We start from the raw sequence: 72,089 nt of genomic DNA, 5'->3' as shown, positions 1-72,089 counted from the left end.
CAGCCCAGTCGCTGTATTTATACGGCGTCTGGTCTGGTCGGGCTTGTAATACACTTCTCGAACGTCGTGTGTGAACTGTGAACCCCTCCTGTACTCAATTTGAAGGGGCTTGGGTAACAGTTTGAAGACGATGATCATGATAATCTGCCTGAAGATAATCAACAGCATGAGCACGACAATGGAATGGTACCATCCCCATGCATCGGAGTAATTATAATAGATTATGCATGACTACCGGTACAGGCGGCGAGTCCAGAACGACGTTTAATCGGGGAATCCCCTTTCGTGACCTTTTGTGGTCTAGAGGGCGCCCTCTTTTTCGCGTTAGTCCTGAAGCTAGTTATTTTAGGCCAAGTAAAAAAAGAAACCAGTTTCTCGTCCTCGCGCGCATCGATTTTGGCCGCCGCATCGATTTTTTTACTATTTAACGTTACTATTTTCAAAATGGCGCTGAAAATACCAAGACATTCATAATTCTCGTCCCAGCCCGCTCCCCGCCCGCATCAACTTTTTTGATATTTACTATTTTTTCGGCCGCCGAAAAAAACAAAATCGACAATTCACCTACCAATCGTGATGTCTCATTTCTAATTACGCCTTGCGTCCTCTGCTTAGCTGGAGTACAGCTGTAGCTTCTGTAGTGCGTACGCACGCATTTCACACTGCGAGCTCGGCAAGAAAGAATGACCCACAAAGCAGTCGAACTGTAGTTGGATGGGCGCGGCGCGCGGGCCTGGGCTGTGATGTACAGCGCACTCGGTATCGTCGTGAACGCGAGAGCGGCAACATTTTTTGCGAACAATCGCTGATATTCCACGCATATTTCGCGCATTGCTCGCATTTTTCCCCGTTTCTCATATTTTAAGCGGATGAATTGTACTGTAAAAATGCTTGTGAGGATTGTATCGAGTTTGTATGTATACATGTTCATGTCATTGTGACTATGTGCATGTGTGTGCAGTGTCGGAAGGTACGGTGCCAGTGTAGTGGCCGTGCTGGCCGCGTATACGTATGCGTGTCTGCAGCTGTCACGTCGGGGTCCCCATCCCCCTGATCTATCAGCCGTCTGCACGCACGCATGAACACATTCGAATGTGTAGAGGCCCAAACACTCTGCTCTGTAACGTTGCATCTGACGGCGATGTATTGTTCTATTTTGAAGAGAAAATGAATGCGCTTTTCCAGCAAATGTAGAATTATTAAAAAGGTGTATCTACAAAATAAATAACTTTTCCACGGACTCTGGTTTGTCTCGTATTTCTGCGGGATACTTTTCTTTACTATGTAAATTCACGGACACGGCCGTGAGTCGTATCACACTGATACAATCATTCATCATCCAAATGATGAGTGATTATCAAATGTCTTTTTAGAACATGAAGAAACATCTTTAAATGTTTAATGCTATAATGCCATATCAGTATCATTTTGACATCCATCTGCAATTGTACCAGCCAGTTTCTAGTTGAATGTGCTACAATTGTGCTGTGAAGAGATGCAGATACATACCATCTGTGTGGACACAAAAAGTCACAAACACCAATGATTCCATAAATAAAGCAGTGTTTTGAATATCATGGAATTTATTTCAGTCGTACATTTGTTGATAGAATGTTTTATACCTGATTCAATTAATAGCACAATACATCAGAATTGCAAGTACACTGTCACTGGTATCAGAAATGCCATTAACACTAAATACCAGTATTAAGATGGTCATTTTCCCTTGACATAAACATCTGTAGTGTACGTAGTGGAAAGAAAAAGCAAATGTATTTTTGCATGCATGAAGTTTCATTTCAAGTATGGTACATATTATATCTATGCACAGAGTGCAGGCAAGACATACTTTTGGGACCTGGTCTCTCATAACACAGCCACCAGAGTGATATTTCATTTCATAAATTGGATATAGAAAATAGTATAGCCCTCTCTCGTTACCTTTCTCAGAATTACCGGACGAGAAACACATATTACTTTCATTTTGACAATCCTCGAAAAAAATAGTAAGATATCAAATAGTAAGGGCCTCCCTCATCGCCTTGCTCAAAAAACCCGGACGAGAAACTGCTTTCTTTTTTTACTTGGCCTTATTTATTTATTATTGTTTTTTTTTTGTTTTTTTTTTTGCAAGGGGAAGGGGCCTTCTCCTCAAACTACCCTTTAAAGTGCCAAGAATTTGGGGATTTACCCAAATATACACATGAATGCGATGATTCGCATCAAAAAATTTGAGGGAAATCGGACAATCCGTTCAACGCTTAGAATCTAATTTTGGTTACGTCTATGAGACGTCATTCCTCGACAAAGAAGTATCCACAGATTAGTAGTAGTTCTGGATGTCACTATAAGGCAACGATACACAAAAAATATAAAAAAACAATTATTCAACACATTTTTCATATGTCTACCATTAAGTAAAATCACTTGACTTACTTCTTGTAGAAAGCAGGGAGAATGTATGCTATTATCATGTCGAAAAAAATCTGTAATTTTGATTTTAAAAATTGAAATTTTGCAATGTTCTTTGTAAGACACAACGTGCTATTATTTTCTTATCAGCTATGATAAACATATTTTTGAAAGTAACACCAAGACATGTGGTACTAAACATTTAGCAGTAACTTCGAGATGCATTTCATTATTGTCATTATTGTCACTATCACTATCATTACTATTATTATTATTATTATTATTGTTATTATTATTATCATTATTATTATTATTATTATTATTATTATTATTATTATTATTATTATTATCATTATAGGTAGTAGTAGTATATAGTATAGGTTTTCCCTGCCAATTTCGCACTTTTGCCTGTCCAATTCCTAATTGCTGCATTCAATTTAGCAAAATTTAGCGTAGATGACATGTTCGGTAGTTCAATTTTATGATTTTTTCATTCAAATTCGTTTTGGAGCATTCAAATTACATTTAGCCTCATTCTTATTAACACTTTTTTAATTGAAATTCGTAAAACAAGCACCATTTAGTTATTCGTTCATTCAAGTTAGAATGATATAGTCACGTGATCACGGACATGCCGCACTCGTTCATTCAAATTCAAATTTGGGCATCCAATTTAACATCTTTTGCAGTCAATTTAGCACGCATGTTAATGCTTTAGTTCTGTCTTTGCTTTTTTTTTGTCAACATAGTTATTGCTTTGCAAGCATCATTACATTTCATATTTTCGTACTTATTTTAGAGATTTTGGCATCATTCTTCATTGTGCTAATAATGATTCTTCCAGTCCGAAAATATAGTGCATCATGACTGGCCACAACTTATCTGGCCTTTGGGTGCTTTATTCCGAGTGTGTAGGCCAGTTCCAGGATGTCAAGGTTATGGTCATCAAATGTTTCTATAATTCTTTTTCTGTCTTCTTGAGGAATACGTCTGTATCTAACTTGTGCTGTCATGACTGTAAGAAGATGAAGTTAATCAGTAGTATTGGTACATGTAGGCCTAAAATGACATGTATGAAAGAAAAGGGGCGTTACAGAACAACAAACTCGAGTTATATATTATGATAAAAAATATGATACTTTTACTGCTTAACAGTGCGTGGATGAAACAAGAAGTCACATAGAAATACACGTTTAAATTTTCTCACCTTTTCAAAAAAGAAATAACATGACGTTAATTTGAATGAACATGTTAGGAATTTGACTGCCCATACGCGAAATCGAATGACTGAAAAACCCCTTTCGGCCAGTGTTGGCGAATTTGAATGACTGAAGAGCACGTGCCAATTTGAATGCTCGTTTTACGAATTCGAATAGCACATGTGCAAATTTCATTGATCGAAATGCTAAATAGAACGACCAACTTGCAATTTTGAATGACAGAATGCAGAGCTACCAAGTCTCACGCATTCTGCGTGAGACTCAAAAGCATTTAGGGTCTGTCTCACGATCTCACGCATGGCACCCATTTTTCTCACGCATCTGGTGAAGTCTGCAATTTGGTCCAAAAATAAGGAGCATAGCTCAACGGATTAAAGTGATAGTTGCAATTGAAGGTATATTTCCCTTTTACCTTTCAAAATTAGTAAAAAATAGTCACTTAAGTATGCACCAGATCGCATCATTAAGAGCTAATAAATTAAAAAAGCTCCCTACCATGGGAGGGGGACACCCTCCTCTTTCGCGTGCGCATGCGCGCGAACGCCGAGACGCCGAGTCATAAAAATCTCACTCATAAAAGTTTTTTGAACTTGGCATCTCTGAGAATGTGCAGTGACGAGGATTTTCGCTAAATTGAATGAACCTATTATCAAATGGACTGACAAAAGTGGGAAATTGGCCGGGAAAACCTATAGTAGTAGTAGTAGTAGTAGTAGTAGTAGTAGTAGTAGCAGTAGTAGTATTGTTATTACTCATTCCGCATTTGCAAGACAATACAAGTGATACAGATAAACAAACAAAAACAAGCAAAATACAAGGATACAAGATGTCGGGCTTTCCCTATAAGTGCGCTACCAAGTTGACAAAGCTGCATTCCTCGGTGGATCAGGAGTGTAGGTTCCTTATCCTGCTTCATGACTTAAATCTCTTCCCAGCTACTCCTTCCAAGCAATGATACTTAGGCCTAATCCTTGACTCGAAATAATGGAAATTGAATATCCCAACATCATAATATTGACTGAACAGTTGAAGTTGAGACATTCCATCTCAAGCACCTTAAGCGTCCTTCAAAGGCGGATTACAAGCTCTATATTATAAGACGCCATCATCATCGTACACGCTTTGCTTCAAGTGGTACCAGGGAGGTGAGCCACCTCCCTGGTGGTACCCTCTATTTCCATCCCCATCCTTAATTAACTTGTACTACATTGTGCAATGCATACGTAAATATTTTTTTAAAAAGTACTATTGTGTTTTCTTCATCCGTTACTCATTTTCACATGTATTTTGTTAAATCACGTGTGGCTGTTGTTGTTTTTTTTTTGCAATTATCTTTTGCTTATTCATTGCATATAATTTTCTCTGTTTGTTTGATGGAAATGAAAGTAGATTTGAATCTTGAATCATCATCATCATCATCATCGTCGTCATCATCGCCATCATCATCGCCATCATCATTATTCACCGTCTCTCTGGCCTGTCCTCATTATCCTTAAATAATGGAGACGATGTCATACGAATAGTACTGAAGAAGCGAAGATAAAAGGGAAATTTTACATTAAAGGCATTATTTACCATTTGCACATGAAGCAAAAACCCAGCTTTTGCGCTTCAAAATACTTCTGAAATGTGAGTTAGGTGAAGAATCAACTAATGTAAACAATTTGATCAGGATAGATGTTATAATATTGTTGAATATACAAAATGCGAACAATAGGTGTAATAAAATTGTTCGTAGAATAAACCGTCTACAGTTATGACTTTGTGAGAAAAATAGTGATATCTCCTGGTATTTAGGTTTTATTGTAAAATGTTTATAATATCATGGTAGGGTGTTTTGTGATACAACTGACCTACTCGTATGCATCAAATGTGATAACCCGAACATTTTTAAAATCACTGCTTCAAATGGTAAACTGTACCTTTCGGAGTAAAATTCTCCACAGAGACATGATTTAAGGATAAAATTTCAAGGTATTTTATAACATGATGAATGGATAAACAAAACATGTTACACTTCGATTTTGTATGGTGTTTATAGACGTTTCTGAAATACGGACAATATATCAAAAAACAAAGCAAGTGCCAAAATGTGTCTCGCCTATTCGCATACAAGAAATTAATAATCTTATTTTCTAACTCCCTGAAGTTCATTGACCCCGCCTATTACTTTTGACCTTGTGGTGACCTTCAACTCCTTAAGGGACATTACCAGCCAAGTTTGGTCACAAACAGACATAGGGATCAAAAGTTATGAGCCATAATCGAAACGTGACGTAAAAACTTAACATTGGACCCTAAAAGTTCGTTGACCCCTATCTGTGACCTTTGACCTTGTGATGACCATCAACTCCCCAAGGGACATCTACCATATGATCCCAGTTTGGTCACAAACGGACATAGGGAACAAAAGTTATGAGCCATAATGGAAACGCGCCGAAAAACTTAACATTGGGTCCTAAATGTTCGTTGACCCCTGCCAGTGACCTTTGATCTTATGGTGACCTTCAACTCCCCTAGGGACATCTACCATCCAAGTGTGGTCACAACAGACATATTATACATCAAAAGCTATGAGCCATAATCAAAACGCGCCGTAAAAACTTAACATTGGGCCCTAGAGTTTATTGACCCCTGCCTGTGACCTTTGACCTTGAGGTGTATTTCATGTTTGGTAAAATGTGTAACTTTGCATAACCACTCTTCCCTCCAAGTTTGATTGAAATTGGAGTCCTCAGTAGAGAGTTATTCAAGTTTTTGTAGCGTTACGGACGGACGACGGACGGACAGACGCCGCAGGCAATCCCTTAGTCTCCCCGCACCTCCGGTGGGCTCGACAATAAGCTCGTTACAGATCCAAACACAGAGTAATATCAAGCATTCATATTACGCTGATTCGTCCCTGTAACAATCATAAAAATTACATTTATAACATCGAGAGTGCAACACATTATTTTACTCTGGTATATAAATGCATATGCATATAAATACGCAAGAAAAAAAAACTGCATGTGTGATGTCTTAAAGGTAATGGCTAGTAACTGATTAGTGGGAATGCTGGGGGACGATTGTTCCAATCCTTGTGGGATTCATTTAAGAGTACATTATATATCTATTGTTGTGTGAAAATTATTTGCTTCAGAATTGTCTCATATTCAAGTAATGTGCAGTTTAATGTTTCCATGTTAGCATGCCTGCTTACAGTGACCATGGTGACGGGGCATTAAACTGCACATTACTTGAATATGAGACCGTTCTGAAGCCAATAATTTTCACACAACAATAGATATATAATGTGGAACAATCATTCCCCAGCATTCCCATTGATTCCCACTAATCAGTTAGTAGCTTCACCTTTAAATTGCAGCCTTTGCATATTGCTTTGTGACACTCAGCATGTATTAAGCACGATAAGGTTGTTGTTTTTTTTTTTCTTTCGCAGTGATAAGTAAAGTGTCCGTTTGGAATAAAATGCGAGTTGAGTGCCAGTGTTTACCTTCACCTGCCTCTTTCAGGCAAAATGTTTCTTATTTTCTGACGACCTAATTGCCTTAAAGGACAAGTTCACCTTCATAGACATGTGGGCTGAGAGAATGCAGCAATATTAGTAGAACACATCAGTGAGAGTTTGAGGAAAATTGGACAATCCGTTCAAAAGTTATGAATTTTTGAAGTTTCTACTCAGTCACGGCTGGATGAAAAGACTACTATAGCTTGTGATGTCACATGAGTACAACGATATAAAGAAAGAATAAAGAAAATTCAACATATTTCCATTTTTCTCGCATAACAAAAGAACACTAAACTTCTCTCTTTCGGGAGGCAAGGGGAATAATATTACCCCTAACATACGTCAGTAACAAGTTGAAGAAATGTGCACTTTATTCAAAAAGTAAAGTTTTGTGAAATTCTCTTTTTATTTCCCTTATATTGTTGTACGCATGTGACATCATACACCGTAGTAGTCTTCTCATCCAGCAGTAATTGCGCAGACACTTTAAAAATTCATAACTTTTGAACGGAATGTCCGATTTTCCTCAAACTTCCACCAATGTGTTCTGCTAATATTGCTGCATTCTCTCAATCCTTAGCAGGTGTCCTTTAAGGATGATGCATTATACATGTGCGTAGGCGTGAGCCGTGCCGCTGTACAATAAGTTTTGCCATTACACTTCCGTTGTCATTGTGTATTTTTGATGGTTTTCAGTCAGGCATTTGATACCATAAAGATCTACAATCTGTTTGTGAACTCCTGCACCAGTTTCTCTGTCTTCTCATCCAGCAGTAATTGCGCAGACACTTTAAAAATTCATAACTTTTGAACGGAATGTCCGATTTTCCTCAAACTTCCACCAAATGTGTTCTGCTAAAATTGCTGCATTCTCTCAATCCTTAGCAGGTGTCCTTTAAGGATGATGCATTATACATGTGCGTAGGCGTGAGCCGTGCCGCTGTACAATAAGTTTTGCCATTACACTTCCGTTGTCATTGTGTATTTTTGATGGTTTTCAGTCAGGCATTTGATACCATAAAGATCTACAATCTGTTTGTGAACTCCTGCACCAGTTTCTCTGTCTTCTTCTTCTTTTCCCTCTTCTTCCGGTGTCTTGCACGACCGACCAACTAATTTTCGACAGCCTGCAACAGACTTTTAAAGGACAAGTTCACCTTCATAAACACAAGGATTGAGAGAATGTAGCAATATTAGTAGAACACATCATTGAAAGTTTGAGGAAAATCGGACAATCCGTTCAAAAGTTATGAATTTTTGAAGTTTTTGTGCAGTAACCGCTGGATGAGAAGACTACTGCAGTGTGTAATGTCACATGCGTACAACAATATAAGGACAATATAAAGAGAATTTCACAAAATATCATCTTTTGAAAAAAGTACACATTCCCTTGACTCGTTACCGACATATGTTATGGGTAATATTATTCCCCCTGCCTTTAGAAAGCGGCAAGTCAAGTGCTCTTTTATTATGCGAAAAAAGTGAAAATATGTTGAATTTTCTTTACATTTTCTTTATACGGTTGTACGCATATGCCATTACAAGCTGTAGTAGTCTCCTCACCCAGCGGCTCCAACACAAAAATTTTAAAAATTCATAACTTTTGCATCGATTGTCCAATTTTCCTCAAACTTTCACTGATGTGTTCTACTAATATTGCTGCATTCTCTCAATCCTTATGTTTATGAAGGTGAACTTGTCCTTTAAGGCAGATTTTAATGTGTGTTTGAATGTTCTGAGATGTAGCTCAGCTGCAGTTACAATCTACCTACAATTTCATTTGAACAGAGGGCAGACAAATGAAAGAAAACTCACACCTCATATCTTCACCCCTCTACTGGGAGCAGTAAAAAGGTTCGAGTTATCACATTTGATGCGTATGTGTTGGTCAGTTGTATCACAAAACATCCTACCATATAAAAAAAAATTGCGCAACAAAGCCTGAAATATAAAGAGATGTCACTATTTTTCCTCAGTAAACCATAATTGTAGACGGTTTATTCTAGAAAAAACATTTATAACTATTGTTCACGTTCTATATAATATTATTTAACAACACTAAACATTGATTGTACTGATTAACATTCTATTGGTTGTTTCTATCCCTATAAAACTCACATTTTTGAAGCACTAAAGTTTTTTGTTTTGGTTTTGTTTTGTTTCATCTACAAATAGTAAATAATACCTTCAATCAAGATCTCTTACTCTCCCGATATGCCTTGTCCGCCACAATGTCGGAATTTGGAGCTTTGATTTTGTTCCAGGTTCATTGCGTCACTGCCGGAAAACTGGGGATAGCCTGGTGGTCGTAGTGTGGTGTCGCTACCCAGCAGAAGGCTGTAAATGGCACGACTGACTCCCGCATGTTCCTTTTCTCCGACATGTTTAATGTAGATCAGCACTTGTGATCTTACTTTCTATAATCGTAAAAAGAGGGAGACAAATTGAAGGAAGATCATACTCCAAGCTCCTTTTCAAAGAACCGGTTTTTTTTTTTTTTTTTATTTAGCACCCATTCATTATATCCGTCACAATACATGACATCATTTAGAAAATCCAATGGTTATCATAGCATTAAAAAAAAGAAAATCTTAAAACACCATGGACAGGGTGATGGAACTGATGTATGGAACTCATTGTGTGAAGATCTTCCGTGCAGTCCTCTTCGCTATCTTAGATAATCTTACACGTATACATACACACAAAGATACTCTCCCATTGTATCACTGTAGCATTCTTAGTCACCAATTCAATCTCATATCATAAATCAAAACTATACCTTGTATATCATGTAATTCTTCACGTTTGGCGCTCAAAATGCAAACGTTTTAGTAAATCCTCTTCTACATCCCCTAAAAAATCGTCTCTGTCCTTGCACATGTCCTGAATTGTTGTCCCTCGTCCACCTGCTATTGAAGTGCACGAAGTTCAAATTATCTATGTGTGTGCGTGTGTGTGAGAGAGTGTTTGTTATTGTTATTATTATTATTATTATTATTATTATTATTATTATTATTATTATTATTATCATTATTGTTCCTTCAGTCAAAAATATACCGAATTGCAAGATGTCATATCGCAAAAAAAAGCCGTCATCGCAAATTGAATTGACTTATTGATGACGATCTGTGCCACCTGTACCGAAGGATTATATTGATATTGTAGGGCCTGTGCTGTTGTCGTTGTTGTTGTTGTTCTTCTTCTTCTTCTTCTTCTTCTTCTTCTCCTCCTCCTTCTTCTTCTTCCTGTACTGTGCAGAACCTACTGAGAGTATACTAGCACAATGCTCGTGAATATACGTAATCTTTATGTAATCTTTTTTTTTACTTTTATTTATACATTGATGCGAATTAACCTTGTTGGTTAATTCATAACGATTTCAGTTGTACAACTGGAGAAATGAATTGAGCTTAAAGATGAAATGCCACTTTAACACAAAGTTCGGTTAACCTTATTGAAGAAAACGACTGCCTTTTCACCGTTGCCATGTTGGCGCTTAAAAAGTAGAAGAGAGTACGCTACGTTGATTTAAGATCATCCCGCGGAGCCTGAATCATGAATTATAGATGATACGAAAAGGGGGAGGGAGCGGTAAAAGGTACTACTAAACCAGTGTGCATCGAGTGAAAAACAAGCCATTAGGCAATTTAGACAATTTTATCACCGTATTTTCACCACCAGTGTATTCTTGCCAGTCTTCTCTAAGGGAGAAAAAACATCCACGTACGCGTTAATTGACAATTACATCAAGTTTCGCATCAATTTTCCGAACACGGAATTCACCCGCCGTGTTTTACGATATACTTGCTGACGCAGAGAGTGTGGTCGTTAGCCAGAAGCTACTATAATGGCAGGTTCTTGAGAATCTTATTTTTGACCTCTGATGTGGTCAGGAAAGTTATGATGCTAACGCTTGTACGACTACATATTCCCCATACCAGTAATCTTTTGGTACGTGTCATCTTCTAGTATATAAAAGCTTATACCTTCGCTCGGCTGTGCCTGATACCAGACTTACAGGTAACAGGTTGATCTTTGTTCAAATGTATCCTTTATTCGAGATGCAGTCAAATGTGGTGTAAGCGTCTCGACATTAACCAAGTGCCATCCCAAGGAAATACTCCACTTTTGAGCGCGTATGTAAAGTCTCGTATTATGTACGTCGTGGCTTGTTGTGGAAAATGGCATAACTTTCAAGGCTCCGCTTTCTTCGTCATGGTGTTTAGTTTCATCTTATCACTCACCCCTCTTTAATTTGCGTTCGATGTACCACTTCAGCGTTAAATAACTTTCATTTAGCATTCATTCACTGAATTCTGAGGCACAGGAATCGTTAGCCTTTATTTGAGTGAAGTCACAGCCATGACGTCAGGTGCCAAGGTGGTGTTGACACTCGGTATGTACTCCACAGAAAAGTGAAGTTATCACACATCAAATGTAATATAACTCCATATATATGATATACGCGGAGCAACTACATATATATATATATATATATATATATATATATATAGTTGCTCCGCGTATTGGCAGTAATAGAAATAACAAGAATAGAAAAAAATTCATTCGCACTGTCATCCCTGACGAAGGGGGAGGCCCCCGAAAATTCGGAAAATAAAATCAAGGCAATTGGCATTTAATGCATTCCTCCATTGTGACTTTTATATATATATATATATATATATATATATATATATATATATATATATTATATCACATTATATCATAATTATGATATTATATACTGATCTTCATACCATTTTTATTTCCTCTGGTGGCCCGTTCGGACCAGTAAAATCTTTAAGTCGGACACTTTCGTGGCCCGATAAATATTGTACTGACCCGAAATGAATGCAAACGTAAAAATCCATTTTGAATACTAGTTCCCGATCGGGCCCCCTAATGGAAGACCGTTTTTGAGATATGATGGCCAGATATCAAATCTTGGTGGCCCCGGACCACCGGACCATGGCGAATATGGTTGGTAATATGGAATAAAGACATGATAGGTATAATATTTTGTATATATCTACATTGTGTTATCATACGCGTGTCGATGGACGTGTGGCTTAAAAATAAAATCTTATTAAGATCAAGAATCGCAAATGATGCACCGTATAGCTTTCCTCATGTCTTAATGATTAGACAATAAATCCCAAGTCAAATGATTAATCATCCTTACGTCCTTTTTGCTTTGTTTGATTTGATTTTACATTTCGACGCGCTACATTCTGGTGAACTCTATTCGAACACGGATTCAAACAAGTAGGTGTATATACGCAGCTGAACAAGGGATAGTTAGTGGGCCGAATGCATAAAACAAGCAATTGCTTGTAAGCAATTGCTTAAATCCATATGCATAACCTTTTGCTTATGCTAATACCTTTTGCTTGTCCCGCACAAGCAATTGCTTGCGTTTTCAACAAAAGGAACGTCACGCCTGTGCGAACACAAGAACAAAGGCGAGTGTGACAGCATGTATTTGAAAGGATGTGTGTGTGCGAAACATTTCCTGACATAGCAATAGAGCTATGAAATGACACTCATAAATGCGCACAAAGAGGCACACACACACACACACACACACACACACACACACACACATCTATACACACACACACGTACTGGCTGATTCCCATCACTGCTTATAGAGATAGCACGGATCTGCCAGATCTCACGTGGAGAGAGGTCTCCTTGCTCTCCACCGAAGTCAGACATCTACCTGTTATTCATCACATTTTGCACGCTGACCACTGGACTTTCCCTTCGTTGAAATGAAAAAGTTTCTAACACTGCTAAGGAGTAATTTCTTGTAGATTTATACGACCTTGCACAAGTGTGGTCTTTCTTGTATGAATGAGAAAATGATACTTAAAAGGGAACGTCCAAGTTAAGCAAAAGCTCAAGTTCATTTTGCAGAGCTTGGAAAATCGTAAGCAATTGCTAGCAAGAACAAGCAAAAGGTATGTTTTATGCATACGTTTTTAAGCAAACGCTTGGTCTCTAAGCAATTGCTTGTGCTTTCTAGCAAAAGCTTCTGCTCAGAAGCAATTGCTTCTGCTTGCAAGCAATTGCTTCTGCTCGCAAGCAATTGCTTGTTTTTATGCATACGGATTCGAGTAAAAGGCTAGCACAAGCAATTGCTAGCGTATGCATCCGGCCCAATTGCTTGTGCTAGCCTTTTACTCGAATCCGTATGCATAAAGACAAGCAATTGCTTGCAAGCAGAAGCTTTTGCTAGCAAGCACAAGCAATTGCTTAGAGACCAAGCGTTTGCTTAAAAACGTATGCATAAAACATACCTTTTGCTTGTTCTTGCTAGCAATTGCTTACGATTTTCCAAGCTCTGGAAAATAAACTTGAGCTTTTGCTTAACTTGGACGTTCCCTTTTAAGTATCATTTTCTCATTCATACAAGAAAGACCACACTTGTGCAGGAGTGGTATAAATCTACAAGAATTACTCTTTAGCAGTGTTAGAAACTTTTTCATTTCAACGAAGGGAAAGTCCAGTGGTCAGCGTGCAAAATGTGATGAAAAACAGGTAGATGTCTGACTTCGGTGGAGAGCAAGGAGACCTCTCTCCACGTGAGATCTGGCAGATCCGGGCTATCTCTATAAGCAGTGATGGGAATCAGCCAGTACGTGTGTGTGTATAGTCTGATGTGTGTGTGCGTCTGTGTGCGCATTTATGAGTGCCATTTGATAGCTCTATTGCTATGTCAGGAAATGTTTCGCACACACACGCCCTTTCAAATACATGCTGTCACACTCGCCTTTGTTCTTGTGTTCGCACAGGCGTGACGTTCCTTTTGTTGAAAACGCAAGCAATTCATTCATTCATTTCACACATGCATGTTCACATGCATGTTTTTTTTTTTTATTTTCATTTCCAATCAAACACAGGTAATACACTTTGACATGATTACATATATTGGAACACAATTGCTTGTGCGGGACAAGCAAAAGGTATGGGCACAAGCAAAAGGTTATGCATATGGATTTAAGCAATTGCTTGAGCTAGACCTTTTGCTACACGAGCTTGTGATTTTGCTTGAAGCAATTGCTTACAAGCAATTGCTTGTTTTATGCATTCGGCCCAGTGTGATGGGGCTAATGTAAGTACATGGTAGTACTGGCAGCAAATTGTCAAAGACCTCCTGGGTAATCACTGGTAATACTCTTAATTCGTTATGTATAATATTCACCCAGTCTTCTTGGCTCTGACGAATCGCACTCTCGGCAAGAGGACCCCTCGCAGTTGCCATGGCAACGACGTGCGTGTCCGTGGATACTCAACAGATCCTTTCCGATTCTACCAGGGCTCGTCCTCGAATCGAAGCGTCCTTAGGAGAGGGTGTGATATAAAAAGTAAGCAGTTGGGGAAAAAATATATATATTTTTATTTCTAACTGTATCGTTGATGGCGATCTGAAGTTGCCACCTATAAATTATAGTATTTGTTTTTATCATATTATTATGTTATTCGTGTCTATCTTTATCAATTATCCTTAATGATGATGTATAGATATATAAATTCCATAACTTTTTATACCTTCAAAGTTTATTGCAATGGTTAAATCATGTTGGCATTGAAAGACATGCACACCAACAAGACAGATATCTTCCACCTATATCGTACTCATATGAAGAACCGGGGCGAAGAAAGCACAGTACCTGGAACGCCCCAAATGAGTAGTGACAATGACTGTACTGTTTTGCTCCTGAGCCCATCTCCTATTCTATTTTATTTATCAATATAACAATCCATCGTTCACACAGTTAATTAATCATGACTTCCAACAAATTACCAATATGTCTATCGTAAATCACTTGCTATAGAAAATATATATATTTCAAATTATATCTCTTCGTTCTTGATACAGTTCCATAAAATTACTCTTTCTTTGCCATTGGTGAACAAAGTAGTTGGTTTGCGATGGGGTGGGTGTAATCGTATATTATCTGAGTGGATAGTTTGATTTAACTAACGTCATCCATAGTTATTGTATGTCATTACGTTACATAAAATTTAATACGGGCTTATGTTATGTGTCTTTGAGATTTTTAAGACAACAGAGCTTGGTTGATATTTGTAAATGTCGGCACTGGGGTCGACGACCTCCAATATTTGTTTTTTCCCTAAGATTATCGCTATGTATTATTATTGTATTATACAAGCGTTTGACGGATGTGGGTCGGCTTATAAGCGTTGTCAATCTAAAATATCAAAAATTAAAACATGCATCATCTATCGAATGTGCTGATAAGAAAATGAAGGTATGTGATTGAACGAAGTGAATGAGCTCTCTCCCTCTCTCTCTCTTTTCTTTTTGTATCTTTTTGTGTTCCCTCCTTCATACACGCAATGTATAAATTTCTAATACTTTTTAACCGTATCATTGTTATCATATATTGAGTCATATTGTTATTATTGCCAGAACGACAATGGTTCATCCGCCTACAGCATGTGGCTTATCCGACCCCAAATCTGCATTAAAGAAGAATTTGCTATATAACTGTATAATCGTACTTTTTTTCTCTATGTCTCGGTCATTGTTGTACCCGTGCTCCCCATCTTAATCTTTAACTCGACTTTAACTGGGACCTACGCTCAACAAGCTCGCTTTTAAGTAGGCTCCTTCACATTTCTTTAGCATTCATTCATAGATTCCAAACTTCATAGATCGACCACTATGTTTTATATATTTGCATTATTTTATGTATGTTTCCAGTTTGATATCATGTACTTCATTTAATTTTGTTATATTTGATGTATTTTTTCATCGAGAAATATGAAAATAAATCGAAATTGAAATTGAAAGTGAAATTGAACAGATATAATTTCTAAACCACGAAATGTGGAATTTATTACATACCTTTCATTTTTGTTGAGAAAAATATTGTCATAATAGTGTCATATTATAGTATATATATATTTCAGAACATGTTTCGTCAAACGTATAATGCTTGTTTACTGCTTCGTTTGCTTATTTTTTTTTTGCAGTCCTGTTATACGTAAATCACGTCAACTTAAAAGCAAAAAAAAAAAGATACAAATAATTCAGACTTTTCATTGCCGAAGGAAAAGGCCGCGGGTTTTGGCGCCAGCAGTGTATTTATACTTCTGCATAATTATATATGTATAAGTCAAGTCGCATACATTTTGTTCCTGTTGCCGTAATATCTATTAACATACACTGGTACCCTGCATTTTTTTTATGCTTAATTGTCTGCCGAATTTGGCAGAGAAATGGCAGAAAAAACTGTGAAGGTCCTTTTGGGTTTTTGTTTGTTTGTTTGTTTGTTTGTTTGTTTGTTTGTTTGTTTGTTTGTTTGTTTGAAGTGGCAGACCAAAACATGGAGACGTTTTTGTTCTTTTTCTTTATTTTATATCTGGGTTTTCGCGTGTTAGCCGAACTTGGGTAGAGAAGTGGCAGCCCAACATTTTAAGACCTTTTTTTATCTATATAGTTCTTTGTTTGAGGAAAGCTACTCAGGCGGAGGGAAGTGACAGCAAAAAAAGAGAAAAAAAGAAAAAATGAAAATTGTAAAGACGTTTTCTCTCTCTCTCTCTCTCTCTCTCTCTCTCTCTCTCTCTCTTTCTTCCCTTGTCTGCAGATTTGGTAGAGAAGTGGTGTAAAAACGTCCCCGCCCGTTCTGAAAACAAATCGATGTCCTTGTTCCCATGACGTTGGTTTCAAAACGTGATAGCGCCATGCCTGTATCAATATTACACTTTATACCCTTACCAACATTATCATCATCATTATTTTCACATTATAAATATTCATGAAGATGTTACTTAAGCTAACATAGACTCTGAAGTTGGTAAAGCCAACATTTTAAGTTTTTAACTCCTTGAACCCGAGTGTTGGATTTACCGGTACATTTCATTTTTAGCTGAAAATAATGAAATGGTAAACTAACTTTTAAACAATTACAACATTTAAAATGTTAGCTTTACCATCTTACCTTTTTAAAGTGTATCTTGGCTAAAGTGACACCTTCATGATTACTAATACTGTAAAAAATAATGAAACGGACATGGTATTGGTAATGTTAATGGTGACGGTAATGGTATTATTGATGTTGAAATCATGATTGATATTGAATATTTACCAAAAATTGTATTTCAGAGTATAGCTGCTTGATGAATGCAGCCTAGTGTTATAGAGGCTCGTTTTCCTCCTTGGTGTCATCGAATATGCCTGAAATCTCTTTCTCTCTTTTATTGCACGTGATAAGACGAGGGTTTTCAAACGTTGTCGTCGGATAACCGCAGCACCGAATCCCCCGCAACGGGTGTGCGGCTCATGGGCGGTCGAAAAAGGAGTGAGGGTCGCATCGAGCTTTTCATTGGCGATTCGTGGCGATCGGTCTGCGCCCGTTACTGGACGTCAGCGTCTGAACAGGTTGCTTGCCGATCTCTCGGTTTTCCGTTCGCCGCGGCAGCCGTGCCGCGACAGCACTGGTACTTTGAAGCAGTGTCATCATCTATCATCGAATTACCGGAAGTACTGCAACTACGTTGCCATGGCGACGAGAAAAATGTCTCCGAGTGTGAGGCTATTTTACAGTCCCCAGAGACCCACACTCTCTGCGAAGATGGAAGGCCCGCCTCTGTCGTATGTCAGGGTAAGCTATATAAGGTTCGCCTCATCAAAATATTTTCTTAAAGATTTTTAATGAAATAGAGAGACATACACTGCTACAAACACGTGTAGAATAAAACTGATAAAATTCAAATGTGGATTTGAAGATTTTAAATCCTTTTTATAAAATCGTGAATAAAATAAGATAGTAAAGATTAAAATTTGGAAAAGGAACATCAGCGCATGCATATAGTCATCTTCAGTTCACATTGCCATGCTTTTAACATATGTGTAAAGACATCAGGTACTCGTATCTGGAGTAAATAATAAGCTCGATAATAGGCGGGAGGTGAATGCATCTTTCTATTAAGTTTGATAAGTTTGGATTTGACTATTTTCATCTTAGCATGTCATAGAGAAAATTGTCGGGAAGATCTTTTGAATTGATTTGAATTGAATTACTAAAACTGCACTGGTCTTACACTTGAGACACGGTGAACAGTTCCAGCTGTTTATTTTCATATTTCACATCACATCTGTACATGTACTTAACAAAAAAGAAACAAAAAAATAACAAAATACAAAATAATTATGATATAAGGTTGGTCATTACAAGAAAGTTTGTCAGCATATGCACACAAAAGACAATTCTCTATAATGTAAAATACGAAGGAACCGCAAAAGCAAAGCTTGTAAACACGTGTTCCAGGAAAAAAAAAAAAAGTATCAATGTAAATTCGTTTTGCAATGGAGGTAGGACACAGAGTACAAAGGACGAAACTATTTTGAAAGCCAAAATAGCAAGGCACAAAGAGCAGAATAGGTAAAAGAAAAAGCATAACATAAAGAGCATTTATCTGAGATATCTGAAAAGTGGATAATTAACCCGTTTAAGTGACTGCATAATAGTCTAAAAGCCAGTAAATGTAAGATATTGTACAGAAAATGCCTCAAAACAATACGAAAATTTTAAGTAAGGTTCTTCAAAACTTCATAGCTGTGTGGCTTTTTTTTTCTTTTCACTTCAGAAGATAAAAACGCATCAGCGGCAGCGAATAAAACTCTGCATCCACCGAGAATTGGGAAATCCGACAAGCCGTCAGCTCCCCCGCCGACGACCAGTGCCGATGCTTGCCACTCCAAACCATGCCTCAACGGGGCAACATGCAGTGTGTGGGAGGATGGTACACGTGTTTGCCAATGTCGCCTTGGCTACGGGGGAGACGTGTGCCAGAGAAAGAGTGAGTCTTTCGTACGAAAGCTACACTATATTTCGTGCTTACACGTGTATGATAATAATATAATTATAATAATGATCCATGATGATTAAACTATCATCATTGAATTATCACTATTATTGTTATTATTATCATTATTGTTATTATTGTTATTATTATTATTATTATTATTATTATTATCATCATCATCATCATTATAATTATCATCATCATCATTATTATTATTATCATCATCATCATTAATATTATCATTTATGTATGATGCTATATAAAATTCATATAGCAACATCTAAAACATATAGCAGTATAGAAGTAATTAGGTTTGAGACGGGCATTGCTCTCGAATGCTGCTTTAAATTATCAAGCTTTCGGCCTGTTTGTAGTCTCCATCAGGATCTATGAAGAGAACAAACAATTACATAATTCAATATGAGTAGCAATTCTTCTAAAATATTAGCTTTGTTCAAATCTATCATGATACTTCAACGCGGACTCAAAGGCATCTCGTAAACAAAAATATGTTGAGTATCATACAAAACTGAATCGAAATTCCTGTATACTTCGTATCACACTGGGAACAGCGATGTGCGGTTGTATTCAGCATATGTATAGACTCATGGGCGGGTGACAAAGTGATACATAGGGCTTTTTACACTTGCAAATTTTTGCTTAGTCCCGTACCAACGGTGGGGCTAAGGGGGGCCTTAGCCCCACCGTTGGTACGGGACTATCCTTAGCCCACTTTCTGTTTACACTCGTTTTTGCCAAAGTGGGCTAGCCCCACCGATAGTCCGGTACTATCTGGCCCTGCAAAATAGCAGGGTTAGCACCGCAATTGCGGTGCCAAGCAAGTGAGTGTAAACAGAACGAAAAAATAATCCGGGGCTAAGCGGCGGAGACGAAGTCCGACCCCCACTGACCAATCAGAAACGAGGTAATCAAGTGCTGCCGGTGCGTGCCTGTACGTGTACAGTGCACAGCGTAATCATGAATATTCATGTGCTTTGGAAAGTCCGGGGCTAAGAAATACGAGTGTAAAAAGGACAGTTTTCTCCTTAGCCCCGGACAAGAGATAGTACGGGACTAATTGGCCAGTGTAAAAAGCTGAAAAAAATTGGTACGGGACTAACGATAGTCCTGGGTCAGAGAAAGTCCGGGGTTAAGAAACACAAGTGTTTGCCAAGTCCCACCCTTCAACTATTAAATTGGGTGTACCTCAAGGGTCAATTCTTGGTCCCCTTTTATTTTCAATATATGTCAATAGTCTACCCGAGTGTACTTCAGAAGGTGTTACAGATATGTACGCTGACGATACGACCCTCACTGTCAGTTTTAGAAGAAAAGATAACTGTTGCACTAAATAAAGTAATGGGGTGGATTAAGAAAAATCGGCTCGTCCTTAACACTGACAAAACTTCTGTCATGATTATCGGCTCCCGTGCTAATCTCGGGAAAATTGAAAATTTCAGTATTTCATTAGATGGTAGTCGGATTAAAAGAGTTCAGTTCACTAAATGTTTAGGTGTTTTAATAGATGAAGAACTGAAATGGTCTAAACAAATCGAAAATGTATGTAAACGTACCCAAAAAAGTGTCTGCATGATAAAGAGAGCGAAGGCCTTTTTGCCCCAACAATCCCTAAAATTACTTTATAATAGTCTAGTGTTACCACAATTTGATTACTGTTCTGTTGTTTGGTCAAACAGATTTCAATACCATACAACTAAGCTAGAAAAAATTCAAAAGAGGGCAGCAAGAATAATTTTGGACAAAACATATGACACACCGTCGGCTGATTTATTCAAAAGTCTTAAATGGATGACACTAGACAAACGTTTTGATTTCAGCCGCGTTATGATGATATATAAATGCGTCCATAACTTAGCACCTTCGTACCTTCAGGTGCACTTAGTTAAGCCTAGTGATGTACATGAACATCATACAAGGCTAATAGACAGTGGAAATCTATGTGTGCCAAGATTTCGCTCTGATTGTCACAAGTGCAGCCCAATCGTATCCTCTGTACTTGAATGGAACAGGCTAGATCATTCAATTAGATCAGCTTCTTCCATATATTCATTTAAGAGATTGTTTAAGCAAAGTTGCTATTTGTAAGTAACACACGAAATTCATTCTGGGCTTTATCATTCCTGTATAATAGCGTTTTTAATTGTTATTTCGGCATTCTGGTGAACTCTTGCTGTGGCATGTACTTTTTATGTTACTTTGCAATGTACAGTATGCTGGTATGTATCTACACTGTATTATGTCATCTTCTGTATATACGTTTTGCTATTTAATGTACATATGTTCATCAATATTATTCAGGGCTCCATGGAAGACCACTATTTATTGGTGAATGGACTACCCTGACAAAAGATTAGAAATAAATAAATAAATAAATAAATAAATAAATAAATAAATAAATAAATAAGTAAAGTGTAAAAAGGGGCTTATTGTTGCTGTTGCTTGTTACTCTTAAGTTTTACTTCCATTTGAACACATAATAGATAAATTGAATGAATAATTTTAGGTCAGCTAAAAATAAGGGACATCTCCTTTCTGGCTGCTACCTTATACCATAGCATTAACCTATGTGTATGTAATTGTCAATCTATTTTTGCATGTTTTTCTTTTCACTGTCTTACTGATATGTTTGTAATCGTTTCCGAATATTGATGTATGTATTTGTTTTTTAATATGTTCCTTGCTTTGGTGAAATAAAGAAACTATTATCATGATTATATAATCGGACATAATCATTTCAAAAGGCATTGATAACAACATAATTGTACTGTTTCGTTTTCAAATGACAATAAAACAATGCTCACAGTCAAAACATAATGATGTTAATTGTCAAATGTGAATCATAAGTCATAGATGTAGCTTGATGTTTAAAGGGAATGTTCAAGAGCATCGTCAGCCTTAAACCTAATTTCTTCCACAATTACACACTTTAAAATGGGTTCTTCATGTGAATGTTATTGCAGGTGCGCGTTGGAAATAAAGAAATGTTTTGATTTGTATACGCTTTGCTCGACTTAATACGGGATGGGGGAGGGGGTCATTGCTCTAATCACTGTCCGTGAGTACGCGTTGATTAAGAAATAGTGGATTTTATATGACATGTATGATAATGGATTCAGATAGATACAAGTGTGTCTGCATAGGTCTTAAGGCCATCGCACACTACACGATCAGACTGGTCTAAAAGTCTTAAGCCAAGCTGGGTCTTAAGACCAGTCGTACGACCGGACACCGCACACTATACGACCCGACTGTAAAGCGCGCGCAGTGCGCACTGGGTGCGCTTGCATTTTACTGCATTGTGAATGGCTGAAAGCCTACGACCAGTCGTAGAAATTCAGCATGTCAAATCTCTACGACTGGCGCTAAGACCCAGTTGTACGACTGGAAACTGGCAAGACTGTGACGTCACACTTCTAGTCTTAAGACCGGTGAATCGGGGCAAAATTGAGTAGTGTGCGGCGGGCTTAAGATTGTAATTTATACTCATTAATATTGTGCTTAAACGGCGTCAGCGATTTTTTTCTTGTGACCCAAAAAAATGTCAATTTCTCACTCAATCTTATGCGAGTGTGTCCTCTTTATCACTTGTTTCCTATTTGAAGATAATTTCAGGTCAAAACAATCTCAATGTTTTTTATACTCCACTCTTCGAAAAGCGACCACCTGCAAAACCTTGCGGGACACTGGAGTAACGCAGAGCGGAGTGCAGACATTGATGCATGTCGGGGAAGTCTACTGCGATATGGACACAGATAACGGCGGTTGGATAGTATTTCAGGTACCAATGGTAGCTTTTACACCGGTTCTGTGTTGAGTTTATTGCGTAGTGCTGCGTACCGACTGCGCCAAAACAGGCCGAGTAGGCTCCTGCCCTTTAAAAAAAACACACACACAAAAACAAAAACAAAAGCAGGAGCAAGTGATCGCAAGAATAAGAAAAGTCATTATGGATTCAGGGTTTTTTCCGTTGGACTGGCATAGGGTAGTGTACTATCGTGTAGGCATTGGCGTATAAAATAGCATAAGTGTTACGTATCATAAAATAGGTTCAAGAATGTAGCCAATAGGAAGCGCTGAAATGAGTGACGTGTGCCTTGGTTACTCAGTCCAAAGAGATTATACCTATAGAGTAAGTAGTCGCCATACGCGTGCGTACAAATAGTGCGTCCAAAATTGAAGAGGGAGCGCACACTCAGCTCCAGGAGGCGCTGGTTCTAAGTCTACGTTCAAGTCCTATCTTCTGATATCATATCTGGAATGATATGTTATTCTTCATTACACATTTTCATTTTCAGAATCACAATGTGTTAATTGTTTAAATATTAATTTCTACGATGATATCATATCATTTGAAACATTTGGTAGAGTCCAGACCTTCTTGTTGTTCGCAAAATAAATAGTGGAAACTTGGGTGTAGACTAGACAGTACTTGAGCATTATGACGTTTGTTTCGCGTACATTCCCACTCATGCCATAAAATCAAACAACATCAGCACCATTATGACGCTTGAACATGACCATTGTGACGTCAGCATAAAAACAACGCACGGTCACTGCGCCGAATATTCAATTCGAGCGCATTTAACAGTGCGCTGCCATCTACTGATTAATAACTGTACAGGATCCGTGCAATGGCGGCTCCCACAACGCGAAATGGCAGCTCCCTCGCGCGGCTGCCTTCCCACTGGACTACGCCCTCTTGTGGTATAATCTCTTTGACTCAGTCCCATTGCACTGCGTGTTAAATCCTATTGCCGATCGTCTGTGCGCGCGGCGGCTCCTTTGAATTGCATGCATACGCGCAGCTGTCAATCCTTGATCATGTAAACAACTTCTAGTTCGGGCTGCCGGCCGGCCGGCATTTCTTCCCTTGTGCATAACATGTGTGGCACAGGTTTGGCGTACGTGTACTTACGTACACTTTGTACAGTACAGTAGACCAAGCGTTGTGGGACCGGACGCGTACATGGAGTCACTTTGAAGGGCAAATCCAACGATTTAGCAGGTTAATTCTCACGCCGTTTTCAGAGTATGTTGTCTAGTAGACCTATATGAGGAGTCTATATCAAGTCTTTAAGGTAAAGGGTGCATATTCTATGTAAAATAAGTAAGTTTTCACGCGGGAACTTAAGTGTCCGGAAACCCAACCCCCCATATCATACTGTATGTGCGGGATTTCCGAGTGCGACGTGCGTAAATGTTTGGGACGAACATCTTCGGACGTCTTGACCCACAAAGGTACGTGAAAAACGCTGAAAAATGCTGTTAGTTTTCGAATTTTCGACCCCTTTTATAAAACAAATGATGCACAGGATTATTTCGTGACGTTAGTGGAGGCGTAGCTCACTCTCGGGTATTTACAATGTAGTGCAACATGCACTCGGCTTCGCCTCGTGCATGTTTCACAATTGTAAATACCCTCGAGTGCACTATACGCCTACACTAACGCACTCTATCCTGTGCATCATTTGTATACTACTGCACAGGCATGACGCACAGTACGTAGCGTAGTGTTGCGTAGACGTGGGTATATAAACTGTGTATATTTGCGTCCGATGCCCTACGCCGAAAGTACGCAAAAAGTAAATAAACATAATATACATGTCTCTCCTCTTTTTTTTTTTTTTCGTGTACCCCGTTTGTGTCACTCGGCGTACGTCGGTCAGCGTAGGCACAGCTTAGGATAGCGTAAGCTCGGCGTAGTCGGTACGCAACACTAAGCATTTCTACGCAACCCGGGCCCCGTTTCATAAAGATGTTCGTAAAGTTACGAACGATTTACGAGCGACTAGTAATCAGTTCTTGTGCTGAATTATGGAAATTCTGATAAGTATAGCACATCAGAATTGATCACCAGTCGCTCGTAAGTTGTTCGTAACTTTACGAGCAGCTTTATGAAACACCCCCCCCCCCCCATGAAAGCCCCTTTATATCTTGATAGTGGTCTTAAGTTTCTGATTTGATTTGATATAAGTCCATTTCATTTCATTTGTTTCATCTTTCTGAACTGAGGACACTTTAAAACAGAAACCTTCCGAGCACAAATACATTCATATCATTAGGAATCTGACGGAAATAGGGGGGGGGGGGGGGTATGAAACCGCCTCCACAAACGCGAGTGTTATAGTATCATGTATTTTTTGTTAAATCACTGATATACATATAAATTCGGTTACACTAAAAGAAGTGACACTGTAGATATAACTGCCTGTCAGTGCTCCTCACTTTTTAAGCCATTTAAATTTTACACATGAAGAGAATCATTATATTTTCATCAAAACACGTAAAGCAAAAATAAATAATAAGACAAGAACTTAATGACGTATCATTTCGCCAAACAATAGCATTGGTCGAAACCTCAGAAACTGCTTCATCCCAAACATAAATTAAAAAACAAAAACAAAAACAGAATCAAGCTATGATGCACAGTTTTGGTTGATAATGTCGCAATTCTATCTCTTTCCCTACCTAAATTACCTCTTTGTAAGACATGCACTTGATTTCTTCGGTCACAGAAGTGAAGGGACAATTTTATTTCTTTATTAATAGGGGGGGGGGGAGGTGGGTGACACATGCTGTGACACATATTGTATCATTTTTCTTTTAGGAATGCAACATTGAAAAAATACAACAACCAATAAACAACTTATTGCCATGACGCCGTAGCGCATCAAGATGAAAAATTTTCGTATTCAGCATGCTGCACACTTCAAATGATTCAGAAAGAGTCGTCGTGGTAATAGCAGGACTGGCATAATTATGTTACCACATGTACAACCTGATTTTCTTTCCTTTTTGCGGAAAAGGAAAAAAAAATCATCTCATCTGTTATTTTGATTTGGGGACAAAGTTGTTTCTGTGGCTCCATATAAACAATACGTTGATGTACACAAGGACTAATGTATTGCTGGAGATGCGTAATTAAGGAAGTGGCAGTACTTACACTATGGTTTTAACACGCTTACACATTACTATGCATAGCTGATTTTGCTATCGATTTTAATTCGTATGAATTTGACATTAATTCATTACATTCAATTTACCATTGTTGTGAAAAAAAAACAAAAAACAAGAGACGGCACGACGGGTCAATTCATTTCGACCGGGACTGGAATAGCTACGAAGAAGGGTTCGGCGACTTGCATGGCGGGGAGTTCTGGCTGGGTTTGGCAAAGCTCGCCCTAGTCATGGGCACAAAACAATTTCACCTCCGCATGGACGCGCAGGTGTTCGGCGAGGAGGTGGTTCACTCTTTCACCTTCGGTTTCCGCTTTGAACCGGGATCAGACGAGTAAGTTGACCTCTTTTTGCCACATTTTAATTACCTGGTCATAATTATGATTGTGTGTAAAAATATGTGCAAGTTTGACTCTTGGCACAGAAAGACTTTACTCACCTGACTGTGAATTCGAGTGTGATTGTGAGGTCAATAATAATAATGATGATGCTGTCTCGAATATGGCAGAACAACTATAGACGCGTCGTAGGTGCGTCGGATTAGCGTTGTGAATCGGAAAGTCGCTTGTTAAAAAAGATAAGTCATGAACGGTTCACGATCCTACGACACACCTTTTTTCGCATCTTTTCGTACTTTTAAGGTTATTTCGCAAACATTCCATCGCCAATATAAACATACCTTTCTTAGAGGGGGCAATAACAAAAATTTGTTAGGACGGATGCAACTCCAACTATTAAAGGTGCCCTATATTAACTCTTTATGCGTCACGTTCGCACGTCGAACTCAGACGATGGCGTGCCAACTTCGCATATTCTGCTCAAACGCACAAACCCGCCCACACCGATCGGTAAATCGTCAAATACCACAGTACGATGACTGTTCCTCTCATAGCTTACATTTTATGTGGTGACTGACTATCAAGCGGTGTTCCCTACTTGATTTGCATGTAAATTCTAAGTTTTTGTCACTGTTTTGTGTGCAAAAGTCATGCCGTTTCGCTAATGTAGCTACTGGTCATTTGAAAGCATGACTACATTGGTGTCGCGGAATAATGTGGCACACAGGAGGTTTCCTCCATGGGATATAGACAGTTAATAGGGTGTCAATTAGTAAAGGTTGGAAGGACAGGCTGCCAGAGCGGAAAATTGAGGCGATCACATCATTACATCATGTAATGTGTCAAGGTGATCGTGACTGCATTGCCGTTCAGATAAAACGACTGAAACATGAACATCGCATAACTTACGTTTGCTTTCCTGCTCTTGTAAAAATGTAACTTTATTACCTTTTAATAACATATCTAAAGGATTGTGCTTAAAATTTTTGCATGTTTTACTCAGTGGTACCGAAAGAGTTATACATTTTTTTTTTCCGCCAGTCGCTCCTGAATATTTTCAACCTTTCCTCTTTCCATGTTCTTTCCCTTTATTCCTCCAGTAAAAACCCCTCTCAGCCTTTTATGTTAACTGTTTGTTTGCTTGGTTGTTTTTTTTTTAACCTCTTTTGCCTTTCGTGTTAAACACTTGTCTTTATTGAAGAAATATGAAGTAAGTATGATGTCTCTACATACCAAGGCACATCGTAGTTTTGTTACCCACTAAATTTCTATACAAAGATCGAGAATGTCATTATCTCAGAAACGAAATGTCGATCTTTGTTACAGTTACGCAGCGATTGTTGAATCGACAGTGCCCCGAGTCTGGAGAAGCGGCAAAGTGCACTTCAGCACCCGCGACAGGGGCAGGTTGTCGATTTGTGCCGTAGAGTTAGCCGGTGGATTCTGGTTCAGCCAGCAGACGTACTTTGCCGGCCACACTGGCCGGCGCTGCGGGGACGCCAATTTCAACGGGGTCCTGGTAGGAGCGGATGACGCTTGCCTTCGGATGACAGGATGGCCTATTGCATGCAATGGCGCGGCGCACTGGCCCTTTGGTTTTAACCAGGTAAAGACGCTACTCGCCACCGAGATGAAAATTCGCGAAATCCCGACGGCGACAGAAACAGGACTGAAGAAAAGACCCCCGCCGAGGCTCCGCAAACATCGACCAAGATTTCACCGAGGGTAACTTTAGAACCATTTTAGATCACTTCGCTGATCTGCAGAAACGTTAATATTTCCATAATATTACCGAATTTTAGTTACCTCCTTTTCTTGTCTAGTTTACGTGAAATGTTTATTCTAATTACATGGTACTTTGGTGTATACCAGAAATTGTTGAATTCATTTTGATTAGAGGAATGTAGTCCAAGATCTGACACAAACTGATTTTCCTCTTTCATGGGAAGCATTAGTAACATAGTTTGTGTAGATCGCTTGCCAAGTGTCATGTTTGAACTCCATGCACGTTATAACGCTCATTCATTAATTTGACTCACGCAAACGAATATTAAGTTGATGTGAGGTGCATTTCACTGTTAATATCCAATTAACAAATTGTTTGTTAACGTCTGAAGGAGACACGTGATGCATCAAAATTTTGATGCAGTTAATGAAATACATTGAGCATTATAGATATATTACTGCTCTCTTCTTGCAAATGGAATGATTGGCAGTTTCTTTCTATCCTCTAGACCTCTTCCTATCTTCGTAAAGTCTTTCTTCCTGTTACCTTTAATACATGTAGTTACGGATATCATGTAGCAAAGCGTTCACGAAGAACTCGGCATTAACCTAGAAAGCGCTGATTGCGTGTGACATTATGTATTAAAGTTAATAACGAAATATACACATTGACCTCAAATGGATATAAACATAATATGTAAAATTAACAAAATATTTTCAAACTTATTTTTATACAAAAGATTTGTATAGTTAATTTACATAGTATAGTTATAGACATTGGCTATATGTTGACTTATGGTCCCTGTAAGTTAACACGCATTTTTTTTTTTTACAGTTAAGTGAAATCAAGGCAAGCCATTCGTGAGTCCCCTCTCTCCCCTGCACCTTTGCACCTTTCCATCCCCTCCCCCCAAGGGAGTAAATCCATGAAAATAGTTTCCTATTCGTTTTGTCAGGAAAATGCTGTCATTTTGTCAAACATCATTGCGTATGTTTGTTTTGACGGGCCCTGTGACGTTGAATATGTCATTAAAGTAAAAAAAAAAATGCAACAATTCACTACATTTTACATCTGAGTGATATATTGAACTTGTTTGAACACCAGATTTTGTAAATGTTGAAAATGTTATTTAATGTAAAAAAAAAAGAAAATCGGTGTTATTGTAGTTTTGTTTATATGTTGCATTCTTTAAAAAAAAAAGGAAATACTTTGCAGAAGTTAGATTATGTTAATAAAATTGGGCAAAAAGTAAAAGAACAATATCACCGCTGATGTCGTGGTCCTACCTTGTATAAATGGATCGGGCAGCACAAATGGTTTCGCGACAGGAATACCTTCTTCCGCAGTCGATATCCCCGGAAGGTCTTCATAACAAACAGAAAGAGAACAGACGGAGAAATATTTACCTTTCACACACTGCATGTACAACGCGATGCTAATTGCAGCTCTTGAGTTTGTGCTCCCAAAACAAGACAGACATGATCTCTGGCCATGTGATTAATGTTTACTCCCCCGTACGATACAAGTATGGTATTTATGAATATGTCTATGTGGGATAGGTAAAAGTCATTGCTATTGATTTTGTCCTTGCGGTTTGATCGTTATCACAGACACATCTGCCCGAAGGGATATTTCTCATTTGATTGGAGGGATTGAAAAGTACAAGTATATACTTGTATACGCATATGTGAATAAATGAATACATTAATTAATAAATAAGTTTATCGATTAAGTTCAAAGCAAATTATATATGTCTAATGCCAAGTCTCACAAAGCAATACTGAACATTACAAATTGTGATCAATAGTATGGTACCTAAAGGAAAACATTTATTCACATTTCGTTTGACGGATTTGCAACTAATGCAAGAAACAATATCAAAGGGATATGAAACTAACCGTTGAAGTCATAGCGACCAGAATGTTTCTCCTCAATCCAGCGCTTCGCCATCTGAACAGCCAAGGCGGCGTTGTTGTGTTGAAAGTCACCATGAAGACCAAGTTCGATTGCTCTGCCATCGGTCTCGTAGGCAGAGAGAGGAGGGCAAATGTAAGGGATCGCCTGTCAAGATGAATACAAATTGTCACAAATGTACACACTAGTAGTTATGTACATGTATGATGTACTGTATGCATGGTTGTTTCAATGTGTATCTACACAGGTGGACCAGATTAATGGAGAACATTCTATGTGGTATACATATAGTACATACAGGCTGACCAGATCAGTGGAGAATTTTCTAGGTGGTATACAATGTAGCTATACAGTACATGCATGGAATAGGAAAAACATTATAGCTCACTCAATCTAGAATGATTTCACCCATTCCAGAAAGTTCTGGGAAGTGCTTACATGTTTGGCTGAGGGAGGCACTGTCCCTGTAGCCCAATGTAATTGGTAGTTATTTTTGGTAATGATGTTCTGTACATAGTTAGGCAGTGAGTCATCCAGGTTTCCTGGAACTTGGACTGGCTAGTAGGGTGGAGAGAGTTATAGAATGTGCTAGAAGGGGGTGAATGGATAGTATATAAGCCAGAGAAATTCTGCAGTAGGCAGAGTACCCAACACCTCTGCTCTGAGAGTTACGTCACTTCTGGCTCTGAAGCGACTTGTTATAGTCAGTCCTGTGTTACCTGCTGACCTGTTATGTTTGTGGAGATAAGGCCTGGGAGACATTTTGCCTGCAGATAATTAATTTGCCTTCATTGGGGATAGACACCATATTCTTATGTCAATGGACATTGCTACGGAAAAGCTGTGACGGGCTGGATTCCTAGCTGGACAATATTAAGTGAATCATCATTCAACGCATCAACTGGACGTGGTCGTCACAACATTTGGACTCTGCACGTTTCGCCGTGGACGTATATCGTGGATTTTACCCCGGATCTATACCGTGGACTATCGTAACCTGTACCTCTGGAGTTACGTCAGAGGAATCATTCATCGGTGCATCGCGGATCATTCGTTTGTGCATCGAGCATCGTATTTGGACATTTCCAGGGATATTGCGTGTAATGCGTACGTAAGTGATTCCATTACTGACTATATTTGTTTCTATTGATCATTATTGTACTGATGTGAAACCGATTACCAGTCTGTACCCACAATATCACTGTTAATAAACCGCCTGAACATCAGTTGATTGTTTCTTTTGTGCGATCATTCTCAGAGTGATTTTGGTCGTAACAAAATTGGGGGCTTGTGTCCGAGAAGTGAATTTAAGCCAAAACTTAGAATTTGGAACGTTCCGGAAGCCAGAATATTGGTACAGACAAAATACCGGTTGACTTGGTTGTTGAATTGCATATTGTGTGTATTACATTGTGACAATGTCAATCAGTACAATGGATGTTCAGGCATTTGTTCAGAGGACAGATTTGTCCCTCAAAGATTTGCAAAGGTTACGCAAATGTGATTTGACTGCTATTGCACAGCATTTGAATGTTGATGTTCCACAAGGTGCAAGAAAAGCAGAAATTCTTGACTTAGTAGCTGGTCACATGGAGCTCAAAGAAGTAATCGACATTCCAGATCAAGCTCAAATTTCTGATCAGACAAGGCTTGAGCTTGCTAAATTGGAAATGAAGGAGAGAGAAAGGGCAAGGGAATTAGAACTGGAGAAAGAGAAGATGAGATTAGAAATGGAAAGGGAGAGGGATAGAGAACGAAGAGAAGTGGAGAAAGAAATTGAAATGAAGAAACTTGAAGTGGAGCAACAACTGAAATTGCGTGAGATGGAATTGACTCATGCACACACTGTTGGAAATCGTGAAAGGGCTCCCTTTGAATTTGATTTGGCCAAGAACATTCGATTGGTGCCAAAATTTGAAGAAAACAGAGTTGATGCATATTTTGTGTCATTTGAGAAGGTGGCTAACAGTTTGAACTGGCCACAGGAATTTTGGCCCTTGCTCCTTCAAAGTGTGTTTGTCGGCAAAGCAGCTGATGTGTACTCATCTCTCTCTGAAGAGCAATCACGTGACTATGCTACAGTCAAGAAAGCAGTGTTGAATGCTTATGAGTTGGTGCCAGAGGCGTACAGACACAAGTTCAGAAATTCGTACCGCAAACCAGGCCAGACACATGTTGAGTTTGCTCGTGAAAAAGAAATGATGTTTGATAGGTGGTACAGATCCCTGAAAGTGGATCAGGATTTTGATAACCTACGTGAGGTTGTTCTCTTGGAAGAATTCAAAAAGAGTGTTGCTTTCAGTGTGAGGTCGCATTTGGATGATCACAAAGTGACAAGTTTGCATAAAGCAGCCTTGATGGCTGATGAGTATGAGCTGACCCACAGAAATGACAACAGACCACCTTTCAGGAATTTCTCTGGAAATAAGAGAGACAAAAATCAGTCGAGCAGTCCAAAGAATGCTGGTTCTGAAAAAGGCACGAGTTCTGAAACTTCATCGGCACCAAAGCCTCAATCTGACAAAGGGTCCAGTACAAGTGCAAATGTCATCAAATGTTTTCACTGTAACAAGACAGGGCATGTAAAGTCACAATGTTGGAAGTTGCAAAATAAAACAAAGAAGGACTTGGGATTTGTCATGTCAAAAAGTGTCCTACCCGAAAACAGTGTCCCGTTCAGTGAAACACAGGCCATTGAAAGTCAATCTCCCAAATTCAAAGATAGGATGAAGCAGGTGGATGAGAGCTATCGTAGCTTTTTGTTTGATGGTGAGGTGACCCCATGTACTTCTGGTGAGGCAGGTAAGCCAGTGGTCATCCTGCGGGATACGGGGGCCTCTCAGTCATTGATGGTGGATGGTGGTATGACTTTTCCACCAGATAGTGCAGTGAATGCAAAAGTCGTGATTCAGACTGTTGATGGCAGTTATATGTCAGTGCCACTGTATAGAGTGGATTTGAAGTGTGACCTAGTTTCTGGTCCTGTTACTGTTGGAGTTGTTCCTGAGTTGCCTATGGCAGGCATTGACTTCTTGTTGGGGAATGACTTGGCTGGGGACAAGGTGGTTGCGTCTCCAGTTGTTTCGGAGAAACCAGTGGTGGTTGCTGAAACTGAGCAGTTGCAGGAGGAGTTTCCTGGGATTTTCCCAGATTGTGTTGTGACTAGGTCTCAGGCTCGTAGAGCTGTTCAAGATGATGCGGATTCTGTTGATGTGGAGGAGAATTCCGGTGTTTGGTTGGCAGAAACCTTTTTCAAGGATTTGAATGATGGGGTTGCTGTATTAGGCTCCGAGGCTAACAGTGATGGGCTGTTTAGCAAGTCTTCCTTGGTTGAAGCACAGCAGGCAGACTCTGAGTTGAAAGGCTTGTCTCAGACGGCATGTTCTGAGGCTGAGGCTGAAAAGGTCCCTGAGTGCTATTATGTCAAAGATGGCATTTTGATGAGGAAGTGGAGACCTCCCCATAGGCCAGCTGATGAGGATTGGACGGTGGTCCGTCAAGTTGTTGTCCCTCCCTGTTACCGCGGTGAGATCTTGAGGATTGCTCACGAGTTACCTGTTGGCGGCCATTTAGGCGTCAGAAAGACAAAGGATCGGATCATGAGGCATTTCTATTGGCCAGGGTTGAATGTGGATGTGGCTGAGTTTTGCAAGACTTGTCACACATGTCAAGTGGCTGGTAAACCACAGCATTCGGTGAAGCCGGCGCCATTGATTCCGATACCTGCGTTTGAAGAACCATTCAGTCGGGTTCTAGTCGACTGTGTTGGACCTTTGCCTAGGACTAGGTCGGGTCACAAGTACCTCTTGACAATCATGGATATGTCTACACGGTTTCCAGAGGCTATCCCATTGAGAAATATCACTGCTAAGACTGTGGTAGATGCTCTAGTGCAGTTTTTCACTAGGTATGGGTTGCCCAAGGAAGTGCAGTCTGACCAAGGGTCAAATTTCATGTCAGGCATATTTCAAGAGGTGATGTATCGTTTGGGTGTGAAGCAGCTGAAGTCGTCAGCTTATCATCCCCAGTCCCAAGGTGCGTTGGAGCGCTACCACCAGACCCTAAAGACAATGATTAGGGCGTTCTGTGAGGAGTATCCCGAGGATTGGGATAAGGGCATCCCTTTCCTACTGTTCGCAACGAGGGACTCCCCAAATGAGTCGACGGGTTTTAGCCCATTTGAGTTGGTGTACGGTCATGAAGTCAGGGGCCCACTGAAGCTCATCAAAGAGAAATTCATGACGGAGGATGATGAGGTCCACCTACTTGACTACGTGTCAAAGTTTCGTGAAAGGCTTTCAAAGGCTTGTGAGGTAGCTAGGGAACACTTGAAAGTGTCACAAGAATCTATGAAGAGAAAGGCAGACAAAAATGCCAAAGCCCGAACTTTCAACCCAGGTGACAAAGTTCTTGTACTGCTGCCCATACAAGGTGAACCACTGAAAGCCAAGTTCAGTGGCCCGTACTATGTCAAAAAGAAACTCAATGATGTGAACTATGTGATCAGTACGCCAGACAGACGCAAAGATCAGAGGGTGTGTCACGTTAACATGCTGAAAGAGTACTATGAGAGAAAGGCTAGTCAGCCGGTAGGTGTAACCCAGGTGGTAGAAGAAGAAGTAGATGAAGAGGGAGAAGCTCAAGATGAGAATGGAAGTGAGCCCTCTAGTGCCAGGTTGTCTAACTCAGAGATGTTAGGGAAAGTAGATGAGGCACTGAACTACCTACCTGATAATCAGAGGAAAGATGTGACTAGTCTGTTACATGAGTACGAAGAATTGTGTAAGGACAAACCAGGCTGCACTCCTCTTGCTGTACATGATGTTGATGTAGGAGATGCTGACCCTATCAAGCAAAACCCTTACAGGTTAAACCCGAGCAAACTGCAAAAAGTAAGGGAAGAGGTTCAGTACATGCTAGACAATGACATAATAGAACCGAGTAAAAGCAGTTGGAGCTCCCCAATCGTCATGGTGCCCAAACCAGATGGGTCTCAAAGATTCTGTATAGATTACAGAAAGGTGAATGCCGTGACGAAAACAGACTCTTTCCCCATTCCCAGACTAGAAGACTGCATTGACAGGGTCGGAAATTCTGCGTATGTCAGTAAAATAGACCTTCTGAAGGGATACTGGCAGGTGCCCTTGACCAACAAAGCCAGAGAGATTTCTGCCTTTGCTACACCAGATGGCTTGTTCCAATGCAAAGTAATGCCATTCGGCATGAAAAATGCTCCAGCCACCTTCCAACGGCTGACAAACCAAATCATTGCCGGACTTGACAACTGTGTAGTATACATTGATGACATCCTAGTGTACAGTGACACGTGGGAGGAGCACATTACACACTTGCGGCAACTTTTTGATCGACTCAAGGAGGCCGGATTGGTGATTAATCTGGCAAAGAGTGAATTTGCAAAGGCCAAAGTGGTGTATCTCGGGCATGTAGTCGGTCAGGGACAAGTGTTGCCAAGAGAAGCCAAGGTAGAGGCTATACTAGGCTTTCCCATTCCCCAATCCAAGAAGGAGTTGCTCAGATTTCTGGGCATGGCTGGTTTCTACAGGAAATTTGTACCGAATTTCAGCACTGTAGTCACCCCCCTAACAAACCTGCTGAAGGGCAAGGCGAAGTACACGTGGACTGATGAGTGTCAAAGAGCCTTCGAGAAACTAAAGGCAGTCCTTGCTAATGAGCCTGTTTTGGCAGCTCCTGACTTCGCAAAGCCATTCAAGGTGGCAATAGATGCTAGCGATGTAGGAGTGGGAGCGGTTTTGCTCCAAGAAGATGAAGAAGGCACTGAACGACCAGTTAGCTACTTCTCCAAAAAATTGAACACATACCAGAAGAAGTACTCCACAATTGAGAAGGAGGCTCTCAGTCTCATCCTTGCCCTCCAGCAATACGAAGTGTACTTGACAAATAGCAAAGGGGAGATCACGGTCTATACTGACCACAACCCCTTGGTCTTTTTAGACCGGTTCAAAATGAAGAACAACAGGTTGTTCAGATGGAGCATGATGACGCAGCCATATGCACTCAAAATCAAACATGTGGCAGGCAAGAACAATGTAATTGCCGACGCTCTGTCAAGAGTGTAACATGAAGAGAATATCAGTTCACCGTATATCATTTCCAGTGTATGTGTTTAGCATATTCATTAATGTGTGCAAAACAGTTTGATATGATTGTATAAGCTCTGAGAATCCAAGCAATATTATTGTAAATGGTATCCATGAAAAGATAACATGGAATTAATACAGCTATCCAAAAGGCATGTGATAGTATGTGATTATTGTAGCTTGACTTGGATTTTACCTCACATTCATTGTAAATAATAATGAAAAATTGTGAAGGTAAAAGAAACCCTTGCTACGGCAAGGCTTTCTTTTTCCCATGGGGGATGGTGTCACAAATGTACACACTAGTAGTTATGTACATGTATGATGTACTGTATGCATGGTTGTTTCAATGTGTATCTACACAGGTGGACCAGATTAATGGAGAACATTCTATGTGGTATACATATAGTACATACAGGCTGACCAGATCAGTGGAGAATTTTCTAGGTGGTATACAATGTAGCTATACAGTACATGCATGGAATAGGAAAAACATTATAGCTCACTCAATCTAGAATGATTTCACCCATTCCAGAAAGTTCTGGGAAGTGCTTACATGTTTGGCTGAGGGAGGCACTGTCCCTGTAGCCCAATGTAATTGGTAGTTATTTTTGGTAATGATGTTCTGTACATAGTTAGGCAGTGAGTCATCCAGGTTTCCTGGAACTTGGACTGGCTAGTAGGGTGGAGAGAGTTATAGAATGTGCTAGAAGGGGGTGAATGGATAGTATATAAGCCAGAGAAATTCTGCAGTAGGCAGAGTACCCAACACCTCTGCTCTGAGAGTTACGTCACTTCTGGCTCTGAAGCGACTTGTTATAGTCAGTCCTGTGTTACCTGCTGACCTGTTATGTTTGTGGAGATAAGGCCTGGGAGACATTTTGCCTGCAGATAATTAATTTGCCTTCATTGGGGATAGACACCATATTCTTATGTCAATGGACATTGCTACGGAAAAGCTGTGACGGGCTGGATTCCTAGCTGGACAATATTAAGTGAATCATCATTCAACGCATCAACTGGACGTGGTCGTCACAACATTTGGACTCTGCACGTTTCGCCGTGGACGTATATCGTGGATTTTACCCCGGATCTATACCGTGGACTATCGTAACCTGTACCTCTGGAGTTACGTCAGAGGAATCATTCATCGGTGCATCGCGGATCATTCGTTTGTGCATCGAGCATCGTATTTGGACATTTCCAGGGATATTGCGTGTAATGCGTACGTAAGTGATTCCATTACTGACTATATTTGTTTCTATTGATCATTATTGTACTGATGTGAAACCGATTACCAGTCTGTACCCACAATATCACTGTTAATAAACCGCCTGAACATCAGTTGATTGTTTCTTTTGTGCGATCATTCTCAGAGTGATTTTGGTCGTAACAAAATGTTTGTTTAAATTTGGCCTATACCTGTCATGCATACGTGCAGTGGAACCCACTTGAAAGCGAAAGTATACTGTATTGACATTCATTCATGATTAATAAACAATCTTGTTTATATCTAAACCAATAGAAACGAAATAGATAAAACAGTGAATTATTACACTTCAGCAACATCGATACATGGCCAATCAAATGCGACCAGGGCCCTGTTTCATAAAGCTATTCGTAAAGTTACGAATAACTAATACGAGTCACTGATGATCAGTTCTGATGTGCTTTACTTATCAAAATTTCCATAATTCAGCACAAGAATTGATCATCAGTCGCTCGTAAGTCGTCCGTAACTTTACGAGCAGCTTTATGGAACACCCCAGTTACTCATTAACGCTTTAAAAATAATGATCTGACAGGAACATACCGGTACATTCTCTTTTACCTGCAGCTCATAGATATGTTTGATTCGTGCGTGTGAGAGTGAGAGTGAGTGTGTGTGTGTGTGTGTGTGTGTGTACAAGAGTGTGTAGGGGTTGCTGCCATTGGCTATACCAAGTAGACAAGCTTACTTCAATTTCCATCGTGCGCAGTGCAATCACCTTCAGAGGTCCTTTCGGCTGGTTGAGGGTGAGCAAAGGGCGGTCTTTCTGCAAGTTAACCGCAGCACATCATTAGAAAAAGTCATTTTTCGTTTTATTGGTTAAATAGGAACAAAATATCGACCAAAATATTAACTTTATTGTAAAAATGACGCAGATTAAACAGCTATCCAAGAATATCCGTCACGCCATTTGAAATCAGGTTAATTATGGGAAACCAACATGTCTAAACGTATTTGTAGATGTTTTCATCTCTTACATAAAACCTTGCATGATCACGAGAAAAGAAAATCAATACACATGTACTTTATTTCTACACAACTGTATTGGATGTACTGTATACATAAAAGTTGTAAGACCGTGTGAAGATGTAATATGCAATTCCAAGAGAACATACGTAGGAAGTTGTGTCTGAGTAGGGAAAAAAGGATAAAGTGGGGTCTAAAATATTATATGTATATATATATATATATATATATATATATGCGGAAGATGTGGCATGTTACCAAAAAAAAATGAATTTAAGTCTTCTTTATTGAAAAGATAGAATACCGCTTAAAACCCACTGCGAGTAGCAGGTACGATGACAAAACATAGCTAATAACCTAACGGCTGATATTAGTATTTTTGGAGGTTTGTTGATCCGAAAATGAATAAGATTCGTTATTCCAAAATACACAATACTGTACCTAGAGGTTCGTCAATTCCACAATGAAAGAGGATTCCTTAATTCAAACATACGTGGCGTTATATGTTGAATCCATAAACGAAAACCGTTTCATCATTCCGAAGGTTCCGAAGAAAATTGCAAAATCATTTTTGTATGAACCTGCCTTTGTACATTACGAACCTTATTTCATTTTCAGATTAATGCATCTTCAGTATAAAGAACCTTGTTTTATCGTGGATTAACTCATTTGATCTTCGGAATAACGAACCTTATAATTATCTAATTTTGGATTAACGACAACCTTCGGAATGACTAACAGTAGTCAATAAAAACATAACATGGTGTCTAAATAAAAACGTACTATGGATAACAGCTACTCCGCGATCGATTCACACGTAAGTACATGTACTCTTTAGGCACAACGCATTATTTACGAAAAAGTTGTATCAATTAATTAAACCTCTTATAATGTCACTGCCAATAATATTACGCACATTTGCAGACGAAAAACTGCACGCAAAACGGAAAAGCAGACCGCTCTGTGTGCCATTTTTTGTTTGTCGTAATTGATGTATTTTTTGTATTAATTGCTAAAAGAGGTGAGTCAGTTAATTTAAGCAGACATGATGTGTGATAACATGTATATTTTCATTGTCCAATGTCAGCGACAAATAATTCTTACCTTAGCGATGCCCGATTTGTGCCAGGCGATGCTCTCCAATGTGGTTCCAAGATATTCGGTGTGGTCAATGCCGAGAGTCGTGAGGCCAACAACAGCTGGGGCCCTAGGTAGTGAAGTGCGGAGTAAGGGTGGGATTTCACGGAGCACGCGAACGATTTGCGAAGGACGCGAATTAGTACAGTCTGCTATGTCGAAATATTGGGTCCCGTGAGATTTTCGTGCCGAAATTGATTTTTTTTTTTGGCTAACTTGGTCAATTTGGGGGTGCTGAATCCAAAAAACTTTGGTTCCATTTTTTCCGACCACGTCTTCAGCCGCCATTTTGAATTTCAAAATGGCCGCCATAGTAAACGGTATTTTGACCCAATTCTCATAATGTGAGCGTCATAGAAGGCTCAAATTTGATGAAAAAAAGCATGTTTATGATGTCAGACATTCTGGTACACCATTTTCTGATACTGTAGATAGTATTAATACAATTTTTAGGCAGCCATCTTGAAATTCAAAATGGCCGCCATAGCTAAATATATTTTACCCATATCTAAGGTTGTAAGCATTATGGAAAGTATAAATTCGGGGTAAAGAGCATGCTTGTGATGTCAGGCATACTAACATATACATTTTTTTTTTAATGATGGATCATTTTATTGGCGGCCATCTTGAAATTCAAAATGGCCACCATAACAAACGTAATTGGGCCTGTATCTCATATCGTATACATTGAGTAAGGTTGTAATTCGGGGCAAAGAGCATGCGTATGCTATTAGACATTCTGAAACATCTTTTTCTGAAACGATGGTTCATTTTGATATTGAAGGCGGCCATCTTGAAATTCAAAATGGCCGCCATACCAAAGCGTATATTTTGACCAATATCTCATGTTGCTAGGGGCTGTTGTAAGCAATAAAGAAAATTCACATTTCGGGCATAAACCAGGCTTATAATGTTGAACATTCAGATGCACTTTTCCCCTCCCTGAAATTGCAGATCACTTTCGAGGCGACCATCTTAACATTCAAAATGGCTGCTTTTCAGCTAATATATCTGGTTACAAGCAATGAATGTCTATGGTGGCGTACAGTTTACATTCTTTTAAAAACAAACACATAGATCCTATACTTTCTGTAATAATGAATTATTCGCTTTGGCCGCCACTCTTGAAATTCAAGATGGATTTCGACCATATTTGGTGCTGTAAGATTATTAAACTGCAAACCCAAGCATGCTGGAACACTCATGTGTAAGTCAATCACTTCAGTGAATTGCATAGGCAGGACTGCTTCCTGTCCCGTAGGTACACTGCCATGTTGAAATGCAAAACGACTGCCATGGGAAACATTCCTTTAAAAGCATTGCATTTGAGTAAAAATTGTGAATGGGAAATCATGTGATTCTGACGTCAAAACAAATGAATTTCAAAAGAACCTCTTAATAACTGTGTCTGAGTGACTAAATGCCCCATTTAGACGATTTGCTTGTAGAGTTTACAATATTAGCCCTATATTCTAAAAATTTGTGAGATAGTCACTTTAATAGATATAATGTCTTCTAGGCCCATTCCCTGCATGAGTTTTTGAAGTCACAGCACTTTAAAGCTGTACACGGGGAGGATTGGTTCTATAAAATTCTTCCAGAAACAATGACTTTTGCATTTCTTGCTATGAGCATGATAATGAATTCTGTGGCCACCGTTTGTGTAGGAAGCTCCAAGTATTTAATTTAACAGTTTATGGATACCCTCTGGAAATAGCTACAATGTAATATATCATATTTCCCTGTAGTAGAGGCACAAATTAGGTTGTGAGAGTTGACGAGGTTTGCTCTCTCGATGTGTTGTATCAAGACTCTACTAGGGCAAAGCGGGAGATTGTCCTGGTTGAAGTCATCCACGCCAAACTTCTGGAAGGCATGGACTGTGTCATTTCACATTCTGCATGATTCCATGCAGGTTCAGATACTTCTTGGTCCATCTGCTCTTTGTGACATCCTCAAATTTTCAACTTCAGCCAGCACCATGAAAGGCATGAAAAAGCAGACCTTTATAGTTGTTGTTTTTTTCACAACGAACTGCAGAACATAATCTCTAAATAATGTCAATTGTACTTTTATCATTTTAACAATTTTCCAGTGATGGAGCAGACATCATGCAATGCAGTAAGTAAAGCAAACTTGAAGATCCATCAGGAGAATTGAAATGTCAGTGTATACGTAATAATCATGAATATCTCTGATTTTTCCGTTGCTCTTGAAGTAGCATCTAATACATACAATGGAATGAGGCTATCTGTTTCCTCGTTGTGAGTGACGGGTGACAGCTCCCATGGCATCTTTGATGAACCCTTTGTTTCTTTTCTTTCCGTGATGTGGTCTCTGTGTCAGATAGAAATGACTGCTAAGTATTTCAACTTTCAGGCTGATTATTTGGCTCAGTTTTGTGGATTTCTAAGGCATGGGTATGAAAAATGAACCTTTTTGAGTGAGAATGAGGAGAAGGCCATGAAATTATAAGATGAAGAGTGATTGTTGAATTACTTAGAACTTATACCTTCCGATAATTGTATCGTCCAGCAATGACTGGATAATGACAGGTCTATTAGACTGTAGAACCAGTAGAAATGTTTTGAGAAGTTGGTGATCCTCTTATGCTTAATGACTTTGGATCCGATCTTACATGGTGTATTTTGATTGCACCAGCTGAATGTCTGGCCTTTTCATACTATCCGAGAAATGAATATATTTTCATTCTCTTAGATACAAATTCTTAGTACAGAAGATGAAAACTGCCCTTTTCATCTCTTTCTAGAATATCCCCCTTGCATGTTTCCTATAGCTGAATGCCAAACACCACATTCATCAGCTTCAAGGCAGTGACAATTAATTTTTGAGATTACCTCATGTGATGGTCTTCTAAATTGCGGAGGAATTCTGATGCACGCAAAGTGCCACAGAACTGAGCTATTATTGCTCCTTTGTTGTTTTAGAATCATAGGCTGAACAGCAGTAAGCATCTTGGAAGTCTTAATAATTGAAGATGACCCACTCAAGGGCAATCAGGAAAGAGGCTACTCATTCCTTATTAATTCTGCATTATTCTAGAGATATATCTAGTGTCTGGCAAATCTTGTTTCAGTTTGTGGCCAACAAACAAGCTTGTGAATGGGATGCCTGGTAGGGTGACCGTGACATTTCTTGCCATTGCGAGACTTTTCCTTGTTTGTCTTCAATCTCTCGAGGCAGCATCAAGTTTTTGAAGATCACCTTCAATTGTATCAATGGTTGCTTTTGTACAAATATTTTACTGACTGGGATTAAATGTAATCATTAACGAGGTTCCACGATGCAAAGTGATGTGTTCCCTGAGAGGCAAAAACAAACCGCTTTAGCGCGCAATTTGGGAACCGCATATACCCGCCTGGCTATATGGGATGTAACGCTTACATGCTTGCTTGCCCACATGTATGGGACAGGGGTATCCCCCCCCCCCCCCCCATGCTCAGTTTTTGCCCCTCAGCATAGCTTGATGACGTCATTGGAACCTCGTCCTTACATTTTGAATTTATGGCGACCATTTTGAGAGATGGCTCTCATTCTGCTTGACCTGGAAATGAATTCGGTCTAACTAGAACTATTTTGGCATATTCATCTAAGGCGCTTACAACGGATATGTTTTCTATATAGCAGCCATCTTGAATTTCAACATGGTTACCTGTCTAATGATCCACAATTAGGAAATAGCTGTACTGGAACGTTGGAAACCACAAGCATGCGCAGTCTTGAAAATTTGATGCTTCTACAATAATTGTAACCTAAGATATGGGTAGAAACGCTACGGCGGCCATTTTGAAATTCAAGATGGCAGCCTACAAACTGTACAAAACAATCCACAATATTAGAGAAAGATATATCTGAGTGTCTGACATCACAACGAGGCATTTTGAACCAAATTTGAAGCTTCTATTGTACAGTGCTCACTCTATGAGATATGGGTCAAATTACAGTTTCCCATGGCGGCCATTTTGAAATTCAAGATGGCAGCCTACAAATTGTATCAAAACAATCCACAATATCAGAAAAAGATATATCAGCGTGTCTGACATCACACCCATGCAGTTTGCACCAAATTTGAAGCTTCAACAATGCTCACTTTATGAAATATGGGTCAAAATACAGTTTGCTATGGCGGCCATTTTGAAATTCAAAATGGCGGCTGAAGACGTGGTTGGAAAAAATGGAACCAAAGTTTTTTGGATTCAGTACCCCAAAATTGACAAAGTTAGCCAAAAAAATCAATTTTGGCACAAAAATCTCACGGGAGTACATAGTAGCCTCTACTAAATGGCAAAATCCAGCATTCGTATTTTAGTCCGCAAAAGATCGCCACACGAACGTGAGGGTTCGGAAGCGTCGTCAAATGTTCGCGAATGTCGTTTTTACTTCGGCGTGAATTTCAAAAAAGTTTGAAATTTTTTGCGAACCTTTTCCGCACACTTGGTCGTGATTTGCTCGTGAATTGTTCTCGAAAGTGTCTTTAAAGCCTCGTCATATGCGCAAGACCTTCGCAAGACACGCGCGATGTTCGCAAAATGTTCGTGAAACCCCAAACAGACTCCGAAACTTTGGAGAATGTCTCGCGTATGTTACGCGAAATCTGCGAAGTTTTTCCGATCATTTTACGACGCAACTGCAAACTGTTCGCGTACCTTTTGAGACATTCTCGCGAACGTTTAGCGCACGTTTGGGGGATGTATGACCTATACGTTTTCTACAAATAAAAATCGTAGCATACATCTTAACATCAAACAATTATTAACAACTAGAGTAACAAAAGAAATTAAAGACTAGCAAAGAGAAATAAATGTTTGATATACAAAAAAAAATCGCAGAATACACTTAACATTAATCTAAAGTATGCAAAATTTCATTTGAACTATAGAGATTATGTGTTGGAGGAACTGCAAAAAAAAAAAAATCAAATGCTTTACTAGTGGAGATAGGTCCTAGGAAAAAGAAAATGTAGGCAAGCACACGATAGAAAAATGAGAGAAAAAGAAAGGAGAAATAGAGGAAAGAAAAAAAATCAACTCAAGACAGCTTCCACCTCTCCTTGGGTACATTTTATCCCATGATTATCGAAAATTTTTCGTTGTTCGCATTTCCGTCGCGTGTTCTTCGTGTACGTAACACGCTGTACTTTAGCAATGATACACACGACATTCGCACATACGTCGTGGGAACTTCGCACAAATTGCGCAAGAATAGTTTTCGGCTTCATTGTCGGAACACATTCGGAGAAAAACGTCTCCGAATGCTGGATTTTGAAATTCGCATCCTTCGCAAATCGTTCGCGTGCTCCGTGAAATCCCACCCTAAGGTCAGTTAGGTCAAGAATTGAATTTTTGAAATTGAAGTAAAAAAGAATAGTGAACTTTTCTCAGCAAATGACCAAAATGTCATCAGCCGGTATAATGAAAGCCATAAGAGTGCCATATTCCTTACATGCCTATATCTATCATCCCTATAGCGTCTTGAAATCATCCTTGAAGCCATGTTTGCCATAAGCGAGAAAAGGATGATATTTAAAGTTCAAAGTTCAAATTTATTTTTGTTGTTGATTTCTAGGTTTCCCGATCGTAAGTCTTTTTTCAGATACTATAGTTTAGAGTATGGAATCTTATAGATTCATATGAAAGTTTTGGAATTAATACAAGATAGCATACATGCAATGACTTATCCATGCATTAGCGTTATCATGAATATGACAGTAGATTTTTTTCCTGCCTGTGTTAATAGTTTAGTTCTTGCCAATGGACGGGATAATTCAAAATTGAAAATATGACTACAGAGGTTCCACTCATGCCAAATTGCTATCGAACTTACCGAAAAACATTTGAGTAGTCATTTTCTCCCCCAATGAACACTTCAAATATGACGACATCAACCTAGGATGAAATCATATTGACGTGTGATTTTTCATAGCTGCATAACATACAAGAGACAGTGCATCAATAGATTTGACAAAAAAAAAAAGCTTTCATGAATATTGTCGATAATGCATACAGAAAAATAATACACTGGATGAGGCTGAAACGCGTAGTACATGTATTGCCATGTGTACGTCTCATAGTGAATTAAAAAACAATACAGACTGTTAAGGCTTTCATGATGTCACGGTTTTCCTGTGTCTAAACCAATGCCTGTGAAAGAAACGACTCAGTGTGACTGTATGACACAGTGTCCTCTTTAGGACAACCAATGCAGACATAAGACCAAGATCAATGTTCCCCAAAACACAGCACACATATCAAAGCAGACTCAAACTTTACTATGAAAGATCTCAACACACCAGGGCACTATTTATATTTCTTATTCTCCCGAATATTTTTGTTAATTATATCATTAAAATTGTTGCTTTTCGTACCATACACATGGCCTCGGTACAAGATTTTTTTCTGTTTTTCATTGCACTAGAGCAGCAAGAATCAAAACCTATAGACAGATAATGGGATTGGTAGTAATCTTCAATTTGCAAAACATATATATCCTTATATCGTAAGGATCTTATTTTACAGCGAAATCTCAGTGCTACTACCAAAGCAATGCTAAAAGAAGACAGAGAAACAAATCGAACAGCTACAGCTTCCTTCTGATTCATAGCAGATTTGTTTTTCTTGTTTGATATGTCCATCTCCACCATTGCAAGATTTAACTGAGGGAGGCTCCTATCAGAAAAGGGATAAATGGTCATAACACACTTCTTGTCACAAGAACATTCATGGAATCCTATTCACAGCGCTGGTTCACCTTTTCTTTGAGAAATATGTAGAGCCCTAGTATCATCATGTATTGGAAAAGATTTGGGCGGCGTCTGTCCTCTTCCAATTCGTTGAAATCCTCCTCCACTTTTTCCAACATCTGTAAAACCTCTAGGCCGTATGTTGCAAACATTCGGCGCGGAACCACTTTACCATTCAAACGTATTCGTTCTCTTGTCTCTGTCAGCGGGGGTGAGCTGGTGGGGGAAAAAAAGCAGCAAATCTGGAGACAGGGATATTTGGAGTATAACGATATATTCCCAGACGTTTGAAAAATATATCATCCCAATCGATGAACACAGGTAAAAATACTATAAGCTTCAGAGCACATTCTCTGAGCAGTTGTCTATCTTAAACCCCCATGATCCTGCAGCATTTTCATTATTTGTATATACATGTTTATTCTTGAATGAAAAGGCGGCAGAAATTAATTGAAATTGACATTGAAATCGAAATACATGATTTTATATATATGTATGTATTACAGAGAACTGAAATTTTATGCGGTAACACTGAAACCGTGCTCTTGGTTACAGCTTTTGTAAGTAAAAAAAAAAAAGAAAATAATAATTCCAAAGAGATTGCCGAGGCAATTGTGTGATAAAGTGCACAACAAGCCAAGTGGAAACCTTGAATCCCCGTAGTCTAAAATGTAAAGACAAATCTGATCATCTATTGTGTCCTTTAATGATTACAACTCACCATATCATCCCCGTTTTAAATCCACACGTCTGAAGGATCTTCTCTGTGAAGAAGCACGTGGAACCTTTGCCTTTTGTTCCTGTCACGTGAATCACAGACAACTGGTCCAGATCGCCCTGTGGTATGAAGTCACATGATTCTGTTCAAGCAAGCTTTAGCATTGTAACTCGGTTTCGAGCTCAATGCAAGCATATCATCAGAGTGCAGACAAAAAAAAGAAATATTTCCTGTCTCTCCTTCGTGTACAAAAACAAACCAAAGAAACAAACAAAAAACCGCTGACCCATATCATATAAACTGTATCAGCTCTAGGTTGTTTGATATGTCATAAAACAACAAACAACTACACTAACAGACTGTTTTTTTTCACAGTTGAAACAATCTTGCGCTGGACCCCCAAGGACAAATTGCAGGTAGACCATTATGCTATGGTATCTTACTAATAAAATCATCTTACAAAATTCTCCTGACCCTACAACCCTATCACACCAATAATAATAATGAAAATAATAATAATAATAAAATCCATATTTACCCAGGGTAGCCTCTTCAGTGTTGCCACTGCTGTACAAGAGGGCCCTGCTATTATTGTTATTACCCTAGCGTTGTCAGCTACCCATTTATACACCTGGGAGGGACATGGTGGGTTAAACACATCTTGCTTTTCTGGTTTCTCTTCACAATAATGTTTGGAAGTTCTATGTCTGAATAGTTTTGCTGAAGTTCTCCTTTGTGTTTGCAAGATCTTATTTATTATGTCTCAACACGTATCCCCGACTGACATATATGTATTATACCAAAAAAAAAAAATGTTCAAATTATCTTTTTTAATCCATCCTGAAATTAGATTTACATTACATTTACATTACATTGACATTTCAAAGACATTTCAAAGAGGAATTACAGTCCGGGTATAAGTTAGTCTGATAAGAAAGAGCAAAATTGTACGAGTACAGCCATGCGACAACAATGGAAATTTGATAGCAATCGGATGAAAATTAGGTAAGTTATGAAGTTGTGAAGCGTAAAAATTGTTTTCTTCATTCGAAGTAAATAACGTGGAACCCCATTTCGCAACTGCGCATTCTAATTCATTGAATGCAGATACATTTTCGGTAGTGGCTATTCAACTTTTAATCTCAACCCGTCTTCAGCATTCCAAGTAAAAGTGTATTCAAATTCGCAATATAGGCAAACAGATTAGGAGCATTTAATTAAGTCCGTCAGGTGTCCATCAGAAAAGTAGTAACATTATCTTTTTTAATGAATGTTGAAAAGGGATGTAGACCAGGCATGATGATGACGATGAATATGCAAAATATGAGGATCATGATGAAACAAAGATGTCAAATGAAGATTAAAAATACGTCATTATACGCGATCACGATGAAAAGAAGTTCAGTGATGTGTTGAGCGAATTGAAGATGTTCAGATTTGAAAAAAAAAAATCCTGACCAATGTGATGAAATTAAAGGTAAATGATATTTTTTAAAATCGTTCTTGCTTATGATAAGTACGTGTACTGAACACTAAGTTGTGAAAGTCCATCTATAAAACACGAAACTGTAAGTTCATACTTTCTTTCACATCTACACAGTCTTCCCTCACCTTGTTTGACAGGACCTATAAACGTACCGGAGGAACACACACACACACACACACACACACACACACACACACATCTTTACTAGATTTTGCTCACGTCTATTCCAAGTTGATTGAGAAACTTCTTTGTCGTACTCCTCCTGATACCCGAGTAGTCATTTTCGAAATTATGTCGATACCGGAGGTTTCGTCGAAATTCCTCTTGCCAAAGCTGTGAGCAAAGCAAAGGTAGAACAAGAACATGAAATGAAAACAGAAAATTAGTTGTCTATCATTGCCTCCCTTGCGTGTATTTTGCTCTCTACTCAATCATAGGTGGACTTGACAAGAGACTTGAGACAAATCTTTAAACACAATAGATCGTTATCTGGTTATAGATGAAGAGAATTAATCTTGGTCACTTGTTTGTAATGCGTTTTGTATACAAGATCGAACATGCGATCTTACCTGAAGTTACACACATACACACACACACACACACACACACACACACACACAAACGCACACACACAAAAAAAAAATCTATGGATATCTTTTTAGTATAAAAAGTACCGAATCTTAGACACTCATTTCAGACTCTTGCCTTTTAAAGAGTGTGTACAGTTCTGGTTGAGGTGAGGCGTTTTGCGGGATATTCAGAAACCACTCTATGAGATGTCAAAGAACGTGCAATTCTAAGGGGTATCAGAAGTTTATTTGATGAAATTCGGTGAAACAAAGAGAGCCTGATAAAAGGCGTGGCCTGTCGCATTTTATTGTTATCACTTTTTTGGATATCTCAGCCATTTGAAAACCAATTTTCATCAAATAAATGTTGAATCCTTTTTAGAATTATATGCTCTTTTATATTTCATAAGAGGTTTCTCATTATATCACTTAGAAATGTTCAAAACATGAATCCCCACCTCAACCAGTACTGTACAGTCCCTTTAATAGCATGAATAGTGTAACAAGTTTAATGAGATATCTTCCTCTCTGTCTCTGTTACATGTACTACCTCCCTTACGCGTTTAACTTTAAGAGATATGTCTCCCCCTCTCTCTCTCTCTCTCTCTCTCTCTCTCTCTTCTGTTGAGTAATATATCGGTTTCATATCGGTTTGTAGCTTAAACAATTTATTATTCGCTGTTCTTTTTATTTTTTGAGGGTCCCATATCATGCAAGCTTTGTTTTTAATGGGGCCCTCCATTTCCATCCCCATCCTTAATTTGCTTGTCTTATTGGCATATGTAGGCCTAGGCCTATATGTTTGAAGAAAAATTACAATTGTGTTTTCTTCACTGTTACTTATTTTCACATGTTCTTTGTCAATTTACGTTTTTGCAATTATTACAAATAAGTTTTGCTTATACATATTGTATAATCTCTGTTTATTTCATAGAAATGAAAGTGAATTTAAATCATTGAATCTTTTAATATTTGAATATTATATCCCGGACTTCCATGATAGTGAACTATAAAGTCGATCTTACCTTGAAGAGGTCAACGTCGTTAAGTCCGCTCCAATCCTTGTTGTAGTCCATTTTGTTCCTTCCTTATGCTTCTATTAGAGAAATTGCGATATAACATACATGTGTAACATACAGTCCGCTGGGACAGGTGGTAAACACGTACACGCCGATGTCATTTATTTAAGATACCAATAAAGTCTTCTTTATCCAGAGACACACTATGACAGAGGCCTGACAATCAGTCCTGCTGTCAATGACTGTATAGCGTTGTCAAAATACACAGTTATGGTGGTGGGAGAAACATACAATCCAATGACGAATAATTTGTGTGAAGGCATACTGATGAAATGGATTAATAAGCGATCGAGTATATGACTCTTAGTTCAGGTGTGGCGGTCCTTTGTACAGATAATGGACCAAAAAGTCATGAAGGACCTAATATAAGAGAAATCTGATCCAAAACTAATCTGCTCCAATGTGGATCTGAGGAAAATTCAACAATCATGATAACTCTTAAAGAACATGCGTCCCTTCGGAACGAAGTCAAAAGCAAAATTCGTGATTCAGAGACACCGACACTCCAGATTTCGGCGGGAGATCTCCCGCTTTGCAGCCACTTTCGCAAAGAATCTCTTGCCCTCCTTCTTGAGTTTACAGTTTAACCATTCCTTGTAGATTGTCTAGTGAAGATTGTCTAGCGGATGATATATAGATCCACTGATCTTAAAGGGGGTGGCTAGTAACTGATCAGTGTTAATGCTAGGGGATGATTGCTCCAATCCTTGTGGGATTCATTTAAGAGTACATTATATATCTATTGTTGTGTGAAAATTATTTGCTTCAGAATGGTCTCATATTCAAGTAATGTGCAATTTAATGTTTCCAGGTTAGAATGCCTGTACAGTGACAGGGCATTCAACTGTACATTACTTCAATATGAGACCGTTCTGAAGCAAATACTTTTCACACAACAATAGATATATAAATGTACTCTTAAATGAATCCTACAAGCATTGGAACAACCATCCCCCAGTATTCCCACTGATTCCCACTGATCAGTAACTAGTCATCCCCTCTAAGCCCGAAAAACAACCAGAGAATGTCTGGACAACGAAATGTGTGGCACGTCACGATAATCCTGAAGTGCAAAATTATTTTACTGCACCCGCCAATGCCAAATTTAGGAAAATTATGTATGTGAAAAGTACATTTCTTTGGGCTGGAGATTAGTTTGCAACCCGGTGGCGACGCGAGTCTCCCTGGAATAGGGCTGAGTCTCCTGGAGTCACGAGAGAACGAACATGTTCGATTTTTTTTTCTAAGACTTTTTTCGAGATTCAAGCTATCAATAGTCTCGGAGACGTCTTCCTAGTCGCAGCCGAATCCTGGAGACTAATAAATTTATCCGCGAGCTCCCCGGAAGTCTCCGCGACATTGCGAAGACCAATTGTAAACCATGGACTAGGTCCATGTGTAAACCTACCGGAGATGTCTCGTCCAGTGAGATTAGGCTTGAACTGACACCCAGACTGCACAGATTCTGAAGGTGTGTAGCTTTCAGATTGGTGACACGATGGATAATGACAAAAATCCTTCTATCGCGTCGGCTGAAAGAAAACAGTAGCACGCACACACACACACACACACACACACACACACACACACACACAGGCATCTCACAAAATATTTCGGACGGTTTTGTTGATTTCGGAAGGACTTATCGAGCGTATGGTGCTAATCACGCGGAACGTCTCATTGCCATTACTACACTACCAATGACTACAACTCAGCTAAGTGGGAATCCTGCTTAAAGACGTAATGAAACATTTGCAGATGAAACGAAAACCCAGCTTAAGGTCTTCAAAATACTTCCAAAATGTGAGATTGAAATAGGGGCAAACAATGTAAAAATGTTAACCAGTATGATCAGTGTAAGTATTGTTAAATTTACAAAATGTTAACACTATTGTTATGATAAAATTGTTTCCAGTTAAACCGTCTACAGTTACGGTTTATTGAGAAAAAATAGTAATATCGCCGTATATTTCATACTTAAATGCAAAATTGTTTTATGTGGTAGGAGGTTTTGTGGTACAACTGACCTACAAATATGCATCAAATGTGATAACTCGAACATTCTTTAAATAACTACTTCCAATGGTAAACAATATCTTTAAGTGGGAAAGTGATTTTACATTCGCAAAATTGTGTTCTTAGTCAAAGTTTAATGCCATAAAAAATCGTAAAAATGCTTCCTAAATGACAAAGTAATTATCCTGTTCTGTTAGCTGACTCAACTGTGCAATTTTCATTAAAAAATTGATCAGGTCAAGAAAAGCATGTGACTCAGTGGCGGATCCAGGGAGGACCGCACCGGGCGCACCCCCTCCCCCCTCCCTTTTGTTGGAACAAAAGAAATAAAAAGAAAAAATGGGAGGGGTGCGTGCGCCCCCTATAGTTTGTAAATGCGCCCAATCTTACGGAATTCCTGGATCCGCCCCTGTGACTTATTCCATTTGTTCTATTGTGCTTGCTCTAAAGATGCAGATTACGGAGGATTTCACCGGATTTTAAGTTCTCAATTTCCCATGTTGAAAAATTGTAGAAATGCTCCACAACTTCCTAAGAACAATAACAAACAATTTTTTCCTTTCCATACATGCGCTAAATAATAATGTGCAACGAATCTTAACGAATGACGACTTTATCGTGTATGTCTATCGTACATTATATGATATATATATACATATTAAATTAAATCATACTATATTATAATATATTATGTCATATTACAATGATATATACAATTACAATTACAATTGTAGTTGCTCATTACGACACGTATCGAAGGGCGATGATTTCTTGTTACTGTTGTTTTTTCAGTCGAGAAACATGTCTATGTTTCTCGGGGACATCGAATCAGGACTGGTTAAATTTTGCAATAGTGCATTTTCCTTCTGAACATGATGCTTGTGTATTAATTATAGCCAGTGCAATAAAGAATCATACTTCTCTTAAAACTTCGTTATGGGAAGTTTAGAACTTTAAATGCAGCGCAGTCCTTGATAATTATATAGAAAAAAATTAAAGTCACTTTCCTCACGGAAAGTTAAAAAAAGATGTTGAAAAGAAAGTTAAAGTATTTTTCCTAGGTCAAATGTTGATCTATACACAGTATAGAACAGTTTTTGTCTTGGCTATATCTCTTTGGTCATATTTCTGCGGCAAAAGGTGTTCTTGCGTCAGTGTTCTTCTGTACGTATAAAGGTTACAATGCATTATTTTTAGTTCAATTTTCTCATGATTGTACCGTTAGAGGATATGTGCACCTTTTTAAAGCTATGTATTAAGGGACATTCTAGAGAATTTATATAATTTCACATCATGTGATGCATTGTATAAATCGATAGTGTCACGTATAGATTTGTGCAATTTGTTGTGGCCCTTGAGCAGATAAACTAATGCTCTAGAACTCCCAAAACATATTACACCGAGCAAGGATGATGACATATAAGGACGTTCGCATAATCCGGTAATGTAGAGATCGATTTGCTTCCAGTATACAGTACCACTTTCTTAGCAAGTTCCTTGTGTAGAATTTGGTTACACGACATTCTTTCTTGGGACAATTGCTCTGGTCTCATTTTCCCCAACAACGTAGGGTTAGGGTTGGGGTTAGGGTTGTGATAGGGATTCATGTTTAGTTTGATGTGAGGATTAGGAATACAGTACGGCTAGGATTATGTCTGTTGGTAAAAATTATGTTTGGCTAAGCGTGCAGATATTGCATGGGAGCGATTGTCGCACTAGCAAATGTCATGGAACCGCACAATTCATGCAAGCCCTTTTCGTTTGTTCTGCTTCCACAAGCAACCGGTCATGCATTCTTGTGTGAATCAGCTATGTCCTTGTTTATTATGATTTGCTATGGATTACTTCGAATTCTTTAAATCTTTCCTCATTATAACTAATTTATACATGTTCAAAAAGTCTGAGAATCATCTTGAGGTATTTTGTCTCAAACGCGGGTTAGCAAAGTTAAAGTTATTGAAGAGCAACATCTATTTCTCCTCGAGCGTCGCTATGGTCGAGGACGTCAGTTCTGGCTCACAATGGAAAATTAATTGACCGTATAGACGCTGGTTGTTGAGAGGATACAAGGTTTATCGCATGTAATCGGTCACTCGCTTCCCTGTGGTTTAATACTCAAACGGTTCATGCATGTTATTGTTGTATATCAGACGCCGCATTCTTACAATGCCAAATGACTGCTGCTGTGCCCACTCGGGTGCAGAGGACGAGAGAGAAGAGATCGTGCCACCTTAATGGTGCAGATAACTAAACTTTGTAGCTGTTTTAATAGTTGTATAAAGAGTAAGGACTGAATAAAATTGATGAAATTGAGTAACCGGAGGGGAGTTTTTCCCCTCCTTTTTTGTCAGCTGTTTGTTTATTCTTATTGTGAATGCTCATATACCCATGTATGTATAATATATAGGCCTACATATAAATAATATATGTATTTATGTATATGTATATGTATATGATGTGTTGATGTCTTGAAGACAAGTTGAATAGGTGCTTTATTTCATGGCAGCTTTCAACGCACATCGTTGTCTTTACTGCGGCTTCTCAGCATTTAACAAGTTGACTAGGCAAGATCAAAATCTCGTTGGGTCCTGTGATTGTAAGGAGATATCTCTATACACTCAGGGTTAAAAAAAAACACTTGCTCTATTTCAAATCAAATCATGAACGCTTCTTTTAAGAAGCATTTTCCTACGATTGTTGTGTACAGCTGACGCACTTTTACAATTGCTGGAGGAAATGCATGCGGAAATAATTTCTGTCAAAAAAGAGCTCTCGTTTGTGCTGTAATACCCCTTACTATACTGCACTGTCATTGTTGTCCGCTATCACTTCATTGTTATGAGGAATGCAGAAGTATTGATAGGTTAATTATAGAGCTGCTGTTATAACGCCATAATCATTATCAGTGATTATCACTATCATTAATTTACTATTAACTTCAAAAACCATGGTGCCAATTGAGGAACAGCGGGGGAGGGGGAGGGCTGGGGTCTGCAGTACCGCACGCTTTCCTCTCTTAAAGTGATGGTATAGTTTTGGTTTAGATAGGGAATTAAGATTTTTACCTTTTTGCGATATAATTAGAAACCATTTAGAAAACATTAAAGCGCTTGCAATTCTACCAGAACTTCAAATTTGTTATGACAGAAATCTGTTTTGAAAAATGCCCGAGATATCAAAAAAAAAAAAGTATATCAAAGCAGTCCTGATAAAAGATGGTTCCTAACTTTTATTAGGACCTCTTTATTTTCGGATATCTCAACCATTTGAAAATCAATTTTCATCCGATAAATTGAATTCCTCCTGGAATTATATGCACATTCATATTTCATTAGAGGTTTCTCATTATCTCACAACAAGCTGGAAGCGTGAAGTCCATCTCACCCAAAACTATATTGTCCCTTTAAAAAACACAAACAATCAAAACGAGAGAAGCCCGAAAAAAAAAACGAAAATAATAAAGGGCAACACGACTTTGAAAAAAAAATATATATATAATAAATCCACTACGAACACACACATTTATGTGCAGAGCTGGAGATTAGAATTTAGAAAAAAAAAGACAAATGTTTTCCGAGCTCTCTTACTACTTTTATACCATTTTCCCGGCGGTCTCGGCAACCCCGTTTGTCCGAAACATATCATAGCACGCCGTGGGTTCACTGCAAAAAGTCCGGTGTTAAATAGTGAACACCGAGCTGGTGTTAAATTTTCGGTGCTCATTTATGGTGTTAAATTAACACCTCCGGGTGTCATTTCCAAATATAAAACTGTTTTTTTTTTTTGAAGAGTTTCTTAGTAACTGCACTTCTTGTTGATTTTTAATTTAAACAAGACGATCAAGAATTTTATATTAAAATACTAGATTTTTGAAAAAATGTGAAAATAAATTTACACCACAGTAACACCAGCTGGTGTGGTCTCTTATTGAAGCTGGACGGGTGTTAAACCATTGATATTAACACCAACAAATATCAAATCAACACCATGTGGTGTCATTTTTTAATTAACACCAGTACAGTGTCAAAATATCACCAGGTACAGTGTCAAATTAACACCACGAAGTGTCAGGTGAACACTTTTCAACACCATCACAGTGCATTTTCTACACCTGTGGGTGTGGTCCTCTATTAACACTTGATCGGTGTTAAATCTAACACCGATGTTTTTACAGTGTACGTGTGATATTCTCATTTTTTCTACCATATTCTCTAGTCTTGTTCATTCCAGATTACGTTACGGTGAACATGCAGCTATCGGGCTCCGTTCTCACTGCGTGTGGTCAGGCTAGACAACAAATATTTCCCGATGCGTCCCATAACGGACGGCCTCCCAGTTTTGTTACTGCCTAGTACATGCTGTCACGTTCGTTGCGTTCATGCCGTATTACTACCGCTTACTAGGTTTCTCATCGGCACCAGGACTGCCGTGGCAAATTTTTGACAGTTTAAAAATTGGACACGGCATCTAAAGGCTGCGTTTCCTGAAAATTTTCTGAGGCAGAATCACAATCCTAAACGCGGTTCAGACATTTTCAGGGCTTAGATAAGCGCAACCTCATACCGCGTTTGAAAACCCTTAGAATCGCGTTTCAACCCCACGTTTTACGAACATTATTCTAAACGCGTTTTGAAACGTGATTATCTCTCTCAAGTTAGATAAACGCAGCCTAAGGCAATCACTCCTGTCACGTTTGCCCATCCTACCCTCCCCGTAGTGGAACTACTCCTTGTTTAAATCACGTGTAAAAGATTCTGCTCAAAGAAGAATTGCATGGAACCTTTTCCTTTTCAAGATTCAAATTTATTTTCACTTCCATCAAATAAACAAAGAAAGTATATACATTGCATAAGTACATATATATTTGTAATAACTGCAGAATGTGATTTAACAAAGTACATATGAAAATGAGTAGCAGATGAAAAAAAAAAACACGCAATTATATCTTTGTTAATACATACATAAAGCGTATAATACAAGTTAACTAAGGATAAGGATGAAAATGGAGGGTCTCACTAAGAAGCAAAGCTTGTACGATATGGGACCCTCAGAAAATACGCAACACAGCAATATAAAACAAAATAAAACGAACCGATGTCAACTGACATGAAATCAAAATAATTGGGAAGGGGAAAAGAAAAAAAAAAGAAAAAAAGGGGAAAAATGCAGCATTCCATGATGTAAAATGAAATGATGCATTCCATGGATTCCATGATGTAAAATAAGTGATAAAATACAACCTAGATTGAATATAATGCAAAATTTTTATACATAATTATATCGGTAAGAATGCAGGAGACACACAGACACATCGATATATACGGAACACTGACAGGAACATATAAGGAGGACTTATGAAAAAAAAATTCATGATAATTGCATGATGTTCAAAGAAATGATGACTTGACTGAGATGGTAAAACGAACCTAACTCGATTGGATGTTGTAAGATTTCAATAAAAGCTATTTTAATTTATTCCTGAAGGAGTTCAGAGATTGAGCTGTTGTAATATTGTTATGAAGTAAATCCCAATACTTTGGCCCATCGTAGATGAACGTGTTCTGAGCCAACAAAATTCTCAGTAATGGCTAATGGAAGTCGTTCGATCGCCTTGTTGGTATGACATATGATGCGGAGTGATTTCTTTTGTAATGAAAGTGATTTATCTAAAAGTGTTTTATATGTATTTCCCCAAGCGAGAATACCAAAATTTAAAGAGAGCAATATTAAGGATGAATATAATGTAAGCAGGGACGATAAAAGAAAACAACATTTGAATTGATTAATTATACCAATATTACGTGAAATCATTTTACATATACTGTCAATATGAAATTTCCATGAAAGCTTATTGTCAACTGTTATTCCAAATTTATTGTATTTACAAGGGGAAGAACATTATTATGCAAAAAAAAAATGAATTTGGTTCATCTGCAAAGAGAATGAAAGAAAGAACATCTGATGATCTACAAATAAATATCATTTATGTAAACATTAAACAAAAGTGGACCTAATAAACTTCCCTGTGGAACCCCACATTTAATATTTAACATTTGTGAATTACAACCATTTCAAAAAAACATATTGCCTCCTGTTCATGAGGTAACTCCTGAACTATTCCAAGGCCTTCCAACGCACTCCATAATGATGTAAATTGTTAAGTGAAATATCATGATTAATGGTGTCGAAGGCCTTGGAGAAGTCCAGGAACAGATGAGAAGATTTGTCGATAGCATGTACCATTTTTTTTTCTATAAAACTCAATAATGCATGTGTAGTGCTATGTTTCTCCCTAAATCCAAACTGAGAATTTGAAAATTGGATTTAAAGAGTTTTTCACGAATTTTTGACAATGTACTCAGCAAATAAATTGGTCGGTAATCATTTACGTCTAATTTGTCACCTATTTTAAACAAAGGGATGACTTCAGCGGTTTTCATACTGTCGGGGACGGTGCCGTTAAAAAGGGATAAATCAAATATATGAGCTAAATTATCCGCAATTGACGATATTACCGCCTTAAAAAGAAAATTGCTGATGTCATCGTGACCAGCACTTTTCTGGAACTAAAATCAGAGACAATATCAATAATCTCCTGATTGTATGCTGGACCAAAAGCCTGTAAAGTTGTAACTTGTTAGTATAATATTTTTTACTATATGTATAATTTTCGTCAAAGTATTTTTATAACTAATATATTTCAATTTTGATTGCTCAGTACGTTTCATTTTAAATCTGTAATATAAATTATTCTTTCTATTTACTGAGCGCAAAAGCGATTTTGAAATCCATGTTAGCCTAAGTATTTTTTTTTTACAATTAACTGATTTTTCTCTACATTTTGGAATACAAATGTCCAAATGTTGGAGAAAATCTTCATAAAATATTCAAAAGACAAATTAACATCATTTGTAAATAAATCAATAATGAAATCACCCATTATAAAACAATTTTTATGAATAAAAAGTGGGTTCTTAGCCAGGTCCGATAAATAATCTAAAAATGATTTAATATTCGCGCTTGGTAGTCTATATACTACACCTATGATTACATTTTCACTGTCAGGAACTGTGATTTCAATAAATAAAGACTCAAAGAAATCAGTCGTACTGTTCAACTCATCACGAACTACATAATCATAATTTTGTGAAACATATATGGCAACACCTCCACCTACCCTATTTTGTCTGTTATTAACCACAAAATCATACCCGTCAAGAGCGAATGGAAGACTTGAGTCATGAGAAAGCCAGGTTTCGGTTAAACCTACTGCCGAGACATTGTGCATAATGGAATATCTAAAAATAACCTCAATTCTTCCAACTGTTTATTAATACTCCTGATATTGAAATGTAGAAGAGAAAAAGTAGTATTATCATACTTCTTCACAACATTATTGAATTGGTTTTGAGTCAGATATTCAGAAGACGAACTTTGCAATTGGTTCTCCGTGTCAAAATCATATATAATCTAATTCTTGCGGCGATGAATTAAAACTGTCGGAAACATAATTGACAAAGAAAATGTCATTTTGATTGATATTTGATTCGTTTTGTACAAAAGAGGGTCCTGCCAAATCAAAAAAGTCATCATTGTTGATTGAATTGAATGCCGTGTCTATTGAATTGCGTGTTAAAGGGTTAGCGTGATGTCCGTTGCTTAAGTCCACGAAGGCACATGTAGAGGTCAATAGAGAACAATTTGACTGTGGAGATTGTTGCAATATTCCAGTTACACGCTATATCGTTGTCTATTGACATAACGTTATCTACAAAAGAAAATAGGGTAGTGCTATACATAACATTGATATATATTGATTAGCACCAAAAAAAAAACACAGTTTGTCATAAGCATAGTAATATAAACAAAGTAAGTTATAATAAAACTCCGGAAATTGTTCCTTATCCATTCAGTAGAAGGAATATATAAAATAACATTACATATATCTATGCGTATTATATTATGACAGAAGAGTCCCACGTAGGGACCGCCAACCTCCAGTATACAGAGCAAGTACACGGTTGCCAAGGGCAACTTCCTTTAGGTCACTGGAGTGGATCATTTAAATCTGGTTCAGGCGATCATTCTCAGAAAGATAATGGGGAGTATGATTTTAGACGTACGGCGCGTCTATCTTTACCTTTTTATTTTTAATCCGCATGCAGGAGTCTTGTTTCACAAAATGATTTTGATATTCTAGAAAGAAACAACTACAAAAATACTGAAATAATCCCCACTGAGTGTCTCTGATTTCATCATACACTTTCCGATCCACACTGCGATATGTATTCCTCGCAAAAATTAATAAAACGAAATGACTTGTGTATCGTTGTACTCGTTTGCAGGATGGAAATAACTGGAAATTGATTGAATTGATGAAATACAATAATTGAATCCATACGCATTAACTATATTTAACTCAATTCATTTTTTTTTTCAGGCAAGTATTGTTTCGTTGTTATTTTCCGAATAGTGTAATAAGCATTATTCAAAAACTCACTGAAGGTATAGTACCTTACACCACTACAAAATACGTCATTTTAAGTTAGGTTATGGCACGCATCTGGTGACGCCATTTACGGATACAAATGGATGCGCCGTAATAATATGCAGTTTAGGGTGTATGGATGCGTGTGTTTGGACGCGGTGTTTGGACGCGGACTGATTATTGTCTAAGACTGACCCCTTTGGGTCATGAGTTTAGACATGGTTGAACAACAGTTGGCCGGAAACACTAGAGAATCAAAAGCGCGATGGTCTTGTGGCCAGGAGGTCTTGAGGATAATAGGTTAATGACCGCATTATTACAATCAGCGCGTGGGGCTACACTATCCTCCAGTGCACTCGCGTGTTTTTTTAACAGGAATGTTTGGAATTTCCATTTGCTCAAATTAGGAAATTATAAATAATATTTGTATCTTTAATTTGTCTCATGAACTCCTAAATCACTCAATGATAGAATGAAATAAACATATTCTCTTCATTTATTCACATAGTGCACTCACTCCCCATGTCATTTGAAGTTTGAGTCGACAGAAAATTCTTATTTTCCCCATTTAGTTTCTTGCTTTGATTTTGTTTCAGGTTATAAAGAGACAAAGAGTAAGAAAACTTATCTTTGCTATTTCATTCATGTCCCTTATTGTGTTAAAGGGGTTATTGGTGAAGATGAGAATTGGGCTTTTACCTTTTTGCCAGATACCAAGAAAGCACTTATGAAATAGTACAGAGCATACCGTTTTAAGAGGAATTCAAAGTTTTTATGATAAAAATCGGGTTTGGAATGACTGTAACATCCAAAAGCAAAGTAAAACAAAGCGATCGTAATAAAGTGTAGGTCCCACACTTCCTTAGAATCGCTCTTTTTTGGATATCTCAGCCATTTCAAATCCAATTTTCATTAAATAAAAATTGAATTCCTCATAGAATTACATGTTCTTTCATATTTCATGAGAGGTTTCTCATTATTTCACACACAAAAAAAAAATGTTAGAAACCTGAAATTAGGTCTCAATCAAAACTGTACGATCCTTTTAAACTGTCTTTTGTTATCATTGTTATAACGAAGGGCATTTGCAAATAAAAGAGAAAATGTCAATTTTTGCAATTTTTACTTTTGTGCCTTGGAGGACAGAGACGAATGTGTTCACTCATGTGTGAAATGAACTCAGCCGAGAATATCGAATCCTGGTCCTTCGGAATGTAACGCCAACATCCGGTCACGGAGACTTCATAGCAGTTCGGAGAAACCCACGCTTGATTACCCAAAATGAAGAAGCCTAGAAGACGTATGTATCAATGAACTCTCTGTATGTTTACATATTAATATAAACACTCCAAAAAATGAAATGGTATAAATCAACATTAGAGAGTTTGCCACTCCTTCAGGCTTTTAATAATGTTACATCTAACGCCCAAAATGTTAGAGTTACCATATCTGACATTGTAGTTCAATACGTTTAGTTTTATATTTAACAACTCAACTTTAAAAAACATGTTAAATTTAGCAGTTAAAATCTAGGCCTATATATTTACCATTTCTGAAATGACATAGTTCAATATTTTGAGTGCTAAATTCGACATTTTACAAAGAGATTGGTGGAGTTACAAATTAGTAACATTTTGAATTTGATTTACCATTTTATTTTTGAGGTGGTATATATATATATATATATACATATATATATACATATATGTATATATATATATATATATGCATACATACATATTATTCATCACAATTTTTTTAAAGAAGGATTAAGAGTTTATCAAAGATATGGATTCGTACAGTTTCTTTTTCTTTTGTTGTTGTTGTTGTTGACTATCACCCAAAAGTACGTCGGACGGGGAAAATAAATACAAGACGACAAAACAACTTGCTTTACATTTCAGCTTTTGTTAATCGATCAGAAGCAAAACAATCAAACAAACTTGCACATTGATATTTAACTTTGATTACCTCAGCACCCATATAACAAAGCGTCGTTACTGTAAGGTCTCAATTATTGTTTGCACAGTACAAATTCACCTGCATTGTTTCTGTCACTTAAGAAAGTGAGATGTCAAAAGATTATTAAAAAAAAAGGAATTCTGAACAACTGCAGGTAAACAAAACATCAACAAACCTCTCAACCCATCAACTACCCTCAGTAGACCCTCTTAATTGCGATTTCGTTCGAAATATGACAATGTAAATTTCGGCAATAGTACTAGCCGTTTGAAATAGCTAGTGAAAAATGTTTTTTGAAAACGTTGTAGGTTTTTTGATAACTACGGAGTTAATGAAGAAACTGCTTTCCATAGTGTATGAGCTTTCAGAAATGTGTAAACACCCATGTAATTCTTTTTGTTTTCTCTGACTCGGTTGACCCATAAATTTGAACATGTGGTCTAATCGTTGTTTCATGCTCGGTCGGATAACATGGAAACATGTTTGACTACAGGAGCTTATTTCACTACAGAAACTTTACTCGTGCGATGCAAAATGCACCTAAGTTATCTCTTAAGTTACGCTGTTATTCCGTGAATGTATATGAAAGGATATTTTTTTTAAAAAATGTTCTTGTGAGCACGAACTGCTTAGAAAAAAATATGTCACTTTGGGGCTGGTAAATATTATCTACAGCAGTGGTTTTATGAGGCTTTGTTTTTAATTCTCAAGAATTGATCCGTGTGGTTTCGCGATCTTTTATACCTTAACTACTCATTCATCAGATATATCAAGTAAGAATGACGATAAAAGCGAGCATAGGACTTGCATTGAATTCAAACAACCACTGGCCTTAATCATTATTCATGCATTTTGTATAAATGCTTGCAAAATACTGAATATACGATGCTTTATCATTTTAACAATGATAATGATAATAATTGCATTTGTGTGGAGCTTTATGTGGAGTGTTTTAAAGCACTGATGCTATTTATATGAGAAAACTGGTAAGCACAATAACATAAGGACAATGCAAAACACAATAACAGCTACAGTGTAAGATTAAAAATTCATATGTGATACAATAATCAATGAATAACTGTGTGCGCCTAAAAAAGGCATTGTTGAGAATCGATAATAAAAGGATGACTGTTTATATTATAAAAAGTCATCCTTTTTTACTATGCCATCAAATAAGGATTTTTTTTTTGTTTGCAATGGGAAACAGCTGTTCACAAATTTGTGCTCAAACGTGGAAATGAAAGGTCATTTGAGCTTTACAAAATTTACGAGAATTACCATGTAAAGTATTTCACGACAATATAATCTAATGTACCTGCATTATCTTTACACTCTTGCCGCTGTGGCAGAAACATCTTCAAGGAAAAGGTAATGCTAAAGTCGACTCGTCTTATAGGAATGCTAATAACTCGGTGTTTTATCATGGCATAGCAAGTTTCCTGTAATCGGTTCATTTTCAAGTTCAATTTAAGCGGGATCCGAGGTTCACGATTTGACCAACGATGTAGAAATTCCCGGTCACCATCACCTGGACGTGACTTGCGACGTCGAGTCGTGCTTCGTCCTCGGATTCGCACGCCTGCAATGGGGGCAGATACAGAAGGTTGTCGACGGCACCCACGGCCCATCGGAGGGCGGCCGGTACCGAAGAGGCCGCCTTCAGTATAGGGCGCTTTGTCTTTCCCAGTTTATCCAAGGCTTCCTCAAAGCAGGTCTTCAGTTTTTCGGAGTTTTTCGTTTCTCCCTCAAAAGTGTACTGCTCTTCGTCTGTGTAGAAAGAAGCTAAAAGAGAAGGAAACACGGATGTCATTTTTGCAGGACATTATTGAATAGTTCATTTTTGTCCAAGTCTGTTTCAAGCACATACCATTTCAGCAGCGAAACATCACCTTGACTTTTTACGTGAACAATTATCATGAATGCTCAACGCATTTTTTTTTTATACGACCGGCATTCACTGCTCAATTGATATGGACCGGATTTTAGATGTGTATGTGTGTTTATATGTGTTTGTTTTGCTTAAAACAAAACTAAAAATAGATTCAGTACTGACTCGATCTTTACCTCAAAGATGATGATTCCTTTAAAGGTGATAATTACGTACTAATCTACGTAATTACCGTTCGTAACAGTTCACCGTCCATCGACAGTATCCCTATCATCTACGTAGCTATGAACTACATTTGTAGATCTCGAGACTGAAAAACAATGCAACGTACTGTTACATGGGGTATATTCCTTTATAATCACCTCCACATTTCACAAGACGAGGAACAAATGCATCCATATTGAAGGTACGATATTGTAACAACATTCAATATACATCAGTAAAAGTGTTAGACGCTCGGGATACATTTTGATCCAAAAAAAAAGAACTAACGTGAGTTTGAATGAAAATAACAGTCGACCAAGGGGTCAAAATTGCCAATAGTCATAGTAAGGTGATGTATCATCCCGAGAGTACTCTTGCAGTACACTGGATATATCGCAGGCTGGAAGAAAAAAGTCAAATCAAATCAAATCAAATTAAATCACTTTTAATATCACATGCATAGTTTTGCATGCAACTGCCTCATTTGGTTTCAGAGTCCCTCTCCTGATTTCCTGCTATTACACTTCATGCCCTGTTGTTTTCTCTTTCCCTACTTCCGTACTTATTCATTAATTTGATCTCTCTTCTTTTTTTTTTTTTTGCATTTAATTGCTATGTATATATGTGTCCTTGGAGTTGACATTTCGTTCGTAAGATCTAAGATGTTACACTTTAAACGTATTCATGGAGCTTGAGTACAATTTTTTTTCCTTTATACATTTCATGATTTCACGCACCCATGTATGTTTATTGATCATATTCAACTTATTTATCAGCCAGTGGAGGCTAATTTTCTTCGTATTTTTTTGTAGACGATTAAATGAAATTAAATGAAAATAAACAAAATTTATAAACAACTGACATTCGAATAAGTTGTCTGTGAAATATATATTCTACAAGTCGACGTCAGACATACAGTCGGAAATGGTGTGTTACAGCAGTTTTGCTGAGTCGTTGAGTGAAAATATAAACCGAAGTATTTGATGCATGGTTGGGATCTGTTTAATTAAATTACACATTGTCAGTTTGCGAAAAGAGTTCAAAAGTTCCTGGATTCCTGGATTCCTTTTTTCTCAACTTTATCTTGAATCACACTCTATATCCAAACAGCAGTTGAGTCCGGTGCGCCTCCCCCTTAATTTCTAAAGCGAAAAGCATAGCTACGACGGCAGTTGTTGGACTCTAGAATGTCAAAATTTTCAAGCTCGCTCGCTTTGAATCGTTATGCCATTCTCCTAATGTTGCTGACAGTAATAGCCAGTAGTTGCGCCCGATGCCCCCACCCCTTATAATTTCCAAAGCGAAAGATAAATATAGCTACAAACGGGAGTTTGGGGACTGTAAAATGTCAAAATTTTCAAGGTCGCTCGCTTCGCTCGCTCGCATTGAATCGTTATGCCGCTCTCCTAATGTTGCTGCCAGTAACTGCCAGCAGTTGCGTCCGATGCCCCCCCCCCTTAATTTCCAAAGCGAAAGATATAGCTACAAACTGGAGTTTTTGGACTGTATAAAATGTCAAAATTCTCAAGCTCGCTCGCTTTACTCGCTCGCATTGAATCGTTATGCCATTCTCCTAATGTTGCTGCCAGTAATTGCCAGCAGTTGCGCCCGATGCGCCGCCCCATTAATTTCCAAAGTGAAAGATAAAGCTACAAACCCCAGTTTTGGGACTGTAGAATGTCAAAATCTTCAAGCTTGCTCGCTTCGCTCGCTCGCATTGAATCGTTCTGCCATTCTCCTAATGTTGCTGCCAATAATTGCCAGCAGTTGCGCCCGATGCGCCCCCATTTATTTCAAAGCGAAATATGTAGCTAAAATTAAAACTCCAGTTTTGGAACTGTAGAATATCAAAATTTTCAAGCTCGCTCGCTTCGCTCGCTCGCATTTTATTGTTATGCCATTCACCTTATGTTGCTTACAGTATATAATTTGTCAATCGTTTCACACCGTCATTCCATAATCCATGTAAGGAAAACTTACAATATACCTCAATGACTGCGTTGTTGAATGTATCACATTCCGTAATGTATTGTAGTCCCATTATTGCTCACGCACACACGCACAAGCATACAGACCGTCAAAATTACTTTATGGTTCCCCCCATGTTTCGACCCACCGTACGCCACTTTACATATATCTATATCTATATCTATATCTATATATATATATATATATATATATATATATATATATATATATATATATATTATATATTATATATATATATATATATATATATATATAATTATATATTATATATATGAATAATAGATGTGTGTGCGTGAGTGTGTGTGTGTGTGTATGTGTATATTGTGTAACATATGCATGGTCTAATCTTGAGCCCCCTCCAATGTTTGCCCCCCCCCCCCCCCCCCTCAATCCAAAACTGCTTCCGGCGCGCCTGTTCGTTAGTGCAGATCCCGGTACACGAGCTACGATATAATGAGTGTTTTCCAAGAAAACTTACGATGAGCTTCAGGTAGCGTGCCAGCTATCATCCAACTCGAACTGAAGACGGCGGCATCGAAGTCATAATCCTGTAAAACAAACAATCATATTACATAATTTTAAAGGGGGGTACAACAGGGCTGAATCTTCGTCACCCAGAAACTCTTCTCATGGAAAGAGGAAGGGAGGAGGAAACATCTACTTTCGCCCAGCCAATGAGCCAAATATAAGTACTTAATAATAATGGTAATGATTTTGATAAGATCATAATAACAATAATAGTACAAAAGAACGGGAGAAAAACAACACTTATATATCGCATAAAACATATTGTATATATCCTTATCCGTTGAAGGAAAGAACCAAAATCTACGTTAAGTGAATGTTTTCATTGAATAAATCTTCCTTCTTATGCAATAATATATCTAAGAATCAAGACAATCTACCAACATCAACGAATGCAAATCTGCTTTGAAAATATGCGTCTTTTATTTTACAGTATGAAACAAACAAAAACTGTTGCATATGTAAATTGCATCTACTTTTCTCGAGCACATCCTATCGACAAAATCATGCACTTTATATGGGTTAAGCACAAGGGTTGTTAATTATTATTAAATACACAGTGTGTATATATATATATATTTATATGCACTTGTTTATTATTTGATTAGGCAGTAATTGATAATTACATCTGCATTAAGTCTAATTATCATAGGGATGGGAACGGACGATTGACAGTTGTAAATTATTGTCATATGACTGATTTTTCCAATTTCCCTTAAAATTATTGTCACATGAATGAATGATTTTTCCAATTTCCCTTATCATAATCTCTATGACAGCTCCCTATCACAGACCCCTTGCCAATTTGTGTCTAGTTTTACCGCAAGTTTTGCCATCACTCCTGGAGTCTTCTCTTTGGCTCTCATGCTGAACATGAGCACGCGGGTCACGGGTACGCCCAGCCTCTTCCTCTCCTATTCCGCAGCTACCTTGAACCATTCCTTGCACGCAGCCATGCTCATCTCATTGCTCGCGGTGTCGCAGTAGAAGGTCACGTGGTTCCAACGCACAACTTGGTGGCGGCCCGGTAGCGAGCAGTCCTTCAACCCTGAGGGAATAACCAGGCAACTTTTAGGAGTCATGTGTGAAAATGTATGAGAGTTTTTATCATGATTTCTGCAAGGGGTTTCAGTTGATAGTCTGATAAGAAAGAGTAAATGCTGATTAACACATTTTCTTTCAAAATCAGATCAAAATTAAGGACACAATGAAATTGCGAAGTTTTGCTGACTTCAACATCTTGAACAGTCAATAACTGTGAACTAGAAAAGATAAGTGGTTTGACGTAAGCTCCTCACAACTTAGATACCGTAGTTTGCATACACTCAAAATCTTACACTGTTCAAAGTTTGCGTCCAACATTACATGATTATTACCATTGATGACGTGGTCCTACCTTGTATGAATGCATCGGGCAGCACAAATGGTTTCGCGACAGGAATATCTTCATCCGCACCCGATATCCCTGGAAAGTCTATCACATAACAAATCGAAAGAGAAAAGTCGGAGAAATCTGTACCTTTGACACACAGCATGTACAACGTGATGCTAATTGAATGCAGCTCTTGAGTTTGTGCTCCCAAGAAAAGACAAACATGATCACCGTCGACTGGAATACTGCTTCCTTCTTATGATTATACTGATTACTCCCCTTTAAACAAACTGATACCATCAATATACATCTGTAGGTGACAATGATTGGTCTTGACTTTGTCCTTCAATTTGACCGTTAAGGCACTTCTCCCTTAAGGTGCATTCATCATCTATTTGGAGTGATTAGAATAGATAGCTAGATGGATATACCCTTAGGCATATAGGCCTACACGGATGTAAATCTACGCAAAGTTAAATAAAGAGATACATACATGCATACATACATTAACAATTACTTTATCGATTAAGATTAAAAATCATTTATGTCTGACGACATGCCTCACAACGTCAGTCTGGATATTAGGGACTGTGATCGTTAGAAAAAAAAAAGATATTCATAATTTATTTCACTTGATAGATGGCACACGATGGGTTTGATGATGCGTCTCTGATCAGGCTATTTTCAACGTGTTATGACAGTGCATTAAAAAAAAAAGAAGCAATACCAGAACGAGAGAATATTGAAACCAACCGTTGAAGTCATAGCGACCAGGATGTTTTTCCTCAACCCAGCGCTTTGCCATCTGAACAGCCAAGGCGGCATTGTCGCGTTGAAAGTCACCAGGTATACCAAGTTCGAACGCTTTGCCATCGGTCTCGTAAGCAGAGAGGGGAGGGCAAACATAAGGGGTCGCCTGCAAGACAAATGCAAATTTATTTCATGTTTCATGTACGCATATGCTTTTTTTTTTGTTGTAAACGTGAACACTACAGTGAATTCCATTTGAGTATGGAGGTACTCGAATTCATTCACAATAGATATCATAATAACTTTTGCATTCAAAATGATAGAAGATCAATGGAAATGAAAGAAAGGAAATGTAATAGCAATACTAATGCATCGCAAATAAGCTGCGACAAGTGGTATATAATGCTGTTTGTAGTGCATATTCAAGATACTGAAGTTTGACCAACAATCTCGCAGCATGAGATCATTTTTTTTTTCATGCAACGTGGCTCTTGGACCTGCAGCTTGTTTGTTGTTGTTGTGGTTTTTTTTTTAAAGTGGTTTACTTTGTACCGTCTTATCGATGCCTTGGACTATACCGAGCAGAGATACTTACACCAATTTCCTTAGTGCGCTCTGCGATCACCTGTAGAGGTCCTTTCGGCTGGCTGAGGGTGAAAAAAGGACGGTCATTCTGCAAGCAAATCACAACGCATCATTAAAGAAAATTTAATTAGCGTTTATTAGCTATCTAAAGAAAAACATCATTAATCCATGAATTAAGTTTATTGGAAAAATGACGCAGAATAAAGCAGCTAATCTAGAATGTCAGAAAACCATTCGAAATCAGGTAAAGCGTGTGTGTGTGTGTTTGAGTGTGTGCGTGTGTGTCGAATGAAATATTACAACATACTAGTAGTTTATTTATATAATGCATGATATATAACTATCACATGATTACCTAAAGAAATATCTTTAGTTAGTTCCCTATTATTTATTCATATATTGATGAAAAGTTTTGTCTATCAACGGTGGCCTTATCAATGTTCAATAATCATTGTTTTCCGTGAGGGCCCTGTTGAGCATACGGCGTAACATAGGACAAGACATAATGCCACAATCGTATTGCACAGCATTGCGAACGTGTTGCGTATAACATGACGTAAATATTGTATAGCATGTCACTAGACACATTATGATATAGGGCCCTACCAACATATAAGGTAACACAGATGCCAGGGATTACCCCTTCGAGATCCTTTGAAATATTTCCCCCCCCCCTTTTTTTTTGTAGTTTCGAGTAAATTGAACTGGCATCGGTCTTGACAGACTTGTCTAATCGATGACTTTTCCAAAATCTATTTTATCAAAATAATAAACTTTGAATTCCTCTTGGAATGATGTAGTCTTCCATATTTCATAAGATGTTTCTAATCTTTTCACACACAAAAAAGTTGGCAACCTGAAGCCCCTTCTCAACCAAAATTATCATGTCTTTAACTTTATAGGAAATTATGCGCGTGATGGCATAATTCCATGGTCCCGTGCTACAGCCTTGTCAGGGGAAAATAATTTGTACGTACCTTAGCGATGCCCGATTTGTGCCAGGCGATGCTCTCTACTGTGTTTCCAAGGTATTCAGGGTGGTCCATGCCAAGACTCGTGAGACCAACAACAGTAGGGGTCCTGTGCAGTGCAGTTACAATAAGATAAGAGTAACTTTTCTTCAGTCAATAAATGTCAAAGGTCAAAAGATTATCATTCTGTCAAATAAGAGTCATAAGAGAAAAAAATATCCAGCTCATATTAGAGTGGAAGCTCATCTGTATTGGAAATTCAGTTGAAATTGTTATCACACTTCTGAAAATTCCGGAGTCAAATATCTCATATTGAGATCAAAAGTTTAGCACCAATTTCAATATCGAGCGCACTTATCACTTCTTTATATTTTATTTTACTTTATTCACTTCTGGCTTGTGGATTTTATCACACACCCCTCCTCCCGAAAGAAAAAATGAACATACTTGTATTTGTTATAAAGTGTTGAGATTTCACGTATTGGCTCCACGATGAAATGTAAGAACAAACTGGTAATGGATTTTGGGGCAATAAAAATAATGATGGCTCTCTACGTGTTAAGTTTTTGTTTTGCTTTGTTTTGATACCGTCATTGTCAAGACTCCTGAAGAAGGCGTAGGACGAGGAAAATTTGAGTTGAATAAACTAATGCTTTATTGGCCAAAACTGCATTACCAATTTATTTCTTCATTATATATAAATATATACATATATATATATATGTATATATATATATATATATATATATATATATATATATAAATATATATATATATATATATATATATATATATATATATATTATACATATTATGTATGTCGATATTATGTTACATCTGCCGGGGATAATTATCATACCTAAGTAGCGTCTTTAATTCAACCTTTCAACTGAGGTATGTTAGCAACGAGCGGGTATAGATGATGTTTCGACGTAATGTTTGGACTGTAAGTCTTTGATGATGGCTAGATATTATACGTATATATATATAGTTTGGAGCATTTTTACTAGATATTATATGTATATTGTTTGGAGCATTTTTAGAGAGGAAAATTAGAATCGTGCATTCCATGCTGACAAAGCAGTTGTAACACAAGCAGTTATGCGCTAAAAATGGCAGACATATGTGACCCTGCACCTCAAAACAAACAAAAAGTCGCCAGACATGAATTTTTAGTTAAGACCATTATTCTGAAAGAGCAGACTTTAAGCTTTAAAATGATGCATAACTCAAATCAAATGGTCTCTCCTAACCTATCTAAATATTGGAAAGAAAGCACAAACTCAGGAAAAGTG

The 72,089-nt window shown here is 38.1% G+C and overlaps 1 protein-coding gene across 1 annotated transcript; it reads right to left on the bottom strand.

Moving 5' to 3' along the window:
- Positions 1–29,919: 29,919 nt before the first annotated feature.
- Positions 29,920–50,041, bottom strand: LOC139718673 (folylpolyglutamate synthase, mitochondrial-like). The gene is made up of 8 exons (XM_071630130.1): positions 49,991–50,041; positions 48,616–48,729; positions 46,914–47,029; positions 46,201–46,408; positions 45,277–45,338; positions 39,400–39,502; positions 38,018–38,095; positions 29,920–30,087 (listed from the first exon to the last, which is right to left on the bottom strand). Exons 1-8 carry the CDS (start codon positions 50,039–50,041, stop codon positions 29,920–29,922), a joined length of 900 nt encoding a protein of 299 aa, XP_071486231.1.
- Positions 50,042–72,089: the final 22,048 nt, after the last annotated feature.

This window comes from Diadema antillarum, unplaced genomic scaffold, assembly GCF_040938485.1.
Source record: "Diadema antillarum isolate AM-2024a unplaced genomic scaffold, OU_Dant_1.0 scf00000098, whole genome shotgun sequence".
NCBI lineage: Eukaryota > Metazoa > Echinodermata > Echinoidea > Diadematoida > Diadematidae > Diadema > Diadema antillarum.
Note: the sequence above shows the minus strand (reverse complement) of the source record. Positions and strands in the feature narration are given on the sequence as shown.

Excerpts from the sequence above, each read along its gene's own strand:
- LOC139718673 (XM_071630130.1), bottom strand. The coding sequence starts at position 50,041 with ATGGACTACAACAAGGATTGGAGCGGACTTAACGACGTTGACCTCTTC. Across the intron at positions 39,503-45,276 it reads GACTACTCAAATGTTTTTCG|GGCCCCAGCTGTTGTTGGCC; the intron begins GTAAGTTCGATA and ends TTCACTACCTAG. Across the intron at positions 38,096-39,399 it reads ACAAATCGGGCATCGCTAAG|AAAGACCGCCCTTTGCTCAC; the intron begins GTAAGAATTATT and ends GTTAACTTGCAG.